Raw genomic sequence first — 65,802 nt, forward strand, 5'->3', positions numbered from 1 at the left:
TGGGGAAGGCTAACCAAAGACTGCGTTTTATTGGCAGGACACTTAGAAAATGTAACAGATCTATTAAGGAGAATGCCTAAACTACGCTTCTCCGTCCTCTTTTAGAATACTGATGCGAGGTGTGAGGTCCTTACCAGGTAGGACTGACGGAGTACGTCGATATAGTTCAAAGAATGGCAGCAAGTTTTGTATAATCGCGAAATATTGGAGAGAGTGTCACTGAAATGATACAGGATTTGGAGTGGTCACCATTAAAAGAAAGGCGTTTTTCGTTGCGACGGAATCTTCTCACGAAATTCCAATAACCATCTTTCTCTTCCGAACGCGAAAATATTTTGTTGACACCGACCTACATAGGGAGAAACGATCACTGCGATAAAATATGGGAAATCAGAGCTCGTACGGAAAGATATAGGTGTTCGTTCTTTCCGCGCACTATACAAGATTGGAATAATAGAGAATTGTGAAGGTGGTTTTATGAACCCTCTTCCAGACACTTAAATGTGATTTTCAGCGTATCCTTGTAGCTGTAGATGTAGAAATGCATATGTGAGTTAATAACCGAAAATGTTCTACGAACCCGCAATTCCGTGTGTTCTCTCGGACTCATTTCGGTGGACTCCTTCATTCGATTCCTCGTCAGGGATTCATACAACTTGACTTTCACAGCCATTCGTTTGATAACACCGTCTAGTTCTGTTAATCGTACATTGAGAGTTCTGTTGAGTGCTTCAAATTTTCCCTATACACATGCCTCATGTCGCTGGATTCTGTCATTCTGCTGTGCCACCTTGGAATCAAAGGTCTCGCCATTAGTAGCTGCTGCCTTGACAATGCTATCCATTTCTGCTAACCCAGTGCCGATCTCTTCGATACATGAATCGTTTCACTGTATTCTGTCATGCATCTGCTCCAACTGCAATTCACCTTTCACAATACCTGATTTGACACCACTATAGAATTCCGTTGATCTTGCGTTCATTTTTCCTGTCGATGTATAAACGTATGTCTGGCTTGTGCTTCATGCCATGGAAATGAATGTACTACACACGTGCTAATTTATTCATAGCCCACAATATACTGATTCAGTTACGTAATTGCACGTTACCTTTTATGCGGAATCTCCTGTTAGTTTCCTCTACGTCGGCTGTCATTCACTTTCTTCATTTTATAAATAGCCAGAAATCAATGCCGTGAATTATTCCAGCAATCCACACATACGGTAACAAATTCGTTGAATGGCATGTCTGTTCCCTCATGCACTTGGGTAATATGTTCTGAATTCATACTGTTCTGTATGAAAGCGATAATAAGATCCGCGTTATCCCACACCAACTGCTTCAGTATCCTGGAGTATGTGTGGTTCAAATAGAAGGTATCGACTTTCATATGGCGGTCAAAATAGGAATGTTTACAAATCACGACCTGCCTTTCCACTGCGACATCATCAAGTATATATAAGATGTTGGCTTTACTTTCCCAGACAGTGGAATATCGCTAAAAGCCTGGTACATCACTTCGTTGATGTCATGCTAAATCTCCTACAATAGCTGATATTTCGGCTGAAATAATGTTTTTGAAAAACAAAACAAATGCTTGGAGCGGCTCCCGGTCAGTACGATAGAACAACAATAGGCTTTCTGCAACCTGATCGTCCGACAAATACAGCACGTATGATACGGGAAGTAATGCTGCGTTGTTTTTCTTCATCTTCTGGTTTTCAGTATCATTGCAGGACTAGTCGGTTACTACGTATAGTTTCTGTTGATGGTCAAATGTATCATCTTGTAATCGAATCCCAATTCATGTGACTATATCCAAGAACTTCTAAACACATACCGGTGCATAAATTGCGCAATGATGCCATCTATCATTACTTTGAAGATATACTGACATGGCTCAGCCAATAAACAGCCCCTGTACGCCACTAATGCCCAGTTCCTATTCATGTATATGAGAAACGAAAGCAAATCAAAGATACAGTATCTTTACTCAAACAAGGACTGACAATGCCACACCACCTGAAAAGTTCAAAAGAAAGGAGTTCGGCAGACTTACTTTTATCATTCTGAAGCCATAAGTACCACATATTGGCGAAATTGTTCCTATTACACAGCAGTGACTCTTCCTAAACAACTTATTTTACAACAGTGAGCCCTCTTACACACCCTACTTAGTCAGAAATGAGTTACAAATCCGGACTAGCTTTAATCACAAAATATTTATCGGTATGCATACGGCAGACAGAGGTTCAAAGTAACCCTAATTTGTAAGTAAAATCTAGTAAGAGGCAAAATCTAAATAATAAATAAGCGTTGCTGAGTGCCCAAATTTTAACGGTTTATTCTCTAGGCCACCCCCGTTTTCAAAAGTCTTCATCCGTGATCGAGAAACACCACACGCAACTTGTTTCGTGTGTACAGTAACACTGTTGCGAATTCCGAGACGATTACGCACGGCAAATGACTGCAATTTTTACGGTTTCATTCCTAAGATACCGATCTCGAACAACAATGAAAACTTTCTCCATATTTTTACCCATTTCCGAGACACATAGGTTCAAATTTACCCTACTTGTACATGGAAAATACGCACGTAAAATTCAGTGTGAAGCGGAAACGTAGTTTATAAAGTGACGTAACAGGCGGAAATATTCTCTTTAGTGTGTCCGTTATAACCTGGGACCCCAAGTTATTGTACTGAAGCACTTACAAAACTTTTTTGTATGTAAAATCCGTTCAGAGGTGTACAGTTAGTTTTGCTTATTTCAGTTTCACGTAAGGAAACTATCCAAATTTTACTGACCAATACATTTCCTTTCAAAAGTGTTACACGCCATGCAGGACAGGGAAACAAAAATCCAGCGAGAAAATGCTCCCGCCGGAGCAGAAAAAAGGCAAATATGTTTATATCTATTCAAAAGTGTCTGAGTAAGAAGTGTCGTACCAGCTGCCTCATTCTACTTTCCTAAACACATTTAAAATTTTTCCCAAAATGCTTGGCATGCGAGCATATTCGCGCTTTTTTTATGCTGAGAGAGAAGACGACAGTTGCAGTGGCAATGAAACGGAAAAGTAATAAATACACACTCGTAAATATACAGTGCTTGTACTATAGAACGAGCGAAGGAGACAGTGGCAATGTGTGTGTGAGAGAGAGGGACACAGTGGCAATGGAACATAGCTGACAGTGACAGAACATAGCTTATAAAAGAGTCTAGGAGAGCAGAACACTGGTAATAGGAGACAGTGCCATGGAGGAGGGATAAAGAGAAAGGGAATGTGGAGGAGGGTAAGAGCCAGTGATAATGAGAGATGAGTATATGTCAAGGACTACGAGGAATTCGGTCGTCTACTTCTACAACTACTTCAAAGTCATTTTCAGATGCCACGCCTCTATTCACACCTTTAGGGCCACTTGCAGTCACATTTCATGTGTTGTGTAATTGTTAGGAAGAGAGGTAACGTTAACTGTTCACGTCTGATGTAGCTATGCTAATGCACGTTTAGTCGCACCAGAAACTTTAAATCCAGAAACGCAGGCAGGAATGGATGCGCGCGGATTAAGAAACGTTATTGCGCGTCTGCAACTGGTTGAAGATTAATTCCTTTGAGTTTTGTGTAAGGCTTGATATTTACCTCGACTCCCCAGCAACGTACAACAATGCCGGCATGGCTGCTTCGGCTGTACACTCCACGTATTTACGTGCTTTCCGAAAACGTCTATTTAAAAACGCAAGTCCTCGTCATATCGGGATGTAGAGTTTACAACGTAGCTCGATGGAAAGAGAAAAACTTGCGATCTCCGCTTGTTATAACTTTCAATTAAGACAATACGGGGGGAGTGCAAGTACATATGTCTTCATCGCACCAGATCAAAAGACTGATAGACACCGAAATCGATGGAACACCAATCGAGGTATATAAAATAATTGATAGTACAGTTTTCAGTTTCTGTTAGCTTACTCAGATATGATCATATCTCCATACTGTACGAGAATGGCGCGGATAAGAATCATTACAAATATTTATTTATATGTGTAGGCCATTTAAAGAACGAACAAAACTGCTCCTTCCGCCCTCCCACACTGTATACTAACGTGATCCATACAGTGGACACCAGTATACAATGCATTACACTATTTCCACCGTTTTTGTACTTCAAAGTCTTGACCTGTCGGGGTACTGAGACCTTTATTCGTCGCCAAGGTTGTCTTGTGTACTCCCAGGAGGAGTCATTACATAACATATATATCTAATTTCGTTTAATGTACACTTTAAAAAGTATTACTGCTACTGTTTACAAAAATTTTTTACGGTTACGTCAACAGGCGCATTTCGATTCAGAGTCTTTACTTTGATTATTAGAATCTTACCACTGGTATTGCGGCACTTTCCAGCGCACCCACCTCGCCTGATGTCTGTCCCTCGTGCACTTGAGTTTGTTAATGCTGCAGTTAAGTTGAGCTGTCCATGAAAGTGCTACAATTTCACTTATTTATCCAAAGCCAATAAAAGTGTTCATCCCATTTCTGCAGTGTGGTGCGCTGAGGCTTGTGCATAGAGGAACAATCGATGCTGTGGTGAGGAGGTTCATCATTTACGACCCAGGCGTTTGTTCCTGTCGTATATATACGTGTTCTCATCAACATAAAACGTCTGATAGGGCTCAGATTTGTATTTTGTTCTTATTTTCTGTATGTTTTAAAAAATCCCTCCACATTCACGTTATTAAGTGCAGCCAATCTACCTACTGACGTGGGTTCTGCTTTACAGAAAGAAAACTTTAACCATTCCATGACATTTAACAAAAATCTTTTTCAGCCATCTTTTTAGCTTCGTTAAATCTGTGTTATATATTCTGAAATTCACCATAACCACAGATAATTCGAGTTAAGACAGACCTTGTCAGTCCAAAATTTATTCTGTCCAAATCAATGACATATTGTTCCAATTCTTGGAATTGGTCATTATAAAGTGTATTTTAAACCTGCCTGCATTTTGTGGTAATTCCTGAAATAAAGTAAGTAGTGTGAATTATTAGGTCAACAATGAGATTTTCGGAATATTAAATGACAAGATTTTGTTTTATTTTTAGTGAAAAGTTATGAGATAAAATATTTCCAGGATGTGCGCTGATATGAAACTTCTGGGCAGATTAAAACTGTATGCTAGACCAACACTCGAACTCGGGACCTTTGCCTTTCGCGGGCAAGTGCTCTACCAACTGAGCTACCGCGAAACGCAAAGGTCCCGAGTTCGTGTCTCAGTCCGGCACGCAGTTTTAATCTTCTAGGAAGTTTCAGATAAAATATTAATTGAAAATGAGATTTTCAGTATATTCAATATGAATGAGTGCTGAGCCTAATTCAGCAGTATTTTTTTTACACAGCTACATAAAGTAGCTTCAGTGAGATTGTACTTCCTATTGGAGGAATTAACAGGATTTCCATTTCGTACATACTGCATTGTCTCTTTCTTTAGTTCCTTGCCCCATATCTGTCGATCTGTCTCCCTTACATAGAATGTTCTCCATGTTTATTATGTATCCTGTAATTAAAACGATAACTATATACTATCACAAAGGAATTAGAAGCATGGCAACGGACAGAACTGGGTAAGATGAATTTACTATCTTAAAAATTGGCTCTGAGCACTATGGGACTTAACATCTGAGGTCATCAGTCCCCTAGAACTTAGAACTACTTAAACCTAACTAACCTAAGGACATCACACACATACATGCCGGAGGCAGGATTCGAACCTGCGACCGTAGATGTCGCACGATTCCAGACTGAAACGCCTAGAACCGCTCGGCCACTCCGGCTGGCTTTACGATCTTAGCGTCTGCATAATTGGTCTCCTTAACTGCAGTCGACATTCTGGATACAGACTTAAATATCGACAAAACCTTTCAGAATAATTTCACTAAACCACCATTAAAGCATCAGTACATCTATAAGGCATAAGAGGAAACAACCTATATTCATTAATATAGAACTATTACTTACACGACACTTATTTAAACCATAGGAAAAACTGTTTCAAAAGCAGCGCCCACTTCCAAGCCTCTGCTCTCAAGAAAACAAAATGGCAAAGCAAATGTAGTCCAACAGACAAGCCTATAGTGATCGCTAAGGAAGCAATACCATTGTGCATATGTAGAGTTATTGGACAGATTCAGAATTCATCATCTTTGACTCCTCATCAATTTACCCAAATTTCCCCTTTATATATTACAATGTACTCAAAGAAATCATGGAACGATGACGACTATACAAAACGTTTAACTGTCACAGGGAATGTAGTTCACGCAAAAGAAATATCACCTGTATTAGAGATTCGAGAAAGACGCTTCATTGAATAATAATTATGGAGACAGTGCTCCAAAGGCCTGCTTGCAGAACATTCCCATGTGTACATACCACAGTACAACATTTAGCTGATTTATGGCAGCCAAGTCTGGTGGATATGAGAAACTATTCATGATCAAATAAAGTTTTCAGATGTATGTAAATGATCATAGAAACATATCACAAATTCTCCTGGGTCCTGCCTGTGAGGGCAAAGACTGGAACGAAAGTTGTCCAGGTGTTGAAGAACTGCTGCAGGTCAGGATCAATCGGTGTCTTGACAACCTGCAAACTGACTATGGAGACTAACTTTACAATAAGTACGATAATGTTGTGAGCTGAAAAAATGAATTAATATTTGTGCAACAGCTGGGACTTCAACCCAAGTCTCCTTGTTTACTAGTTATCTGTGTGGCAGCCATTACACCACAGTAGCAGTGTAGCTAACACAGCTCCACTGACTACACTAGACCAGTGTCCTTCTTAACACAAATTTCATTTATGTCTTCTGCTTATTTTCCCTGCTTAAGTCGTCACTATTGCTGAGGCTCTTCAGTTTTGGAATAGCACCCCAGAATTGGACGTAATGGGGAAATCCTGCTTGTAGGTGATCTATAGATTTGATATAACTAAACTTTCCCTGATACATAGCTGGACTGCTATTGTTATGTAATGGGTACCATGCCTGCCTAGTAAGCAAGGAGACCTGTGTAGAAGCCCCAGCTGTGGCAAGAATTTTAATTCATTTCTTCAGCTTTTATCATTATTGCAGATAAACTTGATACTCACGGTAAATGTAATTCCATCAGATCTGTGGATCACCTGCACCTGCACCTGCACCTGATTTACAGGAAGGATTTCCCCATTACATCCAAATCTGGGGTGTTTTTCCATTACCGGAGGGCCCCGACAACAGACTTAAAAAGGGGGAAATAAGCTGAAGACGAGACTTGGAATTTCTGTTAGGGAGAGCATCCGACTAGGATAGTCCGTGCAGCTATCTTACCTAAACTGCTACTGTGGAGTAATGGCTAGCACACCTGCCTAGTAAGCAAAGAGACCTGGATTCAAGTCCCAACCATGGCACAAATGTTAATTCATTTCTTCAGTTTCTATTACTATCGTAGGTGAAGGTGAGACTCAAAAGTCTCAAGAAAATGTACAATAAGTGTTTGAAATCAGTAACGGAGCGATACAGAATAAACCACTAATCAATATTCTCCCATATGAATGAGTATTGTGGAGGGTCTGAACTGTACCATAAAAACCGTATCTGGGTGCAGTTTCGTCCTTGTGGCTCACTATCATAGCTAGACATTCTCTCACAAATTAGTGGGAACATAATCGAGCTAAACATCACAAATTTAAAATAAGACCTATTGATGGTTATGCAAAGGAGCCTCTAAATTCAGTACACAGTGGCATTAAGATGATGGATCCATACAAGCACAAATTCACCATAGGTGATTTGGTGTGTATTTGAAAATAGAAAGCCCCACTTGAAAAATCTTACCTGAAAGACTCGTGAACAGAGACATTTACAGTTTCCAAAGTGCAACAGACAAACCAGAGAACTTACTTATAGGACAGTGAAGGTGAAGAAACTGCAGGGAGTTCCTACACAGAGGAATTACAAGTGAGTTCTGAGGTGGATGTGTTTCCTGTAGCTGGCCGTTGTGGCCGTGCGGTTCTAGGCGTTTCAGTCTGGAACCGCGTGACCACTACGGTCGCAGGTTCGAATCCTGCCTCAGGCATGGATGTGTGTGATGTTCCTAGGTTAGTTAGGTTTAAGTAGTTCTAAGTTCTAGGGGACTGATGACCACAGATGTTAAGTCCCATAGTGCTCAGATCCATTTGAACCATATTTGTTTCTTGTAGAGTGTGTCATAAGACATTGAGGAAACAAAGCTTCAATGAAATCACATGGCATTTCATCATTTCATAACAATTGGATGAATACTCGCGCCTTTGTGTATAACAGGGTGCACAAACCTAAGACTGTGCAGTAGCACAACATGAGTGCAGAGTTCGCAATGCTATTCGCGGAAGCCAGTAGATGAACTACATATACGTGGGGTGCAGGAACCTAAAAAGAAACTAAAAATTCGTCTGGCTCGATCTGATAACCTACTTGACGAAGCCTGCAAGGATAATGAGTTTGCGTATGCTGCAAAACAATGCAGAATATCCCTCTCACCGCGCGGTCTTAGGCGCGTTGCACGGTCCGCGCGGCTATCCCGGTCGGAGGTTCGAGTCCCACCTCGGGCATGGGTGTGCGTGTTGTACTTACCGTAAGTTAGTTTACGTTCGATTAAGTAGTGTGTAAGCTTAGAGACCGATGACCTCAGCAGTTTGGTCCCATAGGACTTCACACACATTCGAACATTTGAACATCCCCCTCAACAGATTTATGGGGTACTTCGAGAATAGCGAGTACATCATTATGAATACCAAACAGGAACTCATCAGTTTCCAAGTACTATAGAAAATAAATCACACAGTCAAGAAGTTCAAGCAGCAGCAGAAAGTAAACTGACGGTTTACTGAGAACACCATCACCACCTCAGCAGATGTTTACTGAGAACACTATCACCATCTCAGCAGATGCGCTTCATAACACTCATGGAATGGTACTGCACCGTCTGAGGTTTGCACCCCATGTTATATAGCACATCGTTAGCATTCACGCAACTATTTTGTAATGCTTTTTGAAATGCTTTATGAGGAACAAGTCCAGTTCAGAGCTTTTCGGTAATTCCTACGTGCAAACACTCCCTGTGATTTATTCACTGTCACTATCCTTTTAGCTGGAAGTTATCTGGAACATTCTCCATATTTTGGACGCTGTGAATGTTTCCATTAATCAGTTTGGAAGTGTAGGTTGTATAATAATTATGAGTTATATATGGTTGTGTATAATAATTATGTGTTATTTATGGTTATTTAAAGCAGAGGTCCAGCATAAAAGTACTTAAATACTTATTATAGGTTAAATGAACATTTTAGAAACTTTGATACGTTACGCGACAATATTCGGAAACGGCTGCAGTCAAACCCATGACCAACGGAGTTTACACAGCATCAGTCAGCACTTCGACATATGAACGACTGAGCAGATGGACAATTCTTCTAAAGAGAACTATGACCAGCGCAGTTCGCACATCAGTGGTCTATGCTCTAGGAACTGTCACCATACTGAACTCACGTACGTAACATACAGGGTGTTTCAAAAATGACCGGTATATTTGAAACGGCAATAAAAACTAAACGAGCAGCGATAGAAATACACCATTTGTTGCAATATGCTTGGGACAACAGTATATTTTCAGGCAGACAAACTTTCGAAATTACAGTAGTTACAATTTTCAACAACAGATGGCGCTGCGGTCTGGGAAACTCTATAGTACGATATTTTCCACATATCCACCATGCGTAGCAATAATATGGCGTAGTCTCTGAATGAAATTACCCGAAACCTTTGGCAACGTGTCTGGCGGAATGGCTTCACATGCAGATGAGATGTACTGCTTCAGCTGTTCAATTGTTTCTGGATTCTGGCGGTACACCTGGTCTTTCAAGTGTCCCCACAGAAAGAAGTCACAGGGGTTCATGTCTGGCGAATAGGGAGGCCAATCCACGCCGCCTCCTGTATGTTTCGGATAGCCCACAGCAATCACACGATCATCGAAATATTCATTCAGGAAATTAAAGACGTCGGCCGTGCGATGTGGCCGGGCACCATCTTGCATAAACCACGAGGTGTTCGCAGTGTCGTCTAAGGCAGTTTGTACCGCCACAAATTCACGAAGAATGTCCAGATAGCGTGATGCAGTAATCGTTTCGGATCTGAAAAATGGCCAATGATTCCTTTGGAAGAAATGGCGGCCCAGACCAGTACTTTTTGAGGATGCAGGGACGATGGGACTGCAACATGGGGCTTTTCGGTTCCCCATATGCGCCAGTTCTGTTTATTGACGAAGCCGTCCAGGTAAAAATAAGCTTCGTCAGTAAAGCAAATGCTGCCCACATGCATATCGCCGTCATCAATCCTGTGCACTATATCGTTAGCGAATGTCTCTCGTTCAGCAATGGTAGCGGCGCTGAGGGGTTGCCGCGTTTGAATTTTGTATGGATAGAGGTGTAAACTCTGGCACATGAGACGATACGTGGACGTTGGCATCATTTGGACCGCAGCTGCAACACGGCGAACGGAAACCCGAGGCCGCTGTTGGGTCACCTGCTGCACTAGCTGCGCGTTGCCCTCTGTGGTTGCCGTACGCGGTCGCCCTACCTTTCCAGCACGTTCATCCGTCACGTTCCCAGTCCGTTGAAATTTTTCAAACAGATCCTTTATTGGATCGCTTTTCGGTCCTTTGGTTACATTAAACCTCCGTTGAAAACTTCGTCTTGTTGCAACAACACTGTGTTCTAGGCGGTGGAATTCCAACACCAGACAAATCCTCTGTTCTAAGGAATAAACCATGTTGTCTACAGCACACTTGCACGTTGTGAACAGCACACGCTTACAGCAGAAAGACGACGTACAGAATGGCGCACCCACAGACTGCGTTGTCTTCTATATCTTTCACGTCACTTGCAGCGCCATCTGTTGTTGAAAATTGTAACTACTGTAATTTCGAAAGTTTGTCCGCCTGAAAATGTACTGTTGTCCCAAGCATACTGCAACAGACGGTGTATTTCTATCGCTGCTCGTTTAGTTTTTATTGCCATTTCAAATATACCGGTCATTTTTGAAACACCCTGTATATGGCGATGCGGAGGAGGACGAAAGGGCAATGCCCGACAACGCCAGCATAGGTGGAAAGTCAGCACGTACCTCCTACAAATGGGCATGACAGGGTCCTTCGAGGGGGTCCTTGGACGAGAGGCCGGCCGCTGTGGCCGAGGAGTTCTAGGCGCTTCAGTGCGGAACCGCGCGACTGCTACGGTCGTAGGTTCTAATCCTGCCTCGGGCATGGATGTGTGTGGTGTCCTTAAGTTAGTTAGGTTTAAGTAGTTCTGCGTTCTAGGAGACTGATGACCCCCAGATGTTAAGTCCCATAATGCTCAGAGCCATTTGAACCTTGGAGGAGAGAAAGAAGAGACATAGGAATGCCGCCTGGACGGACGAACTGACGGTTAGTCAGCGGACGTCATACTTCGCTGCAACGACTTAGCCGCTACGCTACGCTGCTTGACAGAACATCTCGGTTCCGCGCCAATAGGTCAACGAGGCAGATGTCATCCCACATGTTACGAGAAACAAGTTGGCATGGTACTTACCCAGGTGGCTGGTGAGGATGAAAGGACTGCGTACTCACCAAATGGGTCACCTGTGGACCTGATGAACTCCGCCAGAAGACGCGAAACCTGGGGGTCGCTGGTTCGATTCCGGCTCGGAGCACTCCGCACCGAGCTTTAGCCGCTTGTTAATAACGCAATGAGTGAATTCAGGAGGAGACGACGCCACCACCGCAGAGGGTCACGGGCGTGGTACTGGATGGAAGAGTATGCCGCCTGGCTCTCCGCTGCAACACTAGCCGTCGCCGTATCAGCGGTCACTGGAATCTGCACGCTACGATCCCGCGCCGCTCCGCTGCTGCGAGGAATTGAGCGAGTTAAAACACATTGTATCACTCTGTTTGTTTAAAGAGTCTTATGTCTCAATAAATGACTGACAGTTAAACTAGCAATGTTTCACACACACCTCATCCACTGAGCCAAGGAAAGAGCTCACTCCACAGCCCACAAAGTGTCGCTTTCCCTCCCGCCATCCCTGACAAACTAATGGCCTTTGCTCCCCTCTCTCACTGACGCCCAATATCTAGCATCACAAAACCCCGACCTGCTACAGAAAGCCGGCCGGAGTGGCCAAGTGGTTCTAGGCGCTACAATCTGGAACCGCGCGACCGCTACGGTCGCAGGTTTGAATCCTGCCTTGGGGATGGATGTGTGTGATGTCCTTAGGTTTAAGTAGTTCTAAGTTCTAGGGAACTGATGACCTCAGAAGTTAAGTCCCATAGTGCTCAGAGCCATTTGAACCATTTGCTACAGAAAGTAAGACTTCTTGAATGCAGGTTTTTATTTCGAAATATGCACCAAAACACATTCATTGAACTTTCGCTTGAGTGCATCTACCATCTTAATACTACTGTACGCTGTATTTTGAAATCTGTCGCCATCTACATTGATAGGTCTCATGTTGAACGTAAGATGTTCAGTTCGATATTACTCCCCAATAACTTATGGGAGAATGTGTGCCCAAGTGTATGAACAATGATGATTAAATTACATCTGTATATGGAGTTTAATGGTCCTCCATAACACTTGCATTTATGTGAGAGAAAGTTGAGTGGTGGAAGGTGGAGGTATTTTCCTACCATATAGTATCTCATACAGCGAAAGGCCAGTAACTGTGTGCACTTTGGAATTGTATGTAGTGGTTATGTTGTTAAGGTACAAGTCCTAAGTTGTTGTGAATACTATTCGCATAAAGGGTTATCAACTTAGAATCCATCCAATGAGCGCTCTCCGTTCTCCCCTTGGTTTGAGGGTAGAAAGGACTTGATGTCAACTTTGAAATGTGAAGTAATTGACACAACTCCTTCATCACATCATATATAAAATTATTGCCCTGATCTGTGATTAAAATTTGTGGAAAGCCAAATACGAGCAACCAATTGTTTACCATTGCTTGTGTTACGCACTTGCTCGTTGGTCGGGGATTGCAGTCATCCATAAGAACATGGAGAAACTGTTTATTATAATCAGTACACTACGATTAGCCGCTGCTGTCCCATTAAATACACAGTTCTATGATTTTGAATAGTTCTGAGGCTTCTGGTAGATGCTGCAGTAGAACCAGTTGGTCACTAACGTCAGCAATTCATAACAAATTGCTTGACACGTTTCTTAGTCCGACACCGATATTTCTCAGTTGGCAATCGATCAGTTGTTTTATGTCTGTCATGACCTGCCAACATATGACCGTGTGCTTGTTTTAAAACCTTATCCCAGAAAGTTGTGGGTACCACCAAGCATGGTCCACACTTTGTCATTCTCCACACATGTTCTCGGACATTACTTAGTACTTCTTCACTACACGGGCACTACAATATTGTATGAGTGTCTGACAATTAGCGTCTGCTACTTGGGTCCTTTGCCTCTCTACAACGCTATTTTTGTCGATCTGGAAACTAATGTAACTATCAGCATTAGTATACTTTTTACCCAGTTTGTGCACCACTCTGTAATCAAATTCTGTGGACCTTAGCGCTCATATTTTCATCCCACTGGAAAGATCTTTTCATCTTAACCCTTGCTTGACTGCTAGGGCGGGCTTCAAACCAGCTCGATCGACTAAAGGGATGAATGTGTTGTGTGCCTCGCCAGCGGGTGGCTGACCTAAGCCTACGACTGCTGCAGTCTCTGTCCACTGGCGGCTGACCACACATTCCAGCACTCATACAACCCCTGTTCAATAATATTCTTTATAAGATCAGTATCACACAGTACACTCTCAGTGGCAGCAGTTTTTGATAATCACGAAAGGGGAGCTCAAAATCAATAAAAGCCTTCTGTTATAAGTTAATCTTGGGCTGAGAAAAGGTTTACAAAATGATAACATCTTTTCTGTATGTGACTGGAAATTTCTGTAACCTGAGATCTGCAGTAGCAATTTAAGTTCCTGTAACCTATTAAAATTTCATTATATCGGACCAAGACAGTTCGCGATACATTTTTTTAAAGGAGAACAGTTCCTGGCGAAGATAAGAGTGTTGGCGTTTCGTCTGGTGTACGTTAGTAAATGAAATTATATATTTTGGATCAAATCGCAAACAGAAAGGAAACAGAAGTAGGTGAAAGCTGTAGCGCTTTCTGACATAAAAATGAGCAGTTAACGACGGCGTTGAGAAAGAAGTACAGACAACAGAGAGTCACCATTCTACTGTGCAAGTTTACCTACTCCCGCACACATCCATCAGGGCTTCCTGCCTGCCAGGCATACATGACTGCCCATAGCGGTCTGGCCATTCTATATTTCTTGGCGTACAAGTATGCCTTTAGCCGTCTGGACAGTCTACCTGCCAGGCGCGCATGTATGATCATAGAAGCGAAAGGGTTCACAACCACAATGATGGAAGACGATCTACTCCTAGATTCCTCTGGTCAGGGATCCAGAAGCCCAGATGGATGGTGACAATCACAGCACCCCATCAGTCTTGGCTCGATATTGGGCGCAGCAAGTCACAGGGGCTGTCAATCCAGCAGGTTCCATGGAAGTTCGAAGGCCACAAGGCGAATAGAGGATCGACCGATATAAGCCTCACCTCTTGGCAGGACCGCTCCAACTGAATAGAAATCCACCAGGATAGGAGTAGTTGCTGGGCACGCTCGTGTGTTCTGGAATGGTTAGGCAGCTGAGACACCGTACATCCTGGTTTTCCCGTTTGGAAAGCTCTCTTGGTCGCTTGAGGATTTCCCAGCTTAGTCTTTCGGACACTCTTTTCTGTGGCGACAACAGAATAATTACTCTCACGATAGGTCTGTGCTTTCTTGTGACGCTCTGTACTGTCACTATTATGACGGTGTCCTTCTGTTGCCGTGATGTCATAGGGCTACGTTCGCTTTCTTGATCACTAGGTCAGTTCGGATTTTCGCAATTGCTTACATGTTCCCAGCTACTCGATCGGCGGTCTCTCTAGCTGACCTGCTGGTCGTTGAAGTTTTCTGTACTGCTTCTGGCGTTGCCAGCGAAGAGTTTTGACAATGGTTTAAGGCCCACCTTCAATACTCATCTTGGGCCCAACAGGATCTACAGTTGTGCCTTTGGCTGCCATCTTAAGGACGGTAGAGCACTTGTCAAGTCAGTACATACTTGTTGATCCAATGTATAAGAATTGGAGACCATCTTAAGAAATACTGCTGGAGCTCCTATAGTTAACAAGAAGCGTTGTCCTCAACGAGTTTAATCACAAGAAAGAACTACTGTGGCACAATTGTACGACATTTTAGTGCCATCTGTGAACAGTTTGTACTGGTCATGCCAGCAGAGATTCAGTTCTTACAGCGTAGATACTCTCAGGTCACTCGTGGATGTGGACTCTCTGCCAGATATATAAGGAACAATAATTATCTTGATGAGATGTAAATTGTCTTATGCCTCCTCTGTGAAACTTATGTTGACATCTTACTTGTGTCTCTTCCAGCATTTTATCGTAGTATAGAATGCTGGTAGTAGGGATTTGGGTACCTTTGGCCAGCATAAGTACATTGTGTTTGTTGATAAGGACAACCTCTATTGTAATGAGAGATTCATAGAGGATCCGATGCTCGAGACACATAGACCACTTAAGAATTTCCATCTCGTAAAGAGGGGGATCGCCAATTTTGCTTGAATACCGGACATGAATGCCTTTTTTTAATCTCTGGAAACCTACAGTGCTGCTGATTTAATACTGTTGAAGAAATATCTCATCTTGCTATTTGTACAGGCGTAAGAGTTTCTTAGCGTGATGCCGTAACATGTGGACGCCAAACCTCTCCAGCTGCTGACTCCCATCTGTAATTTACAATGGATTTCGTTAATATATCCTTGCTATAAGCTGAATGAAACCCAGAACACATCGTTGCACACGGGCTAATTATCAGGAAAATAGCTTTGGTGTGCACCCTGTATATAGTAAAGAATGCAAGGTCCCATTTCACGGGCACTAAATCCACCCCATTTAATTTTGATACCTTGTTGTTAGTAGTTCAAGGCTCAGTTCTGGTTATTGTGCTTGGCATATATGACGACGATCTCCAAGTACTGTGGATAATGTCATCATTTACGAATATATTGGTGCATACCTAAGAAGATAGTATAAAAGACCATATGAGCATTTCCGGATATCAGTCCCTGTCCGTTGTGTTTCATCTTAAAAACCTGTGGCGCAGGAAATATGAACACAAATTTATCAATTGTAATGTTGTACACAGTTGAAACCGATTTTTTTATCTTCAGCAGATCGTTGTTGATAGTACGCATTTGGAGCTTTAAGAGGTTGATTTAATCTGAATTGCAGTCTCGTTATGATAACGTCTGCATCTTTCTCACGGTTTATAATCTCATGCCGCAAGTGTACATTGAACAACTAACTGGTTAATGTGTGTGTGTGTGTGTGAACAAGTTATCCCGTAATAACTTATATAACTACGCAAAAGCACGTCCGTAAGGGTACATTAGAGTAATGGACAAAGGTAGGAGGTGCGCCTTTCAAAGTTTCCCCCTTTATGGAGAAAAAATAGATGAGTGGTGGCCTTAGCCAATACACCGAACCACTTTTGCGTGGAGGCTGGTCAAGTCAATGTAAGACATTTAACAGGAATGCCCATTTTTAACGTTTTAGTGGTGTTTTTGCATCCTTACATTGATTTCCTTACGCTGGATTTCAGAAGCGAAGAAGGTTCGACAAGGCGTCATGCAGTCAAGGTGCTCTAGAAGAAATTCTCACTCTGCAGTGGAGTATGCACTGATTTGAAATTTCTTGGAACATTAAAGCTGTGTGCCAGACCTGAATCCGAAACAGTGAACTTTTTCTTTTGGAGGCAAGTGCTCTACCAATTGAGTTACCAGGGATGACTTACGATCAAATCTCACTTTTACTTCCGCCAGCACCTCAGTGAGTAGTCTTGAACGAACTGTGACCCACAGCCGAAGATCAGGGGGCTGATATACTATAATATGCATTCATACAATGAAATTGTGCACTGATAATGGCTAGACACTATCCGAAATCTAAATCTGCCGAATCAAACAGCCGGCCGCGGTGGCCGAGCGGTTCTAGGCGCTTCAGTCCGGAACCGCGCGACTGCTACGGTCGCAGGTTCGAATCCTACCTCGGGCATGGATGTGTGTGATGTCCTTAGGTTAGTTAGGTTCTAAGTTCTAGAGGACTGAACCTCAGATGTTAAGTCCCATAGTTCTCAGAGCCATTTGAGCCATATGAACAGAATAAAACCTGCAAGAAAAGGACGAACGATTGCTATACTCTGACTAACGAACATGGGTGCATTTCTTTTAGTGTTTGAAAACCTGCAGTGCTGCTGATTTAATACTGTCTAAGACTTATAGACTTGACGTGGATTTGGAACCATAAAGCAAGCCAACATATTTTACCTTGCTATTTGTACAGGTGTAAGAGTATCTTAGGGTGATGCCTCAATATGTGCACGCCAAACCTCTCCAGCTACTGACTCCTATCTGTACTTTACGATGGAGTTCGTTAACATATCCTTGCTATAAGCTGAATGAAACCCAGCACACATCATTGCACACTGGCTAATTATCGGGAAAATAGCTTCAGCGGTACCCTGTATCTAGTAAAGTGTGCTAGATGGCATTTCCCGAGCAGTAAATCCAACCCATATCATTTTGATACCTTGTTGTAAGTAGTTCAAGGCACTTTATTATGCTTCGCATATATGAGGACTATCTCCGTGTACTGTGGATAATCTCGTCTTCTACGAATCGTCTTGGTGCATATATAAGAAGGTAGCATAAAAGATAATATGAGCATTGAGTGTACCCACGTTCCTAATGGAACCTAACTGCATTTTCCTGCTGCTGATCGATCACATTGCGGATAGTGAAAATTCTCCTTACAGATTCCTTAGCCACTGGAGTTACTAAATGCTCGCCCTCACCTATAGGAGTTTGCAATTCTGCATTCACATGAATGGTGCACTTCTTTCGTCCTAGTATCAACGACTGTGTCTCCAGATCGGAACACATAATCACCATCTAATGCGACTGACAGCCAAAGCCTGAATCTCGAACCCACTCGTCTGAATAAAAATTCCTCAGTCTCTCCCTAACATTTCCAAAAATATTCCACATGGTGTGGTCTTGAAAACATTAGAACTACCAATCAAAATACAGCCCTTTTTTACGCTACTCGCATCCTTCTTCTCTCTCAGTAGAGCCTTCCTCCACAAGACAGGCAAAATCATTCAGCCAACCTGTCGCTTTCCGCGACAGAGAACGGACGTCCTCCGACATGGATTTCCAATCACGGCTCCGTTTCTCGGTTTGCACAGGAAATCATTTGGCATGGGTGCCTACATGGCTTCTGAAAAAAGCAGTGGTTAACTGGGAGTGTATCGGATGTCCTGCTACGCCAGCTCATTTCAGAGACAGAAGCGAAATGTTTTCGTGTTCATTAGAGATATGGGTTTCGCAGAAAGCTGCACGTATAACGTTCGTTGTGTACCTGCAGAATCTGAAGAATACACTCCCATCAACAGGAATTATCAGGGCGCCGATCCGACGTACACAACTAAGGAAGTTGTAAAATACTCTTTGCGACACTTGTGGTGGCCTGCTAAGAGTCCTCTGTGGGTGGCTGGAGCCGCCAGCGTCACTAATATCTCTAATATTATCTTCCTGGTCCTTACGCTAAAAGTATGTGGGTGGCAGTGGAATCATACTGCAGTCAACCCCAAATGCCAGTTCTCCAGATTTTCTCAACATTGCTCCTTGAAAAGTACGTCGCTTTCCATCCAGTGATCCCAACTGAACTTTTGAAGCATCTCCGTAATACTTGATTGTTTGAAGCTACTGGTAATAAATCTGAACTGCTTCGATGTCTTCCTTTAATCCGACGTGGTCTGGATACCAAACACTCGAACAGTATTTAACAGTGTGTCGAACTTTCACCCTATACGTGGTGTCCGTTACAGATGAACTACAGTTCCCTAAAATTCTCCCAATAAACTGAAGTCGACCATTTGGCTTCTCTACTACATTCCTTACATGCTCATTTGAATTCATATTGCTTTGCAACGTTACACCCAAATATTTAACGACGGCGCACTACTAATGTTGTATTCGAACATTATGGGTTTATTTTCCGTACGCATTAGCATTAGGTTACATTCTTCTACATTTAAAGCTAGCTATCGTTCCACACACCAACTAGAAATTATGTCTAAGTCATGTTGTATCCCCTACAGTCACTGTCCAGCACCTTCCTATACACTAGAGCATCATTAAATGGCAGCAGACAGCTGCTTACCATGTCTGCAGATCATTTATGTATATAGAAGATAATAGCACTCCTATCACACTTCCTTGGGGCACACATGACGATGCCCTTGTCTCTGACGAACGTTCGCCGCCGAGAACTACATACTGGGTTCTATTACTCAAGAAGTCTTCGAACCACTCACATACCTGAGAATCTATTCCATATGCTTGTACCTTCGTTAACTGTCAGCATGGTGGCACAGTGTCAAATGCTTTATGGAAGTCTAGGAATATGGAATCCGCCTGCTGTATTTCATCCATGGTTCGCAGGATAGTTGAATTTCGCGCGCTTTGTAAAACCATTGTGATTTGTGGACAGAAGCTTTTCCCTGTAAAGTAAGTTAATTATATTCGACCTGGAATATTTTCAAGGCTTCTGCAGAAAATCGACGTTAAAGATACTGGCGTGCTATCTTGCACGTCTGTTCTTTTACCTTTCTAATATACGGGAGTCACTCGCGCTTTTTTTCAGTCGTTTGGTACTTTGCGTTGGACGAGAGATTCGCGATAAAAGCAAGATAAGTAAGGGGATAATGCTGTACAGTACTCTACTTAAAACCGAATTGGGATTCCATCAGAGTCTGGCGATTTATTTGCTTTCAACTCTATTAGCTGTTTCTCTACAGCAGGGATGCTCATTATTATGGCCTCCACACAGGAGTCTGTGTGATGGCCAAACGGACAGTATACCTGCTCGAGTCTCCTGCCTGAACGATTTCTTAAATGCGAAATTTAAAACGTCATTTTTACTTTTGCTATCTTCTACAGCCACACCATAATTGTCAATGTGTGTCTGCATAGAAGCCTTAGAGCCAGTTAGTTATTTTACGTAGTACCAGAATTTACTCGGGTTCTCGGCAGGATCTATTGCTTAGATATTTGAAACTGGCTTGCATAGTAAGTGATATTGTTTTTATCCCCTTCTGTTGACATTTCGTGGAATATAACAGAGTTTTCTATGTGAATGATTGCAACGATGAAGCATTACCTTTAGAAAAGTTTTGGATAGCTTCAACTAATTATAGTTTAAGAGGAAAGGAATGAGTCACTGAGTAATATAAAAAGGTTTGATGAGATTCATAACATTTACTTACTGTCAATTAATTGTTGGTTCGCTAATAATACAGTGATGCATGACGTTGGTAAGTAATGTAGGTATCGCAACGCTGGTATTATCGCAGAGAAGTAACAATTTTTTAATGGATCAGACTTCGGAAACAAAATTCTGGAAAGACGCATGTTCTTTCATTGATCACGCATTGTGCGCTTATGGCCGCTGGGTTTAGTCTGCCCCACGACAACAGCTATGTTGCTGCAATCGTATGCCAACATTCTGTGTGTCCACCGGCTGCTTGTGGTTTCTGCAATGCTTCCCTTCTGTGCTTGGCAAAAAATAGTGGCGGCGCTAATTTCTCCCTACTTTTGAAAGACATGGCCCCCGGTTCTCCACTCTCGACTGCTCTGCAACAGATCACAATATGCATGGACATCAGTGTACAATTTTCACTTAACGTTTTACTCTCTAAATTCTAGATGTCTTGAACAGAAAGTTCGGTGGGTCAAATTTACCGTTCGTTGAATCCTTCCTTACAACTATTAGATTACAGCTTTTTCGCCCTAATTAACAGTCCATTAGTACTCATGACAATGAGCTGTACACTTCATCTCACTTTCAAGCCTATCTAGCCTGCTGAATAGTCTTATACATATTAAATGGTAGGAAGTACATTTCATACAAGCACGCACGTCACAATGGCGCACATTCAATCAGTTTCACTTACGATTAAGAATGAGACTAAAAAACTGTTTTGTTCTCAATAAATTATTCTGAACAAGCCTTCTTTAACAGCATGTGTTCTGATTTTGCTCTTAATGAATTATCCTGAAGAAACCTTCCTTAACAGCATTTGGCCTGGTTCTGTTGTGAAGCTCTTATACACAGCGCAAGGTGGATTTATAGTCCGTTGGTTTGGAACATCATTCGGAACTCTATCCCTGCTACAGCAGTTCAGCTTATTGTTTCCCTGACAACATCATCGCAGACCTATCGACGCACATGAATTACATACAGTACTACCGCACACAATATGTCAATAGATAGTCGCACTTATTTCGCTCGCAACAGGGCTAGTAAAAACTGAAGTCTTTCCGAAGTGCTCTCGGCTTTCTGATAATCCTCCTAACTCACAACTTCCTGGGGCCTTTTGACACTATGTCACACGAATTAAGCCATTGCACTTGATCACAGAGTAACTGGCTTCCCTCCCCCCACCCTCCCCTCCCCCCCCTCCCCCACACACACACCGATGGGTTTTTGTCCCTACAGGTTTCAGGGTGTGTCGGTCAACTATGGCGTGATGTTCGGAAAGAAAGTTTATCCTCATATCCGTCTCGTACTTTTCATCTTCCCTTACATTACGCCCACGCCCACATGAGACAGTGGCTATGTTATTAACAGCTGGTAGCGTGCACAAGAACACCTTTCTCTGGAAGGCTGTGCCCTAGTGCTCACACTTCTGTTACGTTACGAACCTCAGGCGTACATTTTTACAGAGTTTAGACCTCGTCGGCCCTATCACTAACTTGTTACTAAATGTTTACCACTCCTCTTGCTGTCTGATTCTGGGGAAATATATTAGTCTTTGTCGTTTCTTTCACAACATCTGCAACACAAAAATCGCCATCAGCAGCTTCTCCTGCATTGCCCCTAGTACCCACAATAACATCATTGTTTGCGGTTCCACTCTGGACTGTGCAGAAATCAGTGGCACATGTACCTCTCCGTACATCGAGTCGAAGCTCCACGGCCTCTAAACAACACCTACTATCACGCTGTGGGGTGGATACTACTACTACAGTTAAATCACCCACGTCACCGTCTACGCGCTTATTCACTCTGGCACCGCCCACTCTTACTCTGGGAATACAGCTACCTCAGACTCCACAATCCCACGTGATATTGGATCTGATACTTCTACATTACTCCCCTTAAAGACCACAACATTAGTACCCCTTGTACTGAATCAAGTCCACACGACATGAGCGCCATCTTCACTAATTATCTTAATTAAACTTAAAAGATCACCCCGTCCTACTTTTCACAAGAATAACACGGTTAACTACATCAATGGTAGTTGGACATACTACAGTGACTACCAAGCTAGACAGAAGATTGTTCCTCTCCCTTTCAACTTTGTCATTTCTGATTCCTCTTTCCCTTCTCTCCATTCTCTTATTCTCCACGAGTAGGTGCCAGTTTTTAATCTACCAGTAATCAGGTCACCTCTGTACTCATCAGCACTTCAGGTGGTGTGAGCTGTTTGTAGTACGTCTAGAAGGTTTGACCACGAGGCACAGCAGTGAACAGAATGCCTTTGGGACCATGATAGCCGCACTGGATTAGCCGAGCGGTCTAAGGCGGTGCAGTCATGTACTGTGCGGCTGATCCCGGCGGAGGTTCGAATCATCCCTCGGGAATAGGTGTGTGTGTGTTTGTCCTTAGGATAATTTAGGTTACGTAGTGTGTAAGCTTAGGGACTGATGACCTTATCAGTTAAGTCCCATAAGATTTCACACACATTTGAGCATTTTGGACTATGGCACAGCACAAGGGTTAGTACAATTTGTTTCCTGTTTGTGCGTTGTTGATACAGTTTTTGTATTTTTCTTATATGACGGAAAATGGAGGTTGCACAAGTGCCAGATACTCGCGCAGCCACTTTGCATGAGGCTGTGGAAACACTGAATGGGCGGATAGCCGCATTTTGGATGCTACCTTCAAACAGAAATGGAGTAAAGTTCCATTGCAAAGGCACAGAGAAGCATTGCAGGCCATGGTGGGCAAGCACTATCTGTTATGGGAGGTATCAAGGCTTTGTTGAATAAACCCGTCCCCTCCTTTGATCCCGAAGCAGCTAACCTCATAGCTCCATTTATGGGGAAAACGACAGAAGATGTGTGTTTTTATTAGTGATGTGAGGACTGCCGCCAAATTTAGGAACCGGTCGGATTTAACTTCCTTAAATATGGCTAGGTTACTATTAATGGTTTACAGAAAGACGTACATTACACACCATGAGACACTGAGTAAGGCGCAAACACTTGATGAGCTGGCTGACGGACTTGTCCAGCGTTACGCAATACAGCGCAAGGCTTTTAGAGAAAAACTCAGCAGGTTGTTGCAGAAACATAACAAACCGGTGGATTCCTTCTCGGACGCGATTAGGAGGATCATTGTGCTACTTATGAGGTGACATAAAACGCAGAGACTGACAGTCTTCCTGCGTGGGGCAGAGAATGGGGTTCTAGGTGTGTTTGTGAGGGGTTCTTCCATTCACGTCTCCAGAAGCATCAGGATGGAAAAACCCAGGCAATTTAAGTGCTGCTATTAGTATCGCCACACAACTGGAAGATTACGTCACTGCTATTCATACTTGGAGACCGACCGAGCGCAATTTCTCCTCCGACTTCAAGTGTTATCGGTATGGGCACACAGGCCACATCAGGAAGCAATGCCATCTGCCGCAATGTTACAAGTTTGGAAAAGTTGGACCCAAGGTGCACGACTGTCGCAGCAAAAATCGGGATAAGCAACGTCCAAATCAGCGTTCGTCACACGGGAAAGAGGGTGCATCTTCCATCGGATGCCATTTCCAGTACTGCAGGGGACAGCCAGAACGTATGCAGAGACGGAATGCTGCCTGCACGCACAGTTAACAGTAACAAGCATAATTTTGGCTGGAAACGTGTCCTTATGTGTCGGTCGTTAGTATCGATCTATTTCATTGGTAATCCAAGTCAGTGAAAAGGATCTTCATTCATCAAAAATTTCCGCGTTTTCTTACTTTCACAACTACTTCGTGAGTGAACCCTTTGCCTGGCCATGGCTATGGATGCCACAGGGAATTTGTATTATTGCGATGTTTCCCGTGAAATTCAAAATGTTCAGATGTGTGTGAAATCTTATGGGACTTAACCGCTAAGGTCATCAGTCCCCAAGCGTACACACTACTTAACCTAAATTATCCTAAGGACAAACACACACACCCATGCCCGAAGGAGGACTCGAACCTCCGCCAGGACCAGCCGCACAGTCCATGACTGCAGCGCTCTAGACTACCCGTCTAATCCCGCGAAATTACTTCTGCCTTTTACTTATCGGTGATCGTTCGTTGTACAAAATCTCTTCCATTTTACTTACATGTTGTTCCCTTAGCAAATTAACCCTTAATAGTAAGAATGATTTTTTTATTACTTAACAGGAAAAGTAAATAAATAAACGTTGCTCCTCTCTCAAAGAGGTAAATTAATAAATTAGTACAATGAACAAACTGAACAATAAGTTACTATACATCTCCATCAACTAAGGGTTCTAGTATGCGTTACTTTCAGGAATATTCGTATAATGGAACTCCACAAAAATACATGAATTGTGTAAATAAAAAATTAATGGTGGGTTAAGCTTCAAATTGACTTTTAGTCAATTAATCTATTTAACACTTAACACAAATTTCTCTGGAACATTACAGGTATACAAATGTATCACTAGTCACACACAATCATATATGCAGTATTTCTGTGGTTCTGGTACGGACAGAGACTGCACTCCCTCTTTTATTTCATACAGATTTGTAGATCTGTAGTTTCTTTGCTGATCTACTTCAATCTTGTTTCTGTACGGACCATGTTTAACTTTTATGTATTTCACAATTAGTTCTATGAGTTCATCATCAAACATCAAAGAACAAATATCCTCTATCTTAGGATTATTACCTAAAGTTTTAACAGCCTTTGCTACATCCAGTATTCTCCGACTACGTTATCACGGATACTCGTCTATGTTTATTTGGTTCTTTTGATTCCGATTAAAATTCATTTTTCCCTTTGTAAACAAAAGGAATTGAAATTAGTTATTTGCCTTGTCGCCTGTGCAGTAAAGTCAACACCTGCATCAGAGTCTTGTTCATCAGAGGATACCTAGGGGTTGCTTTTTCGGGAGAAAAAGAAAGAACGTAATTGTAATAAACATGAAATAAATCTTCTACACCCTTTTTCTTTCCATCTACTTCTTCCTGCATCCTAGCAAGTTTCTCTTCAAAATGTGAATCATTTCCTCTCAGTTCTACGATTTGTCTTCTTTTCTGTGACGTAGATGGAATATGCTCAATTTTTTTCCACCTGTATAATGTTTTAAATTTGCAAGTTAAAAGAACTTGTAAAAGAAAAGGCAATTACCTGCATCTAGTTCAACTCACCAAAAATAAAAATATCACTCTTGGGAAAACATGTCTATTAGACACACAATAAAACTTGCCTTACTGGAAATACGCTTTTCACAGACACCGTAGTATTTGAGAAAACAACTATTACTTCGCGTTTCACCATCACCACCAACAGTGGCTTACATCAGAAGACTGACAAGGAAATTATCTGAAGCTACAGAGACATTCCCTCCAATAGCGCAAACAGTATCGGCTATCTAACAAAACAAAAATGGACGGGTATCCTCCAGGCATATACTAACTTCTAGGAGTTAAACGCGAAAAAGAAAGTCTCTGAAATTTGTGTTTGAAGTAGCTGGAGTAAGGTGCATTTATATCATGCTATGAGGATAATTAATACTGTGTTTCTCTGCCATCAGAACAGCCGTTACTTGAAAAACAATTATGTCGCGTCATCGATTTCTCAAAAGCTAAATATTCTTACCAGTACTGTAGTATTTTCATTACATATTCCAGAAGATAAATTTATGTCGATAACTTCCAATCAGCAAAGGCTGTGACATGTCCAATGCAATCTGCGTAGAAAGCTTGGGTTATCAGCAATGCTGTGAAAGCGTATTTGGATTATAAGCATAGCGTGCTCCGTACACTTGTTTTCCCAGTGGACCGTAATTCAAGAAATGTTTAATGGGTCACGTGTTAGCTTCTGTGACTAGGAATATATGCCTTATTAAGTAATACGTAACTCCAAGTGCCAGATTACTCTTGCATTAAGGAAGTTTTCCTGGGTTGAAACTGTTGCTGAAGTCAGATCACATTGTAAAAGTATTTTGTGTGTCATGATTATTAGAGAAAAAAGGGCATTTTCATCAGGATAAAATTCTATGGTAATTTTCGGGCTCACTCATTTTAGCAAGCACATCCATCACACAAAGTCACAGTAGTTGTGCATGCATACAAGGGTATTCACTTCCACTGAGAACCGAGTAAGAAAACTACCAATGTAAGTAAGTGTTTCATACAAACTGTGGGCTGCTGGTGGTGGGCTTCTGTCTCCACTACAACTGTCGTTCTACTGAACTAGATTCTACAATGCTTTGACTGTTAAACTTCGAAAGTTGCTTCACAGATTTCTCGATATTAGCTCATATGACTGGGAACGATGACTTACAACTGTCCAAGTTACGAGTGCATTAAATAATGAAAACTTTATTCGAATACGTGCTACATTCGCTATCGGCTGTGGGACAGAGACTACAAATCAGCTGAAGATTCAATCCGCGTCTATACTGTGCGATATCGTCGTGCTTATCAGAACACTGGTTTTCCTGTTTAAGAGTTACGCATCCGTTGTTGCTATATGTTCTAAGAGGCTGCGTTGACTAATTGTGGATTATTTCTAACAAATCCTTTCAAATTTGTTCGGATGTCGATAGCTTTCCCTCTAAATAAATTTTACCAAACTGAGTTAATTGTTAATTTAGAATTTTAGCGACGTGACTGACTTCCACGATCGACGACTATGGGCAGCTCGGAACCACAACACTTCCAAAATTTGAGTGTTCTGTTCGATTTGAATATTGTTTACAACTTCTCAAAATAACAAATGAATTTCTTTCAGCAGTAGATAATATTTTGAAGGCCTTCTCAACATAGAATACCATTATGATTTTACATTCCGTTACATTAAAGTGTGTTCAGATGTGACAAATCTCAAAAACTAAATTCACTTAGGAAACTGAAATTATTTTTTGACGAGTATAATCAAATTCGAAATCTTTTCTCAAGCAAGAGATAAAGTGGTCAATTGCTGTGACGCTACATACAATCAGATTAAGATAAAATGTTAGCGTTAACAACTACGATAAACTTTAATTACTTTGAATGGACTTGGAGCAAGAGATAAGGCAGCTGATAGCTGCGATGTTAATATCACCTGATCCACATGATGCGCCGATTGTCACAGTTTTAATTAATTTGATGAGAAACCACTCATTGTACTATTAACAGATAATTACACATTTGGCGCACCAAACACGAATCGCAACGATTAAAAAGACCAACTGATTATTTTAGCTGTATATATAGAGGACAGCAGTGGGAGAGCAATATCTGCAGTTCTGTATTTCATAGCAGTTGGCAGCGTGCTTACAGGTGAGCTTTTACGTTTTTTGGATTTTGTGGCAGACAAATACGTCAATTAGTGTAATTTACAAGTGTTGAATATTGTTAAGTGATAATGAGATGCCGTTGTCGCTAGTAACTATGAATATTACGGGAAGTTTATAGTATTTTTCTGGAGTGTTTTAGCAACAGTGACGAAGGAAGGAAGGGAAATTGTAGTAGTAAATACTGCCTCGGGCATGGATGTGTGCGATGTCCTTAGGTTAGTTAGGCTTCAGTAGTTCTAAGTTCTAGGGGACTGATGACCTCAGATGTTAAGTCCCATAGTGCTCAGAGCCATTTGAACCATCTTTTTTTTTTGTATTACAACAGGCCACAAGGCACCATAATCACAGAAATGGTAGGCATCTATAGTGCTTTCTGTTTCTGTGAAGAGATAACATGTTTCTACTGTAGCGATCTGGATTAGCTACGACAGTAGAGAAAAAGAGAATGCGCTTCGAAAGTTTTCCTTAGGCGATTTTTGAGGTCAGTGGACGTTGAACAGCTTCTAATCATGACGATCTCGTGAGTGTGAAAGATGATCCAGCTCCAAGGAAGCAATAACCATCACATCAACATAGACAGAAATGTGTAACGGAGGCGAAATCGTTGCACGACCGGCAACTAACAATGCTGTTCCCTCCCTAATTGACAGCTGAACAGAAAGAGAAAGAACGGGACATTGCGGTCTTGCTAAAATAAATATTCGGGAATGAAGATCAAGCATTCACGTATAACGCCGTACGGAACAGCGAAATGCGAGAGATAGATTTTAGGCCGAACTGGAAGTCACATTGTCAGGAGCGCAAAGGTGCAGCGTTCCCACGACGGAAACCACTTCGGCAAGCTCTGTCTGAGGTTTCATAAGTGAGGGTGTTGGCCAGACCAGCAAGAGTGAAATGCCCTGCTAAACCCGCAGGACAGGACAGACAGAATAAATAGTGGGAAGGGGCCAAGATAAGGGACTGTCAGTTACACTCGAACATACTTTATTATTTGATCAAACATTACAAGAGCCCCCAAATTTTTTTTAAACACTCAGCTTTACTCTTTGAGACTTCATTACCGGCTGAAAGCCACTTTAATTTAAAAACGGCTGACGGCCAATAACTTAAAACGCAAGTATAATCAGAAATTTAAAAGGCAAGCCTTATCTTAAAACAGTTCTTTAGTTAGGCTGAAGTAAAACAGTTAAATTCAAACTGGCTCAAGGGTGAACACTCCAAAACAATTTTTTTTAAAAAATACCAATGTCCTTATGTTAAACAGTTCTTTAATTTAGGCTGAAGGCCTTAAGAACAAACAACTGAAACTCAAACCGGCTGAAGGCCGAAGACTTAAAAGTTCAATTGGTTGAAGTAAACAAGTTAAATTCGAATTGGCTGAAGGCGAAAGACTTAAGAATTCAATTTTTTTTACATGCCAGAGGGCTTATGTGAAACAGTACTTTAAACGAGGCTGAAGGCCTTAAGAGCAAAACAACTAATTTATAACACAAAACCGGCTAGAAGCCATACAAGTACCAACAATAAGAACAAATTTTAAAAAAATACGGCAGTACACAGAAGGGTCGACCTGTAATTCAAACACTGACTCTCGCTTAGGTGAGACAGGCAGCCGGGCCGACCATTCGCGATCCGACAACCCAACCGACCGACAGTCAATGGACCCACCGACAAGATAACTTCCACTTCACCCGACCAGGGCACAACAGGGAGTTCAACGGAACAACGTAGAAGATATTGGCGCCCACAACCAATCATACATGGAGCTGTCAAACTACACACCGTGCTGGACAGCAACAACATGATGAGGAAACTACACTGCCTGAAATTTACAACACCCAGGGCGGGTAACCGGAATGTTAACGGCCACAAGGCAGAAGATCCCGCCGGTGCACTTCAATCCAATTAACCAAATACAGTGAAACTCCATACACAGGATGATGGCTAGAATTTTCCAACTAGAAAACCACATTGTTGCTCGCGGAAAAATCCCAACAGCCGACAACGAACTCCAAACGACACAATGTGAACAGTCATGATTTGCTGGTAGGTTAAGTCAAAACTCAACTTTCGTGTCCAGGATTTGTGAGCCAGGGACCTCGTAGCAATGTAAACAGCACTACACTCTCCGACAGCGCGTAGACACCGCCAGCAGCCCCGGCCAAACCACGCCCTGCTAAGAATTCCTCACTGCTCCACGCCAACCGACCGACTGGTCGCACACCGCCCAGCCAGAAACTATAAGTGCCAGGTCAAAGATAGTCCAAGGTGCGAATATCGATACACACCGCTGCTGCCACCGGCGGAAGGAGAGGATAACAGCATAATCGCGATAACCACGAGAGACTTAAGACAGGATCGCAATAGAGATTTAATCCAGCGTATAGCCTGAGCCAGCCACGGCTCAAAGGGTACATCATGAAGGACAGACATCCAAGTGGAAAAAGTGTCACCACAGTTATATGAGAGCTTCGTTCAATAACTGCGTAGAAACCTGAACAAAATACGACCTCAGTTGTTCTAGGTTTGTTCGCTCACTGTCAAGTAACTCTCACCTGCACACTGGAATAGCCCAGCAGGAAGTTCCATTCTCCTATAGTGAAGACGCAACTCTGCATGTCGCCGATGTGTTCCCAGTTGTTAAAAGCAGGCTACACGCCGACATCGTTCTCCTAATCATTGAGAGCATACTGCGCCCACTGCCGGGATATTCGACAGAAGAAAACGATTGTCATCACCGGAAGTGTAATACTCCCAAGACGTTGAATGCCAAAGACTGAGAAGCTGTGAGACTATACTGAAAGAGCTGTATTCACCAAATTCACTTGACCTCCAACATACAAAAGCGGCAGGAAAAGAATTCCCTACCAACGAAAATAATTGCCTTTATGTGGTGGTTTGCTTGCCCACAGAAACTATACTGCCACACCACAGAGCCAAACAGGCTACGCAACAACTATGCCAAAAATTGCTCGTAAAACCTAGTAGCAACAATTTACAATGATCTATTGAACGACGTTCTTTCGATACTTACTCCACTTACGTGGAGTATGAAGACTGTTTGTGACAATAAAGAGCAGTGTTTACTTGTCTTGTTCTGTAATCTTCGCTACAGTTCCAGATCCACTGAACGATGACTAATATGTCTCGTGTAGGGTCCATTTTGGCTCTTTTTGGTGGCGGTTCCAGATAAGCCCCCAGGCACTGTCTGGAGGTACTATACTGTGATATTGTGAGTTTATATCACGTTTACTGGAAGGATGTGCTATGAAACTTCCTGGCGGATTAAAACTGTGTGCCGGACCGAGACTCGAACTCGGGGCCTTTGCCTTTCGCAGGCAAGTGCTCTACCAACTGGGCTACCCAAGCAAGACTCACGCCCCTTCCTCACAGCTTCACTTCTACCAGTACCTCGTCTCCTGTCCTCCAAACTTAACACAAGCTCTCGTGCGAACCTTGCAGAACTAGCACTCTTGAAAGAAAGGATATTGCCGAGGCATGGCTTAGCCACAGCCTGGGGGATGTTTCCAAAATGAGATTTTCACGGGACGGGGCGTGAGTCGTGCTTGGGTAACTCAGTTGGTAGAGCACTTGCTCGAGAAAGGCAAAAGTCCCGAGTTCGAGTCTCGGAGCGGCACACAGTTTTAATTTGCCAGGAAGTTTCATATCAGCGCACTCTCCGTTGCAGAATGAAAATCTCATTCCGATGTCCTATATCTCCAAGGGTGAGACTGAGACTGAGCATTCGGCGTAGTTGGGCGACAGGTACGTCTTGGGATATCACAGGAAAGTCACAGGTCCCACCGTGGTGTCTACCGACCAGGCTCTGACTGGTGGGCTGCTAAGAGCATGCAGTGGCCCAGAACTCCGGTGGAGCGAACTGGCGAAGTGTCAGCTTGCGTCGCTCTATATAGCCGTAGCGCGGAGGAATTCGTTCCGGTCCAATTCCGCACGCGTGACACGGTGGAGGAGTTAGGTCCCTGGCACGGAGGACCTCTGGTGGCGCTTGTACTGCCGTCTGTCGTCCTTGTCGTGACCCCCGTAGCCCGGGTAAGCAAAGCCTTGTTCACATCCGAATTGGTGGCCGGTGGTGCTTCAGTGTCTGGGGTGTTACCAATACCTTTAGGCGAATGGCGGGTGCAAGCCGGGATGAGTCTTCTGGACGACGCAGCTGAAAGGCTGAAGAAAGGTACAACGAAAAAAATTACTCTGTGTGAAAGTAAAATGCGTGCATTACTAATTGCTATTTTCATCAGGAGATGCCACAAAATATTTGCAACCAATAGAGTCAACAGGGTGTAAAGCACTCACATTTTATAACTGAACACAATTTCTCCGGAGAAGAGATGTACTGGAAACTGTTTCTTCCTGGTAGTTACCGTGCGGTTCTGGGCGCTTCAGTCTGGAACCGCGTGACCGCTACGGTCGCAGGTTCGAGTCCTGCCTCGGGCATGGATGTGTGTGATGTCCTTAGGTTAGTTAGGTTTAATTTGTTCTAAGTTCTAGGCGACTGATGACCTCAGAAGTTAAGTCGCATAGTGCTCAGAGCCATTGAACCAACCTGGTAGTTGTTAGGGTCAAGGTAAATGAAGACTACATAAATCAGTTTATTTGCCTCCGTCATTGTAACAAATTTTTCAGAAAACTTTTCAATGATATTTAAAAGTTGAATGTTCGAAGATTACTCCATTCTTTCATTGAAGATTGCTATGCATTTTTTGGGGAAGCAACCAAAAAAATTTTAGATTTCGAATGTCAAAAGGTTGTTTGCAGGTAGTGACACCTTTTTTAGAAAATTGTATATGTTACCAAACTATAGCTGATAACTACAGCAAACGATTATCTCCATTGTGCAGTATTGTAGGCTACTTAGATGTTAGACAAGACACCAAAATTATTGTTTGTTGACCTAGAACAGCATTCGATGGTTTTCTGCAACTGTGGAGCACACATTTGGTATCTGGCATTACGGTATTTCAAAAGAACCTAAACACTGAAACATTAGTATTAACGATATGCGAGTTACTAACCTCATACGGTTGTCAGATTACCGAAGAATTCAATAAGCAAAACCCTTTTTTCGATTATTTGCTGTTGTCAAAAGCCGTGAGAGTTTCACATTTTCGTGGCACATTACGTTTTCTCAGTAGAGTTTGCTTTCCTTCTTGCTCTGTGTCTTAATGAGGTGTGCAAAACGCTGCAGAAATTAAGGAAGAGAAACAGTATTTACATGAAGATTTACTAGTGTTGTTAATTGTACTATAGACGTTTATAGTAAAGCGAAACAAATAAAAATACACGAGCGTCTCATTCGAAACGTTAACTTCAGTTTTAACAGACTTCATGCTGTCCGAGTAAACTTTCATTGAAGGAGTCAGCACAGATAAGTTACTATCAGAAGTCGTGTTTACCGCTCCGTCTGATACCAATACGCTTCCAAGATAAATAAGGCGTTCTTAGCATTTAAAAATGTTGTAGAAGGTTATCAGGCCAATCTATGCGCATCAGAAGCAGACTGGGGCAAAAATATAAGAACGTTTTTACGGATTCTACGTAAGTTGATTAATCTAAAATTTGGCAATAATTTATTCTGCAAACGAATAAAACAGGTTAAAGCTTATGTCAGAGCGCAAAACTGTTCCTCATTGACAGTAAAAGCAATGCACTGTTTCCCCATAGCATTTATGACTGTGCCTACAGCGCCATCTGTTTTGTCGTCGCCAGTTGAAGTGGTGCGGGACTATCAGTTAATTAGCCTGTACGCTCGTCTGCCGCAGCAATGTGGTCGACCCCGACGCTGCTGCTGCTGGGTGTTTTGCTGGTGGCGCCAGCCGCATCCTCCACTGGACTCAGCACCCGCTACGACGAGGCCACCGGACGAATCCTGATACTGGGCCACAGGGGTGAGTGTGTGGCGCGCCAACAGATGGCTGTCTTGCCACCTGCTCGGAGCAGCCATCCTTAGCTACCGTAATATGTCAAAGTTTCTACACAGGACGTTCACAGTACACGATCAGTTCTGTAATCAACCACTAGAAGAAGAGGCAAAAGTAGCAGTGTGCGTCTAGTACCAGTGGAATTCTTTGCTATAATTACTGCTGTCCTTCTGATTAATGTGCATAGTATTCAGCGTTGAACGATCTGAAGTTTATACTACTTTTTTTCTAATCAAGCAACTGGCTGGCGGAATGAACCCACCAATATGACTTATTAAGTGACTAAACATCAAAATACAAAATTTTGGAATGAAAGTAAGGTAAACGTTCTCAGAATTCGTTCATCGTCCTCACACGAATAGTACGATAACTGGGCGCGTTTAAAAACTCTCTTTCACATAGTACATGGATACTGGGGCATTAGAATAAAAGGCTGGACCAATTGACTGAGTTAGGGTTTCACATTTTGCATAATCACATTTACTGAAAGCTTCAAGCAAAATTTGACATCACCATAATTCAACAGAATAAAATCCATTTCGGCATGGACTCACAGGTCACAATGAGGAGGGCAGACTAAGAAAACAGTCAGTGTTCCAATCACGATGCTGACTGTTTAACAAATCTTAATCCTAGAGTTGTTTCAGTAAGTTGATGACTAACACTCAATTAAGAAAACATTAATCTCTAGTTATTCAACAGCCTAGCGAGTAACATTCAATAAGACAGCATTAGCCAATATATCTTTCAGTTATTCAAAAAGGTTTGCTAGCAAATAGGGTAGCACATAAGACGAAATTAGAAACTACAGTTGTGCTTTATGTCTTTGAAACAGACTATGAAGCAACGCTTAGATCAGGAGTGGCCAACCTTTTCGGCAGGCGAAATGAATTTTTGAAAGAGAATTTTACCTTCTGTCACATGACCAATTTTTGTTTTGTGAACCAAAAAAGCAAGGAATTGTAATATATTTTTTAAAGAAAATAAAACAAACTGGCCACTTTACCTCGAAGATGTCTCCTGCATTTTGAGAGGAAACGTTAGGATAAAATTTTATACATCGACCACGATCTATTAGCCCGAAAGTTTTAAGTGATGTCAGTAACTGCCGTGAAAGCTTACATTGTATGACCAACATACAAATTGTAACTCTTCAGGCTTTCCCGGCGATCTAATGACATCTTGGGTTGTCGGGTGTTCTGCCGGATATCAGCGTCGTACTTGCACGATATTTCGGTCACGTAGCTCGTAACCTTCATCAGGTGCGACCTGAGACTGCTCCTCGAGTGGACCTGGTCCAGTATTTATGCATAAATACTGGACCAGGTCCACTCGAGGAGCAGTCTCAGGTCTCACCTGATGAAGGTTACGAGCTACGTGACCGAAATATCGTGCAAGTACGACGCTGATATCCGGCAGAACACCCGACAACCCAAGATGTCAACATACAAATTTTTTCTTTACAGGAGTGTAGATGAAAATCTGAAGATAGTTGAATCAATGAAGTGAGATATTCCTACTGTAATTGGATATGATACGAAAGACGCTTAATGGAATACCCCTTTGGGGATTTTACGTGAAATAAAATTTGAATTTTCCACGGGCCGCAAGTTGCCAGCCTCCTTGACTTAGATGATATGTATCAGCTAACATGTTCTTTAGTTATACTAGCACATTCGCAAGCACGAAACTGATGAAACAGTATACTCTGGATGTTTAAAACAGGCCGGCAAATCATACTTCGATGGGAAAGGTTAAGTGCAAAAATCAGCCTATATTAAAAACGACGATTTTGAGCAATAAGAAAAAAATACTTTTGTCATGTAGTTCCCTTTGTTATGATAACTAGCGAAATACAGGGAATGTAATTGCTCAGTGATTGATACGATAGCCATGAAAAACTGTCTTGTCAACACATCCAACTGTTGTTGTTGTTGTGGTGTTCAGTCCTGAGACTGGTTTGATGCAGCTCTCCATGCTACTCTATCCTGTGCAAACTTCTTCATCTCCCAGTACCTACTGCAACCTACATCCTTCTGAATCGGTTTAGTGTGTTCATCTCTTGGTCTCCCTCTACGATTTTTACCCTCCACGCTGCCCTCCAATACTAAATTGGTGATCCATTGATGCCTCAGAACATGTCCTACCAACCGATCCCTTCTTCAAGTTTAGTTGTGCCACAAACTTCTCCCCAATCCTATTCAATACCTTCTCATTAGTTATATGATCTACCCATCTAATCTTCAGCATTCTTCTGTAGTACCACATTTCGAAAGCTTCTATTCTCTTCTTGTCCAAACTAGTTGTTGTCCATGTTTCACTTCCATACATGGCTACGCTCCATACAAACGTGAGTAAATTACGATTTGAAGAGGGACAGTACATTTTGGTTAACGTTGGTTGGTGTTCCCTATTACCTATCTAAGACGTTTGACTGTGTATTCATAATATAAACTACAGAGTTCCAAGAACCAGATTTAAATGATGACTCTAGGAGTATACTAAAACTCTCTATGTGTTGCTCATATAGGGATTGCGAGGACAAAATTAAATTACAGCGTGCATAGAGGCATTTAAACAATAATTGTTGCCGCACTCCATACGTGAATGGTATCGGAAGAAACTCTTATAACTGTTACAATCGGACTTCCCTCTGCCATGCACTTCACATTGGTTTACAGAGTATAGTTGTAGATGTAGATGTAAACGTAGACATAAGAATGTAAATAACGTTAGCTTCCCTTGTTCACTGCGTGTTCGAATGGCATAGCCCTCCTTCATTCTACATGTACAAGGGGATCAAATCTGAAACGTACTGTAACTAATATCTCACAACAGCTTTTCCTACAATAAAGGCCGTTCAGTGCTTGTCTTGTTTACTAGAAATGCGGCCCCGTGAACATACAAGTACATATCCAAGTAACTACCCGTCAATTACGTGAGCCGAATTTTGATTCAGAAAATATGTGTAGAGATGTCAGAGTAAATAGAAACATTCCATGTGCTTCAAGCACAAGAATACAGTATGGCAGTGGTCCCAATACACCTAGTTGGCATCCACCACAGAATCCAGAAAGTACAAAGGTACCTCATAACACGAAGAGCTTGAGTAACCCAGGGTGGCTTCACACAACACATCTGCACACTCTTCCGTACCACAGGCCCTGACAGAGGATATACACTTTGCCGGTTGTCAAACTTCGTGCAAGTCGCCAGACCAGCTGCTGACAGCGCTTTCACGAGGCAGAAGGCGCAATCGTCCACCATCCGGTGATGGTCCACTCGTCCTCGCTCCACTCTCTCTCCGCTTCCCCCTCGCTGCCCCGCAAATAAAAACCTGCACGCCGATGATTCGGTTTACGCCTCGCGACGGCACTACTACCAGCTTAGGCTATTATTTGGAAAGGGGTCAACTAAGGCATAACATCTCTTTCCCTTCCTTTTGACATGTATTTGGCCATAAATTTTGTAACGATCCGTCAAAAGTCGTACAGTGTTTCCAATGTTCTAATCACCAATCCTCGTGCATAGCCAGCTGATACCTGTTTTACTGCACGAATGTATTTTTTCTTCCTGCTTACGTTCAGGAAATATTTTAAATATTTTGCGACATTCTTCCCCAACAACAGCTGGGTGTATTCCACCTGCTGGATCAAATGTTTATCTGTCTCAAATCGGCCGTTGGAACTTGAATTCGCGTAAACTACACTCGGCCCCATTTTAAAATTCAGTTTTAAATAATGTACGATGAGTGTTACATCTGTCGTGTAGTAGTGACAGATTTTTTTCCCCTTTATTTTCATTTAACACCTTAAATAAGATGGGCTGGCAGCAGCACAGTACGCTGCTCTTCAGCCACAGGTTTTACAAAAGAAAAATAATGGAGACACAAAATATACAGAACATACTGGGGGACAAAAAACAGTAGACACAGTAACGAAAAACACGAAGCCGTTCACACGCGAAGACAACCAAAGGAACTGTTAAGTCTGAACACAGACACTGATGATGGAGACGACACGTGAACGATGGAGCGTGGGTGGCGAAAAACACTGAGGCACAAACACAATGGCACACACAAGAAACCGATGGCTATGATCTCCGTCGCGCGAATGTCCACTTAACGTGTGCGAGTCAGGGGACCTGCCAAGAGGGGAAGAAAGTGGAGGGGGCGTGAGAGGGGTGAGCAGAGATGCCACTGGGAGGGGAGATGGGGGGAGGAATGAAGGTACGGGGGGTATGGGAAGCCCGGGGGAGTAGAGGGGGGAGGAAGGGAGGAGGGAAGGAAGGGAGAGAGAAGGGAGAGAGGGTGTCCTGAGGAAAAAACACAGGATGTGGGAGAGGAGGATCAAAGTTGATAGGAGGGGTAAATGGAGGGGAGGAAGGCATCATCAGGGAGGGGGAGCTGGCGGAAGCCACCTTGGGAGTGGGTAAGGAGAGTGGAGAGATGGAGAGCAAGCAGGACGTGGAAATACAGGTGCGGCAGCAGGCGGGGGTAGGAGAGGATGGGAGAGACAAGCGGCTGAGGAGGATAGAGTTTACCGGAGGTGTAGAGGATCCGTATCCGTTCAATGAAAAGGAGGCGGTGTGGGAACGGAATAAGGTCGTACAGGATCCGCATGGGGGACGGGAGACGGATGCAATAGGCGAGGCGAAGAGCATGGTGTTCGAGGATTTGAAGGGATTTGTAAAAGGTGGGAGGAGTGGAAATCCAGGCAGGGTGGGCGTAGCAGAGGGTAGGGCTGATGAGGGATTTATAGGTGTGGAGGATGGTGGACGGTTCCAGACCCCATGTACGGCCAGAAAGGAGCTTGAGGAGATGGAGTTGGGAGCATGCCTTGGCTTGGATTGTCGTGAGATGGGGGGTCCAGGAGAGGCGACGGTCAAGGGTGACGCCAAGGTACTCAAGGGCGGGGGGGAGGGCGATAGGACGGCCATATATTGTGACATAGGAGGCGGAAGGAAGGGGTGGCTTTTCCCCCTGGGTTTCGGAAGGATTGACCTTGAGCAACCACTGGTTGCACCAAGTGGTGAACCAGTCAAAATGAGATTGGAGACGGTGTTGGAAGTGTTGCAGGGTGGGGGCGAGGGCAAGGAAGGCAGTATCATCGGCGTACTGGAGAAGGTGGATGGGGGGTGAGGGCGGTGGCACCTTGGGGCACACCGGCGGAGGGGAAGGATGTGTAGGAATCCGTGTTACAGATGGTGACGTAGGAAGGACGTTGGGAAAGAAAGGACCCGATCAGACGGACGTAGTTAAGAGGAAGGGCGAAGGTGTGGAGCTTGATGAGAGGTGGCATGAGCCCCCTCTCATATTTCTATCTTACGATTCTCCTCTCTAATTGCATGCGGTGGAAAGTTGCTATTCCTTCACATGCGGACTTCCCACGCAGCGTCTCTCGTCTCCCAGGTGGTCCGGTGACAGGCGGGCTCCACTGATCTCGAGAGGGTTAAGCCGACGTGTGTGAGGTAGTCGAGTGAATGCTTTCCAGACGCCGACATTGTCAAGAGACACGCCCGCTGGGGTCTGAAGTAGCGGCTGGGCTAGAGGTTCCGTTACTTCGGAGAAACTTAGCGAAAACACTTTCTGGCGGGCTACCAGCGAGGCGTGGGAATGACTTGTGTACCCAGGCAGTTGTGGCGGGAAAATTCCCGCGCTTTCTGCAAAATAATAACTGTGATTGGCTTGCTCAGGGCATAGCTCCGTGACGTAGCAAAATCAGCGCAGAAATTGGCGCCAAGAATCTCCATTGGTGGAATGGTAGTGCTCCGGCAATGGACTGGAATTTTCCGCCGGTTTTCGAGTTGCTGATTGGAACGTTTAACCACAGCCACTGTCGTGGGGGCGGGAATGTTCTGTGTTCGGCCTGTACGGGTGCTCTTGTGGGGAGTCGGCTCTCGTCTTTCGGTCGAGGACGTCGAAGCAACCAGCCATCGCCGCCGATACGCCAGATCGTGTTCTGGCAGTCAAGAAGACAGTTTGGTAATGTATGTCCGCAGCACCGGCAGATAGGGATTTTCCTAGTCAAGCAGAGCTCAGCAGAGCGCGCCTGTTCGTCTTTTTCTAACTTTGTTCTGTCTTGAGTAGCAGCAATTACTGTTGGGTTAGCTGTGTGTCTCTCTTGAGATTTGAGTGGCAAGGAATTGGCTCCACATACCACTTCGTCTTAAACCTCACGATCTAGTTTAGGGACAACTTCACCTTTACAGTGTTTGTATGAGTCTCCAATTTGAGCCAATTTGATGTATTATAAATATTTCATGTGTTTTTTTTATTATTTTGTGTTTAGTCTTAATAAATCATATTGTTATTTTGGACAGAACTTTCATTCTGTTAACCGGTAGAGCAACCCATCATTTCCCACTATGTTAATGAAACCTTCGTTTATTTAACTTATTTATCAAATTAAATTATTGCAGGTGCCAAACTCTCTTCTACTCCACTGGCAGGGTTGATTAGAGTCAGTTCGCGTGTTTTTTTTTTATCCTTGTGCAACAGCAAAAGTCGGAGAATAGGGGGGGCTTTGAGCATCATTTACATATGTGGATTCAAGAAGAATTTAGTGTCAAATACACTGCCAGCCCCGGCACCTCGCAAGGAGACCGGAATGCCACACATGGTCATAGGCGCGTTCGAGGTCGAGGGAGAGGGAGCGACGGGAATTGAGCTGTTCGGAGAGGAGAGCTAGGTGGTTTCGGATGTTTACCTTTCTGACAGCATAGTACGCCAAGGAACCAATACATGGCGCTGTTAATTTTTTTTACCTCAGTGTCACAAGTATTTTAGACATACGTCAGTGAAAAACTTAAGCGCTGCAATCTTATCTGTACTAGCACAAATTAACATTGAACTTACATCGCTAGGAAATACGGATTTTAGGATAATGGTGGTTACTTTCTTCCGACTTCTTTTATTTTCATCCTTTTCGCTTTTTTCCGTAGCTAATCTATCAATTTTATACTATTTTACTATCCTCATACGTTTGTTCTTGTTTATCTCATTATTTGTATCTAAAATGACCACAAGAGAGCCTCAGAATCATATTTTATCATTTAACCATTTCCTTTTAACAATTTTAAATTTAGCTTTATTCGTCTTTTTAATTATTACAGTTCATCACTGTAATAAGTTACAAATTTGCCTAGTCCACTGTACACCCTTTCTGCGTTCCGTACAAATTTATACCTCATGAGTATGTGTAGACTTACAGCAGCATCATCTGGCCAGCTTATGACACAAATACGAAGGTTGTCCAGAAACTAAGTTCCGATCGGTCGCGAAAGGGACACCATAGTGAGAACCCGATGAAGCTTTGCACAGGTGTGTTGGGTAGTGTTTTTAGTATGACCGTCGATTGCATCGAGACGCTCTTTTCAGTTGTGAGTGCACTGTGAGCGAGGAAAGGTGCCCAGAACAACAATGTCTCCCGCCAAGTAGGAGGGCCCGCTGAGAGGCTTCGCAACCCACCTGACACAACTGCCACGCAATTCCTTCTTCACGGTGGTTCTCAGCCGCACTCTGCAGGGGCAGTGAAGAGGCTGCTGCAGCCTTTTCGACGGGAAGTGTTCAATCACCCACAACACACTCCTAATTGGATCGTCCTGTGTATCATCTCTGTTCAAATGAAACGCTGGATACGAAGACAAGACTTGGGCGCAGGCTACCCGCTATAGACCAGCGCAGAGAATTATCGGAAAAGTACAGGCGGTTGCCTTCTATGACGCTCCGACAAATGCGAAGTCGAAGCGGCGGCTATGTACAGATGTATCTGGAAAGTGTAGATAACTCTTGCAAATAAAATGTTTCTGATTTTCGTTGTGTTTTTCATTTACCGACCGATCGGAACTTAGTTTCTGGACAACCCTCGTATATATTGTGGCTATTGTAATGCAGTTTGTTTATGAACAGTAGGCTGTTAACAAGGTGACTCCACCGGTACTGTGGCCTGGTTTACACTATATTTTAAGTATGTGTGGCGATGCAAAGCTGATTATGTGTATATTTTGCGACGATGTCACTATGCCTTTGTTGTATTAGGATATGTTATAAAACGGTTATGCCTCATCATATTTAAAGTGCTTGTTTCCACATCCAAGAAAGCAGCATTTTTAATTATGACTTATTTTATTGCTTTAACATGCAGTCTGCCGACTAGTACTTCACTTCCCATTTTAGCTGCAGATCTGAAGATGGTCATTGCTGACCGAAACTGGTAGTCTAAGGACCAAATGTTTTGTTATCATTCACGGAAACTTCCTGCATCACTGTTTTAATCCTCGACCATGTCGCAGCTTATGATATACAGATTTACTGTTTTTGATTAGTGTATTAAAAACTTAAGGAAATTTCTCTCCTTCTTTCGATAAGTTTCATTTATATTTGAGTTCCTGGGTAGGAAAAACGAATTTATTGGTAAATGGATCCTTTAAGGGTTCTGCTTCTACCGATTGAAATACGGAACACAAAGTAGTGATGGTATGCCAAGGACCAACTCCAAGTGCTGATGCGAAGGACGGGCGTACAGGTAGTATAATAGTATAAAATATGGGCATGTGACTGATAAGTACACATGGCATGTTTGAGAACGACAGTGGTAGCTCGAACGTTAGTCCAACAACGATATAGAGAAATGTCTGCTGAGGTTATCGCAACCATGTCATCATTCATAGATATTACGCTGACGTACACATCTATATTGACACTGAGAACTTTTGACTGACGTTTCTGTTCCTAGTAAGATGAAGATAACTTTATAATAATTTTTGTGATGTAGCATGCTACATATATCCTGTGTTTGGACACCTTTGGTATTTATGAAATGTTTTTCAAATATCTACTATTGTCTTAAATTCACTCATAAGAACTAGTTTGCCCGCATCTCGTGGTCGTGCGGTGGCGTTCTCGCTTCCCACGCCAGGGTTCCCGGGTTCGATTCCCGGCGGGGTCAGGGATTTTCTCTGCCTCGTGATGGCTGGGTGTTGTGTGCTGTCCTTAGGTTAGTTAGGTTTAAGTAGTTCTAAGTTCTAGGGGACTGATGACCATAGATGTTAAGTCCCATAGTGCTCAGAGCCATTTGAACCATTTGAAGAACTAGTTACTTGCATCTTGTAGGTGGCCGCGAGGTGGAAGTGGGATACGTCGAAGCTACCGGCGACAAGCAGTCTCCAGCTCCACGTCACGAGAGTCAAATCGATGGGGATTCTTTCCACTTCCGGAGCTCAAAGATCGTCTTTCGGCGCCAAGACAGAACGGGCCGGTGTCTCACTGCCCAGCAGTGGATCAACTCTTCGGCAGCGGCGGAAACCATGTGTCAGTACCACCTAGGAAGCCACGTCTACGGAGGTATCGAATCGACCTACCAGAAGTGGCCCATCGAGCAGAATGTGATCGACCGCTACCCGTACGTCACCAACAAGAGAGACCACGCCGCCATCGCCGCTCGCTACTGGCTCTTCTCCGACGGCAGACTCGTGCGTGTCCATTCGAACAGTCCTCTCTTCATCGACCAGAACACCGATCAGACGCAGAATCAGTTGTGCTTCGTTGCCGAGAACAAGTCTCCCTATGCGGAGGATCGACCCGACAACGTGCTGGAGTACGAGCTGTGCTGGTTCGACGACGTGAGGCAGGCGCACGAGTTCGCCGTCCAGAAGTACCTGGGCAAACCGACGGCGATCCCAGACGAACGCGTGGTGACAAACCCCACCTGGACAGTGTCGTCACCTGAGCAGAACGTGAGGGACAGGGTGGCCGACATAATGGATCACGGATTCGAATACAGTGTCATCCAAATAAACGGCATATGGGAGACCTGCCACGGCAGTCTGACAGTCGACACGGCCAACTTTCCCGACATGCGTGCGCTCACGGATGACCTGCACGCACTGGGATGGGCCGTCTCGCTGTGGATACACCCATTTGTAAACCAAGACTGCGAGCCATTTTACTCTGAGGCACTGGCCAACGGGTACCTGGTCCGCAACAAAAATGGCAGCACGGCCACTACCTGGTGGAGGGGCGACGCCGGCATTGTAGACTTCACCAACCCAGATGCAGTAGCTTGGTGGACGGGCCGACTATCGGTAAGTACACTCGTATTAAATCCACTCTCTAAGGTATAGAAATGAGCTACAGTGTACGCCTCTCCTGGAATACAACCAATCATTTGGAGAGCTTGTTGCCGTTCCTTAAATACAGTCACAAAGTTCATCGTTCACTGTTCAGAAGGTCTAGACATACACTCTATAGAAATCGTACTTCAGAGCAGTCCTGTCCCACAAACGATCATCTACTGAGAATATGTGGTCTTCATATAGTTAGCTAGCACAGAGTGATATTCCATAAGAAATGGTTCAAATGGCTCTGAGCACTATGGGACGTAACTTCTGAGGTCATCAGTCCCCTAGAACTTAGAACTACTTAAACCTAACTAAAGACATCACACACATCCATGCCCGAAGCAGGATTCGAACCTGCGACCGTAGCGGTCGCGCGGTGACAGACTGAAGCGCCTAGAACCGCTCGGCCACTTCGGCCGGCGATATTCCATATGAGGAGAATTTACAATATCTAGAATTTAATACTCGCAACAGGCACTCAGCAATTTGATTTGTTGCTCAAGATCTGAACCTTAAGCAATCTGGAATACAATATAAAAGGAGAAATGAATGAAAATTATCAGTCAAGTATTCCTTAGTATGCGTTTTAGTTACTTAGGTACATTTTCTGGCGCGTGATAAAACTTCAGATGAAACCAGATACATACACGTGTCTATATACACTCCTGGAAATGGAAAAAAGAACACATTGACACCGGTGTGTCAGACCCACCATACTTGCTCCGGACACTGCGAGAGGGCTGTACAAGCAATGATCACACACACGGCACAGCGGACACACCAGGAACCGCGGTGTTGGCCGTCGAATGGCGCTAGCTGCGCAGCATTTGTGCACCGCCGCCGTCAGTGTCAGCCAGTTTGCCGTGGCATACGGAGCTCCATCGCAGTCTTTAACACTGGTAGCATGCCGCGACAGCGTGGACGTGAACCGTATGTGCAGTTGACGGACTTTGAGCGAGGGCGTATAGTGGGCATGCGGGAGGCCGGGTGGACGTACCGCCGAATTGCTCAACACGTGGGGCGTGAGGTCTCCACAGTACATCGATGTTGTTGCCAGTGGTCGGCGGAAGGTGCACGTGCCCGTCGACCTGGGACCGGCCCGCAGCGACGCACGGATGCACGCCAAGACCGTAGGATCCTACGCAGTGCCGTAGGGGACCGCACCGCCACTTCCCAGCAAATTACGGACACTGTTGCTCCTGGGGTATCGGCGACGACCATTCGCAACCGTCTCCATGAAGCTAGGCTACGGTCTCGCACACCGTTAGGCCGTCTTCCGCTCACGCCCCAACATCGTGCAGCCCGCCTCCAGTGGTGTCGCGACAGGCGTGAATGGAGGGACGAATGGAGACCTTTCGTTCGCCTCTTAGCTCATAGCTATTGTTTGCATAATTTTCCTTTTCACTTCTATTTATACCTTTACTTCACGTACCGACGGGTACCTGGTCGGCAACAAACATGGCAGCACGGCCACTACCTGGTGGAGGGGAGACGGCCGAATTGTCGACAACTCCGCTGCAGTAGACAATTGACACTGCTACAAAGGTGTGTTGTTTACTGCACTGAACGAAAGAGATACAAGAAACGCTGAATGAAACACTGTGTGTAAGCATTCTGATAAAAAGGCAAATAATTTACAGAAAAGTTTGAATGTTAAGGAACCGCTGCTGCCATTTTGGGCAGTCTAAAATACGATTCTAGTAGCGGAGAGTTAAATCATCCTTCTAAAGAAATCTGTGGTGGGCCGTTTAGATTTGTTTTTTTTTCTTCATTTATATAAATTCTGTCTTCATCCCAATATGACTCGCTGTTGTGGTTATTTTTGTCATCAGTCTTCTTACTGGTTTGATGAGGCCCGCCGTGAATTCGTCTCTTGTGCCAATTTCATCTAGGAGTAACGCTTGCGCCCTACGTCCTTAGATGTTTGCGAGATGCGGCCCAGTCTGTCTTCCTCTACAGTGTTCTCCCTCTACAGCTCATTCTAGTACCACGGGGAATTATTCCATGATCTCTTAATACATGTCGTCCTTTCCCTTATCCTTTTTGTCCTTTCTTCGCCGATTCCGCGGAGAACCTCAACATCTCTTATCTTAGCAGTCCGCCTAATTTTCAACATCCTTATGTGGCACCACATGTCAAACGTTTCAGTTATCTTTCCCCAATGTTCCCACAATCCATAACTCATCATTCATTCTCCGTTACACTACACTGATCTCTATTTTATACAGACCGAGCCTTTGAATTTTGCTTTTCAGGTGTTCTAGTTTCCTCACCACGTTCAATTCCGGACATTCCACGCTCAGAGTTGTACTGTTACCTGTTCGTTGATTATTCAGTCTTTTTCTCGTGGTTACCTTTTCCTTGGTAGTCGTCTCCCGGAGATATGAATGGCGGACTAATTTGGAATCACGAATGGAGCGCCCGTCATAATACTTTTTTAATTACAGGCCATATGTCCTGTGGACATACACTATCTGTCTTTAATGCAGTGTTTCCCATTGCGTTCTGCATCCTCATGCCGTTCAGCAGGGCTGATTCCTCCACCTTTTATGCGTAGATTCCCTCCGCAAAAGCAAGGGATTACCACGGAATTCTATCTGCTCTCTTCCGACCTGTTTGACAAGACAATTGAAAGAACGAGAGCGCTTCCTTATACCGGCAGTCTTTGTCCGACGTTACTGCTAATTTTGATTCACAATTTGAGCAGCAACTGGGATTAATCCAGGGGCCTAACGCATTTTGACTGCCAGTAGAAGATGCAACTCCTACAGCACAGGTACAATTACGTGTCTTACTGGACGACGTGATAATTGTTTGTTACTGTACCCGCCGAATCCGCAATTACGAATTGAAAAGAGATTATATGTGAAATTAGACTTTCTCGGCGAATCTCGACGATGAAATTTTCTCTGCTTATCAGCCAAGTCAAAGCGTCGTTCTGTGGCAGCGTTTCAACAAAAAAATGGTTCAAATGGCTCTGAGCACTATGGCACTTAACATCTGAGGTCATCAGTCCCCTAGAACTTAGAACTACTTAAACCTAGCTAACCTAGGGACATCACACACATCCATGCCCGAGGATTCGAACCTGTGACCGTAACGGTCTCGCGGTCCCAGACTGTAGCGCCTAGAACCGCTCGGCCAACTCGGCCGGCAACGTTTCAACATGTTTCCTATTTGTCATCTTCAGGCGAAGTATCGGGTTCGTGCCCTGTCGTGGTCTTTATACCCACTGGGCCGCAGGTTCCTCAGCCTCGTCTGCGTCAGCAGTGTCAATGGCGCCCCTCTGGTATGGGAGTCGCGGGGGTGTGTGGGGGGGAGGGGAGAGTCGCGGCCGGTGTTTCTGTCCAGTGCATCTGCTCGCTTCACCTGTTTCGCATCGGAGCGTTCTTATCGTATTTTTGGTATCGCTGCCTCCCATGAGGTTGGAAACCGCTATCTCAGTTGACAAAGCTATCATGGACTCCTGTCTCCACAACCGCCTTGAAGATAGATTCCCAGAACACTTTCGCCGTACAGAGCAGCTTTGTTTGTTCAAATTCAAACATTTGGTTTTCTTTGAGACTGTGTTCGGCAGATTTCTTCGTTTGGCCTTCTTTGGCGAGAAGAAGAGAGATGAAATTCGTGAAGAAGTCTGAGCCGTATATCGACTCGTGCTACACCTTGTGTTTAGATTGCATTGGTTTTCCTTTTCTTCCCATGACATGTTTGTTTGACATGTTTTCTGTCATTAAGTGGATGCTTGGTTGTCTTTTCTCTCTGCTATCTATATCTGCGTTTTTGCTTCCGGGAAACTGCTATGGAGGAAGTGAGATCTTTGACCGGTGGTAACATCGTGTGGTGGCGCGGAAGTAAGGGGTGCGCGCAGAGAGTCTGGTGGACACGGGAGGGCAGTGTGGCTCGCCAGCGCGGACCAGGCGTGGTCGGTTGTACCGAGTCGCCACGTGATGTATGTCGGTTGTGTGTAACGAGCGGGTCGAGTTGACGGGAGAGCTCCCCGCGGGTTGGTTGTATACAGAATCGCCCCACGAGTAGTTGCTGTTCATTTCACCTTGGTGGGACGTTAACAAGCTTCTTTAAGTCCTCCGTTTCAACACTGGAGGTTATAAAGGAGACACCTAACATGAAGGAGCGGTCACTACCCGTCAACGCTGCAGAGAAGACGTGAACTCCGGTGACAGAGCGTGTTGCCACGTGACCGTGGCGTGTTGAGTACGCTGGCGACGCGTTCGTGGTCGGATGTGCGGATCCTTGCCATCGAAGGTCGTGTACTGCCTGTTCCAGCATGATTGCAAGTTAAGTTAGTGGAAGGTTTAATCATTAAGTAATAAGTTTGCGTAACCAGTGTCTCTTCTGCCTTGTGGCCTCCGGCGATCGGGTTTCCTGTCCCCGGCACGGGTGTAATTGAAGACAGTGATCTTTCCTCCTCCTCTCGTACTGCCCGATGGCGGGTGTAGTTTTGTCAGTTTAATTGTTTCGCTATTCTGTCGTGTGTTATGAGTAAATTCATGATTCTTGTTGGTTCGCTCCTTCAGGACTGTGTGGTGTAATGTTTCCTTGCACGAGGTTAGCTCTAATCCTGTCAGCAAGTTAAGCCACCTTATAACAAGTTTTCGCTGGCTAAAAGTCGGTGCAGTGACCGTGGCCACTGTGTGTGTCTAAGACACTAAGTGCTTGCCATTCCTTCAATATCCTGGGACACCCACAGCAAATATTGCCAGGAATTAATAAATCGTTCTTCGCTCATCGGCCAGAATGAAGAACATGCTGTGGTCAGTGAAGCACAAACTAGGAATACAGGTAGCTGTAGTCAGCTTCGAGTGTGGCAAACAGTGCATCGGCCAGAAGCAGCGATGTATATCGCAGCGCTGCTCAGAAAACGTAAGGAACGTTCGCCTAAGCCAAACGGAGATATCTGCAGCGGAGGAATACAGTCTCAACGAAAACCATATGTTTGATTTCCAACAAACAAAGTTGTTGAGCAGGGCGAACGTGTTCTGGGATTCGATATTTAATGAGGGTGTGGAGATAAGAGTCTAGGATAATCTTGTCAGTCGAGATTAGCGGTTTCCAGATTACCATCACATGGGAGGCAGCGACAACAAAAATACAACGCGAACTCTCCAACGTGAAACAGGGAAGGCAGCGGATGGAATGAACAGGTCTCACCAGGACGCTATGCCCGGACCTGTCAGCAGGCAGGGAGTCCCCACCCCCACCGGGCGCTATTTTCCTCCCCCACCGTCACCGCCACCACGACGTGGCGCTGAACTCCTAGCAGAGGCACGCCGACGCAGACGAGGCAGAGAAACCGCGGTCCAGCGGCTAGAAAGACCAGGATAGGACACGAACCTGACACTTCACCTGAGGATGAGAAGTAGGAAACTTGTGGAAGCGTTGCCGCAGAACGGCGCCTTGACTCAGCTGATAACCCGAGAAGACTTCATAATCGGAAAGAGATGGTATTTGGGAGGACATGGTCAACAACAATAATTATACTGTCCAATAAAACACTTAACCAGCCGTTACCACAAGAAGTTAACATATACTCACGTAGTAGCTAAAATCTAGCATTGAGCTAAGTGGAGTCCTATGTAGATTTCTTGATACATTAAGTTTGAACTCCTGCCTTCATTTGTTTTATCTTTATGTGATTTAATTGCGATTATTTTGTGTTGCGATACTTTTTCGACTTCGTGCGGAATATTCTAAATTCTGTTTCATTGCAAGACAGCGGGTGTTACCACGCAATAAAACCGCATAGAATTAAGATATTTTTATAGAGATTTTTCTTTGGTGAGCGAGCACTGGCACTGTTTCCAGCTGCGACTGACGTTCCTAGGAATGTCGGTGCCATTGCAAATCCTGTTTTTTTGTATTTTTTACAGTGGTTCGCCGGCCGGAGTAGACGTGCGGTTCTTGAAGCTGCAGTCTGGAACCGCGAGACCGCTGCGGTCGCAGGTTCGAATCCTGCCTCGGGCATGGATGTGTATGGTGTCCTTAGGTTAGTTAGGTTTAAGTAGTTCTAAGTTCTAGGGGACTGATGACCTCAGAAGTTAAGTCACATAGTGCTCAGAGCCATTTGAACATTTTTTTTTTTTACACTGGTTCCGGTTATTGCGAAAAATACGTCAGAGGAGACACTTTTCCGATTTTAGAGACACATTGACTGTACAGCACTCCATCCACATATATCAACAGTTGAGCGGTTGTGATTAGAACAGAACAGTTATCGGTACCTAAATTCTGTTTTTACTTTCAGTGAGAACCCTTAGGCATTTGCAGATAACATGTTCAAACGGTTCAAATGGCTCTGAGCACTATGGGACATAACTGCTGAGGTCATCAGTCCCCTAGAACTTAGAACTACTTAAACCTAACTAACCTAAGGACATCACACACATCCATGCCCGACGCAGGATTCGAACCTTCGACCGTAGCGGTCGCGCGGTTCCATACTGTAGTGCCTAGAACCGCTCGGCCACTCCGGCCGGCAGATAATATGTGTCTTGTTCACTGTTCACCCAGAATATTATGGCCACCTTCCCAATAGCCAACGTATACCAACGGCAACGCGCCATAGCATGGAAGAAATGAAGCCTCGGTAAGTAGCTGGAGGGAGTTGACACCGCATGGACATACACAAGTCAGCCAGGTCCCGTAAATTCCGGGGACGGGGAGATGAATTCTGACGCCGAGTCACATCAAAGATCGATCGAATTCATTTATGGCGAGTTGGAGGGCCAGCACATCAACTGTGTTCTTCGAATCACTCCATGTCACTCCTGGCCTTGTGATATGGCGCGTTATCAGGTTGAAAAATGTCGCTGCTATCGCGAAACATGATCATCAACAAGGGGTGTACGTGGTCTGCAACCATCATACTATACTCCTCAGCCGTCATGGCGCCTTGCACGAGCTCCACTGCACCAATTGATACCCACGTGAATGTTCCCCAGAGCATTATGGAGCCGCCGCATCCTTGTCTCTGTCCCGCAGTACAGGTGTCTAGGAGTTGTTCCTCTAGAAGATGACGGATTCGCCCCTCCCATCGGCATGATGCAGAAGGCTTCGGGATTCATCAGACAATGCAAGGCTCTGTTACTGCGTTAACCTCCAGTGCCGACAGCCCCTTGCTCACTTGACCCATAGTTGCCGATGTCGTGCTGTTAACAGTGGCACAAGAGCCGGTCATCGGCTGCGGAGGCCCATCGTTAGGAGTATATTCCGACATATTTATATTCTGCCCAGCATTAAAGTCTGATTTTAGTTCCACCAAAGTTCACTTCCATCCTGTTTTACCAATCTGCTCAGCTCATGATTTCCGGAACTTGTAAAGAGCAGTAGCTGCTCAGCTTCACGTCGCCTGAACGTGGTTTCGCCACTTGTTGAAGATACTCACCGCTGCACTCCTCGAACACCCGACACGTTGTGCAGTTTCCGAAACGCTCGTGGCGAGCCTCCAGACAATCTGAATCTGTCCTTGGTCAAACTTCCCCATTCCACACACACAGCGCGCTCATGGATGCTACGTGCACCGTGCCTGCGCCTGACTAGCAATCATTCCTCCCCAGGTGCCGCTGCTATTGCCTGACAGTACGCTGGTGGTCACTATGTTCTGGGTGATCAGCGTACGTCCTTTATTGATAAAAAAGAGTTGTTACTCCACTGCTGGATGTTAACTTGGAGTCCTAAATTCTATCTGGACCAAGAGGTGCCATTTCCTCCATCTGTCCTGGTAGGGCATTTTATTCCTAAACTCTTTTCAGGCACTTCGCAATGAGACAGGGGTGGACACGTTCATGTTCGACTACGGCGAGTCCAGCTACCTGCCGCAGCCGGCAGACATCACGCCACTGGAGAAGAGCCCCGTGGTCTTCTCGGACGAGTACTCGAGCGCCGGCTCCCAGTTCGGGTCCATGGTGACGCTGCGCTCCAGCGTCGAGAGCCAGCACCTCCCCAACTTCTTCCTCATGGACGTCGTCGACACCGCGTGGAGCAGCCAGAACGGCTTCAAGACGCTGGTGCCCAAGCTGCTGCAGCTCAACATGGTCGGCCACCCTTTCGTGATGCCGGAGCAGGTGGGCGGCGCCGAGAACCACGGCGGCTACCCCACCTACGACCTGTACATCCGCTGGCTGCAGGTGGTCACCTTCATGCCTGCCTTACGCTTCCACGTCAAGCCTTGGGACTTCGACAACGAGGTGAGTAACTTCCTATCCACGCGATTCACATGAAAAGTAAATATATCTTCACAGCATTGATACAATGTGAGGCCTGCAAAGAATTTACCGATTAAGCTGCAGAATTAATCGACATGTATTTCAAAACGAATTCTAAATCTACAAGTAGTCAAACAATATGGTTCAATATATGGAAAAATGATATACCTCTTATAGAGAAAATTTTCAAGAGACAATAAATATACAATTGACTGAGATCACGCAAAACACTCATAAACTACGAGTTGTGGAAACAAATAGTCCGTGTCAGGTGTGGGATTATCAGGAAACCAGCGCCAGGTGAAGGTAGCTGATAATTTTCTATTTACAGATGGAATTCGTTTTCTGATTAGTAAGGCGTAACGTAACAAAGAGGTCGGTTAGCATTTGTACTTTTTAATTTCTCGTGTAATCTCAGCGTGATCGTATTAAACTTACTTGTAGGACTTTAAAAAAAAAAAGGAGCGTTTTCTCAAGTAGACTGATACTCATCCACGAAATAGCGGAGACAATCATTTATTAGCTCGTGAATTATGACAAAGCGAACGGACTGCCTGCAACAAAAGATTATCTGTCAGACAGATATCTGTGCAGATGCACAGTGTTTTGATTTGGAGCTGCCCCTGTAACTACGCTCCCATTGTCAGGGTTCTTATACTCTGAAACTTGGCGACAGCAGTAATATTAGCAGAAATCGTCGACATAGTTTTATTAGTCGGTTTATCGACTGATTCGTGCGAGAAAACAGCATGTTTACTTTTTTTTTTATCACAAAGCAACACTTCATCAAATAATAACAACTTAAGATTAGAAGGGAAGATCGTTTATTATTAAAAAGTATGTCTTCTACGCAGTTCATACCTGGTAGTTCTGTCTTCGAACTGCCCACCCACACATCTACATCTCTCTCTACACTTACGTCTCACTACTGTGCGGTCTACACTTGGGTGCTTTGCACGGCGATCATCAGATCACCTTCAGACTCTTTCTCTAACGTTCCAGTCAAGCAAAGTGCGTGGGGAAGAGGAACACTAAAATCTTTCCACTCGGTCTTTGGTTTCTGTTATTTTCTGAAGATGAACATTTCTTCCTATGTATCTGAGAGTCAACAAAATATTTCCGCATTCGGGAGAGAAAGTTCGTGATTTAACTGTGTGAAATGAAACGCCTCTGTACTGATGTTTGTCACCTAACACGCGTAGCATATCCGTGGCACTCTTTCCCCTATTTCGCGATAACAGAAAGCAAGCTGCCCTTCTTTGAACTTTTTTGATATCCTCCGTGAACTGTGCCTGGTAAAGATCCCATATCACGCAGCAGTACTCCCTAAGAGGACAGACAAACGCAGGTGTGTTACATTTTCTAAGTATTTTGCCAATGAAACGCAACCTCTGGTTCGCCTTTCAAACAACATTTTCTTTGTGATCGTACCAATTCCAGTTGTTCGTAGCTGTAATCCCTAGGTTTGGGGTTGAATTGTCACCCTATATGTTTGTATGATTTATTTGTACCAGAAATGTAACGGATTCCCTTTAGTTCTCATTGCGTTTATGTCTCACTTCTTGTTTTTTAGCACAGGACGTCGTGTATCTGCTTCAGCAACCATTCATCAATGCTGGTGGACTCCCTTTGTTGATAAAAATTATTTCTCGGACAGTCAGTGCAAGAGAATCACAGAAATCTTAAAATTACAGTTAGATACATGTCGAGAGAGATGTTTTGCGTCGAGACCTACGTTCATATTACGGGAATCCTAATTCCAGTATGATTCAAGAAAACAGTGTCATAATAATATTCTCTGCACTGAGTAATTTATGCATTCTGATTCTTTATCCCAAGAGATATGTTCAGTACACGATTATCTTCAAAAAGGTGTTTACTCATTAACACTCTATTGGGTTTAATTTCAGCAGGGTAGCTCCCCCCTGTAACAGTGTAATGGTGGATTACGTTACAGACGCTGGACATCTGCCGCAACCTGACCAGCCTGCACATCCAGTACGCACCGCTCATCGTTGAGCTGATGAAGAAAGCCGTTGAGGACGGCACTCCCGTCAACAGGCCAATCTGGTGGATCGACCCAACGGACCCCACGGCACTCACAATCGACTCAGGTATGACCGACAGATTGCTGTGCAGTTCCTACTATAAATTTATTTTGCACACTTGTTCGTATCTTACCATGTTCAGTCTGTAATCCACTTTCGAGTCTCTGCGTTACGGTCTGTCTCAGAACTAACCATTAGAGCGTGTTTCCTCCAAAAACTAGCGCATAATTGAGATAACTCTAAATCTGAATTGAAGACTGTCTTTGAAAAGATGTTTTTTAGCGGAAAACTTCAGCAGTACTCAGGATACAGTACAGCAACAGAGACCGCTCACATTCTCGCGAGGTGATCCCGTTATTACGCACGCCGCATATTCCGTAACCCACCGCGAGACTAGTCTTTTCAGTCAATTTCCTCAAGATTGGCCTAGCTTCGAAACCGTCATACCGCGACTGAGCTGCTATTTAGTGACAACCTTTCTACCGTTTGTACTGAGAATGCCCATAAAAACTGGTAATCATGTAATTATCCATTATTCGGGAGTTAAATTAGATAAACAAACTAATCTATGCAATTCTCAGATGATAATGTAATATTAACTTGATTGGTCACATTGGACCACTTGAGTCATTCCATGTTCACTTTTTCTTTGGAGATTGGACTACTTGCTTCTTGCGCTCAGCCCAGTACTGAGTGAAAGACAATATCCAGTTAGCAATAACTTGGCACAAGCCTATACGTACAGAATCTAGTCTTCAAATTTCGTTGTCTAAAAAAAAGTTACACCTTCCAAATTAATGTACAAATTTCAAACAGTGTGTGAAACAATGAACGAAACTCTTAAGTACACTACTGGCCATTAAAATTGCTACACCACGAAGATGACATGCTACAGACGCGAAATTTAACTGACAGGAAGAAGATGCTGTGATATGCAAATGATTACCTTTTCAGAGCATTCACAGAAGGTTGGCGCCGGTGGCGACACCTACAACGTGCTGACATGAGGAAACTTTCCAACCGATTTCTCATACACAAACAGCAGTTGGCCCTGCGTTGCCTGGTGAAACGTTGTTGTGATGCCTCGTGTAAGGAGGAGAAATGCGTACCTTCACGTTTCCAACTTTGATAAAGGTCGGATTGTAGCCTATAGCGACTGCGGTTTATCGTATCGCGACATTGCTGCTCGCGTTATTCGAGATCCAATGACTGTTAGCAGAATATGGAATCGGTGGGTTCAGGAGGGTAATAGGAACGCCGTGCTTGATCCCAACGGCCTCGTATCACTAGCAGTCGAGATGACAGACATCTTATCCGCATGGATGTACTGGATCGTGCAGCCGCGTCTCGATCCCTCAGTTAACAGATGGGGACGTTTGCAAGACAACAACCATGTGCATGAACAGTTCGACGACGTTTGCAGCAGCATGGACTATCAGCACGTAGACCGTGGCTGCGGTTACCCTTGAAACTGCATCACAGACAGGAGCGCCTGCGATCGTGTACTCAATGACGAACCTGGGTGCACGAATGTCAAAATGTCATTTATTCAAATGAATCCAGGTTCTGTTTACAGCATCATGATGGTCGGATCCGTGTTTGGCGTCATCGCGGTGAACGCACATTGGAAGCGTGTATTCGTCATCGCCATACTGGCGTATCACCCGGCGTGATGGTATGGGGTGCCATTGGTTACACGTCTCGGTCACCTCTTGTTCGCATTGACGGCACTTTGAACAGTGGACGTTACATTTCAGATGTATTACGACCCGTGGCTCTACCCTTCATTCGATCCCTGCGAAACCCTACATTTCAGCAGGATAATGCACGACCGCATGTTGCATGTCCTGTACGGGCCTTTCTGGATACAGAAAATGTTCGACTGCTGCCCTGGCCAGCACATTCTCCAGATCTCTCATCAATTGAAAACGTCTGGTCAATGTTGGCCCAGCAACTTGCTCGTCACAATACGCCAGTCACTACTCTCGAGAACTGTGGTATCGTGTTGAAGCTGCATGGGCAGCTGTACCTGTACACGCCATCCAAGCTCTGTTTGACTCAATGCCCAGGCGTATCAAGGCCGTTATTACGGCCAGAGGTGGTTATTCTGGGTACCTATTTCTCAGGATCTATGCACCCAAATTGCGTGAAAATGTAATCGCATGTGAGTTCTAGTATAATATAATACCCGTTTATCATCTGCATTTGTTCTTGGTGTAGCAATTGTAATGGCCAGTAGTGTATACGACCTGAAAAGGTACAAAAATTAAATTCTATGAAACTATGACTATAACATTACTGTTGTATGGAAACGATAGTTGCGTAAAAAAAGACAACACAAATACAACCAGCGGAGATGAGATCCTCGAGAATGTTTAGGGTTGCACAAGAAGAGATTCAGTACATAACGTAGACGCTAGACAACTGGCATATGCTGTGCGGTGACGCTGTGTTTCCTTTGGGTGCAGAGTTCCTGCTGGGCGACGACATTCTGGTGGCGCCAGTGGTGTGGCACGACAACTTCAGCCGCGACATCTACCTGCCGAAGGGGATGTGGCGGGATGAGGCGGACCCCGAGCACCCCACCATTCAGGGTCCGGCCTGGCTACACAGCTACCCCGTGCCTCTCAACACTCTGCCCTACTTCACCAGGGTTAGCGCCTAGCTCGCGCTGGCGTAATATTAGGGCAGTATGAGCGCTGCTGGTCATTTCAGTGACGGGACTGTGCTACCATGAACCTGTATGATGGCTGCTGGAAATAAATGTTAAGTTAATATATGTGTTCAGATTATTCATAAAATGTACCCATGCAACCCACTTTCAGGCTGCCACTTGGTCCAAATGAACAGCCTGTTATCTTGTAGCATGGAATTCAGCTGTCGGCTATGTGTATTTACAAAAGTGTCGCCCATTAACAGTGGTTGATCGTTCTTGCAGGGCACAGTTCTCTTGCTCATCTTTAAAGTTTTTTGCATGTTACACAAGCAGTGTCACACGTGCCAATGATAGTGGAGTGTTAAACATTGTTGTAGGCCACCAGAATGGTAGGCAGCAGTTCGTTGTATCAAAACCACGTTTATCACATCTATTTATTCGAGTTCTTGTGCAACATCACACAATGAAGACACATATGACTGAAAGTGTTGGGAAAACATCACATGATTACCTCCATATTTCATTTCAGCAAAAGTGAGTACCAGTTCACATTCTACTGCGTTTCTTCAAATGTTTTACTCGTTTTATTTTGTATAATCTACCAGAATCACTTGTGAAATCTCAGTGGACTCCCCAGGATACTACAACAACTTAACGGGCAAGAGGAAGGTGCGGGCTGAGTTTGACGAATGCCATTTGTTGTGCATCACAATAGTTAGCTATCCTTTATTTAACGAAACTTAAAAACATCAGTAAAATGTAAATGCATAGTAACTGTCAGACTGATTTCAGGACGGCGAACCAAAAGGACCAAACTTACATTAACTTTTTTTTCTCTTTCAGGTCGAGTAATGACCCTTAAAAATAACAAGTTTAACATTCATAAAAATACAGCTCGAGAGCCCTTTAGACATCCGCAAGATTGCAACCAGGCCTATCTGACTTCACTAGAATTGTAGAAAGAACAGTATCTAAACAATATTAAAACCACTTTTTAGATAATAAACTTCGAGCAAGGAATGAGGTCCTTATTTAGAAAAAAATTTACAAGTTCAGGACTACCATTCAAATAACTTAAGGGCGCTTTTGACGCTAGCAATTTAGCAACTTTCCAAACAGGAACATTATTCAAAATTTTACAAGTTCAGCATTTGACAATATCTTAAAATTTACAGTTCCAGGATTACAACAAAGATTTGGAACGCCCTTTGGGCGCTAACAATTTTGAAACAAAGCTAACAAAGATTTTAAAATTATACGGTAATCCACAATTACGATTTGAAATATCTACAAATGAAGTAGGAATAGAAGACAGGGCTGGGCTGCCAGACGCGAAACTTGCCTAGGGTAGCTTACGGTAGCGGACATCTCGATTTCACCTTAAGTGCGAATGCCACAAGACTTATAACTTAACTTGTAAAGAGGCAGGAGGCGGGAGGCGAACCACCACGCCGCACACACGTATGCAGGCGACGCGCACAGCACGCCCGCTGCGTCGGCCGATAGTGAATAGCACGGTCCTGCCAACGGCACCTGCGGTACAACCAACTCGGGAAGCCGAGGGAAAACACGCAGACGTATAATTCATTCAAGACTGATCAAATAAGTAAATTCCCAAGCACCGACACTAGAGTAATAAATGCGAACCCCACCCCGGACACCAGCGACAGTTTAAGTGTTACAATGACGGCATAATTAATACAAAGATTAATCGGTTAATCGTTTAACAGAAAAAGACCCCTCAAAGAAACAAATTCACTTAAGTAGGCTTAAAAGTAAGACGGAATGCTTAAGCTCTGAGACCTAAGCACGAGATCACAGTAGTAATAGGATATACAACAATAAAACAATAAATTACTTCTTTCCAGAGAAGTGTTGGAAGTTTTAATACATTCAAATATATTACACATAAGGGTAGTTCGCACAGAGAGGGGGACGGCGAATTTACTGGCTTGAGTACGGAGTGACGGAGAACAGCGGCCCAACCAGCCTGACAGGAGCGCGTCCAACATCGGCGCACAGGTGCCAAAATCCACAAACAGAAGTACCTCACCCGAAAATAAGTTAGGACAGGCGGTGGCCTTTCTGTCCCCTGAAAGGAATATACATTATTTATTTAATCAGTTCCCATGGATCAGGAAACTTTTCACAATACTGAAGCTAGTTACATATTTCATGTTTTTCTCTACGTTCTTAGAAGTGTCGCTATGCAGTGTTGTCATTCCTAATTTATTTGCTCCTGTCTCCAATTACTTACCACAGTGGCGCGAATTTTACATATGAATGATTTGTTCAAAGAATAAAATTATCTGTTTCGCCATGAACACAACTGTTCTACACTCTAGAAATCTTAACATGTCTCAGTACGAATAGAAAAACTTAAAAATGACTGATAGAAATGTACCACTGCGTATGCAAACTGAAACGTATATCCAAACAACACCCAGAAAAAAATTGCCTGTGTGTAAGATCGACTTAACACTGCAACAAAAAACTCATGGCCCATCTTGCAACTAAAGTGTGCGTCATTTACGACAGCGGCCGAGTTTAGGTTCGTTCTGCGCATCTGACGTCACAAAACACAGCCAGCGGATGAACAGAGAACGACGTTACCAGAGCTCGATTGCAGTGCAGAGCACGAACGAGTGTCTTCAGTTTTAGAAGCGCTCAGTCATAAATAAAGTAATTGAACAAAAGCATTTTCTTGATAGCAGACTTTCTTTTATAGAAAGTTTGGAAAAAGCATTCTTTATACCAGTTGCTTCATGTTCTATTAATTAATTAAACCAAACAAGAAGCCTCCTAATTCAGGCGATAGCAAGGACAGGTGTTTGTATCATTCTCAATAACCGCTTTTTCGCAATAAAGAACAGCGGTAATTGTTTATTTCCTATTGTACTTCGACGAAACGTGAGTAATTTATAGTCATACCAACAGTGTTTGCCGGTATTTTGTGTGATATTTTAAAGTCAACTAGTGGCAACTACAATCGACCATATGGAAAGTATACGCTATGGACTTTTACCTCTGCAAACTCTTCAAAATTTCGTGCAATGGTTGACTACATCTAATGCTGCACAATAACTGCGTTGAACATCGAAACAAAATTAAGTCATTTATGGGGGGGAAGGTATCAGTCAAGAAGGTGTGTAAAAATCAAATTTTTGGGCCAAATAGTTTTTGTGAAATCGAATGATAAAATGTGTGAAAGCAGTCGAAACACCATGTGTCTGCACATGCGAGCAGGGCAGTGATGACAAAATCGTGCACAGCGCGGAATGCGGGGAGCACGTCTCTGTAGCAGCGAATGGGTTAATGCGGCCGTGGTGGCTTTACTTCGTAAACTGCGCGCTCCCCCCTAAACGTAAGTCTGCGAACTATACTATGGCGCTGCTTCTCTTGGCACGTACAACTGGCAACGCAGCAATCTCCCGCGTCTGGGCGGGCATGCGCGAACCGCCAAGATAAAAGAATTGAACTATAGTACCATCAATGTATTTCCTTTGGACATGAAAAAGAACCAAGAATTACCTTCTTACTGCATTAAGAAAGGTTGATCATACCATTTGAGATAGTATATCTAAGACATCATATTTCATAAACATTTACACATTGATTGTTACTTACTTAGCAAGTGTTATGTATTTACATATCTTTTGTGGTGAATTGCACACATGATGTTATTGTTGTTTTACAATACAGGTTTTATTATTCATTGGTACACTGTATGTGTCTGTCATACATTACGAGCTTTGAATTACATGACATAAGTAGCATATTTTTCATGTCGCACCTATGGTTCCTGGATTCTCATGTCACTGTGTAAAAAGTTCACCACCCAAAATCAATTCTTTTCACATTCTAAAATTAAGTCCACCAACATGACACACATTCTTTGTGTTGGTAACTTCATAGGATTTTTGGTGCGTCAGCGAATAAGACAAGTAGATATTATGGAACAAAGTCTTTATTAATTTCTCCATATACATTTGTACACAGAATACAACCTTTTCTTTATGTTTGTTTGGTGTAGTTCTAGTGAAATCCTGCTTAATTTTTAATTTATAATTCAAGTCTACAGCTGAATCGAGTGTATCTGTCTCCAGCCGGTAATTTAACAAATACGAGGGTCATTCAATAATTAAAGAGACACACATGGACACATGTGCAAGATGGCTCCCAAAGGAGTTGTCGCAGCTACACAAGGAAACAAGGTTGACAGCGTGCACAGAACTAAAGGAACATTATGAACGAAAAGCTGAGCACTTTCTCAACAAAATTTTAACTTATGATGAACCTTGGGTTCATTATGATGAGCCAGAATCAAAAGCACAAAGCATGGAATGGAAGCGCACCAACTCACCCGTCAAGAAAAAATTCAAAACCTAAGCATCAGCAGGAAAAGTCATGTTGACTGTTATTGGGATGCTGAAGGTCCAGTTTTTTGTGATTATTCCGAAGAGCAGCATACAATGAACAGTCAATGCTACTCGGATTTACTTTTAAACAAGGTGAAGCTTGCCATGAGAGAGAGACATTGTGGATCTCAGAGGAGAGGTGCGATTTTCCAATAAAACAACGCACGTCCTCATATTGCTCAACTAACCCGCGAAACCATCAATAAAATGGGCCGGGAAAAGTACAACCTCATCCCCCTTAAGTCCTGATTTATCACCTAGAGATTTTTATTTGTTTGGTGCACTGAAGGAGGCATTAGGTGGAAAGAGGTTCGAGAACAACTAGGACGTGGACAAGTTTATGGAAAATTGGTTCACATCAAGAGTTCTTTGCAGCTGGAACAATAAAGCTTGTAGCCCGTTGGAACAAGTGCATAAATGTTCAAGGGGATGATGTTGAAAAAGTACAAAAAGGACTGTTTTGTAAAAATAAACGCTTTTTTCTCCAGACCAATTAGTCTCTTTAATTATTGAATGACGCCCGTACAAACAAGGTATGTTCTTAGGTAGTTGAAATTCCAGTACAAATGTTTTTCCCTAACAACTATCGTTTTTATTGCTTTAACAATTAGTCCCATTTTCACCTGGAAGTTTCCTGGCTTACGGGATTTGGGGAGTTTAATTTTACCTCTAATTTCCTGCATACGACTATTCTTATAATGCATCACATCTGTGTTAGTGTATGCTACGAGCTCATCTCTGGAATTTACTGTGTAGAAATTTAAGTTTACAATTCTTGCAAATGAGTGCATATTAAATGTTTTCATTCCTTGGTTTTTAAGCTCTGCAAATGGTTGTTATGTGCTACGTGCATGACATCCAGTCCACCACATTTACATATAATGTGATCATGCTGTGTAAGCAAACCCATCTGAGAATTGTGATTTATAAACAGATTTTTCTTATGTTCGTTAATGTAACATATTGTTACAATCCATCATTTTCAGTCAGCAGTGAACATATGAACGCTAACCATTGTCGTCTGCAGTAAATTGTAATATCTTGTACTGCCCAGCTGTAGCCAGAGTTCTCCATATGCTGTATTTAAAGCCATACGTCAACCTTGCTTGCACATCTGCAATAGCTTCTTTGTTTTCCAATTGCAGTTTATATTCTTTCTTTATGGCAACTGTTTCAGTCATATATTCCAATATTCTGTTTTTGACTTCAGTCTCTTCCGTTTCGAGTTTTCTTTTTGTGTGCATAATACAGATTACCTTACACCTGCACTATTTGTGAGAAAGGTAAGTCTCTGAAGCTTTCTAAAAAATGCAGTTACTTCTCATTCCACTGTCTAAACCAGGAGAGATTTTGGAGATTGACCTAGCTGAACGTCTTCCATAGGCAAGAGGCGTCATTAGATACCTTGCTGCGCTGTATGATATGATTACCGAGTATGTCGAAGTAACCACAAATAGCCATACGTTGGAGTCTTGGTTTAAAAAGGTCGGAATAATGACCAAATCTACAAACGCTGGCCGAATAGTGAAGAAAATGAAAGATGGTAATATCCCAAGATTTGAAGAGGGGCTCTCTCATAAAAAATCTGATTTTACCTCACGAACATGTAGATCATTTTTGCATGACCAGGACATACTTATCTCGAAAAATCATCCAGAGTTGCACCTGACGGGGAGGGTATTTAGAAAGTTTAACCATTTTATTAGGACCGTCGTACCTCAACAACATACCAAGTGGATTGAATATCTCCCAATGTTTGAGCTGATTATAAATAAATTGCCGCATTCTTCTACACAAGACACTCGTGCTGAAAATACGGTTGGTACCCACTGCAAAAACAAGTGGACACCCGCTCTTCTACATGTGACAAAAGAAGTTTCGTCAAACATTGATTTCGCTCACAGCCAGAGTACATTTACGGAACTCGTATATATATAAATCGTCTTGTATATTTAGTAAGGAAATAACAGACATTACTTAAGTACAGAATTTATTCATACCAATGAATGAAATATGAACAGAATATGGCTATTCTTACATATTCACATTATAGTTATTTCAATCGTGATTTCGATATAAGTGAGAAAAATACTCGTACTTAGCTGTTAAAACTGACGTATTTATGGACAATCTATGAACACTTTACCCAAGACTAACTAGTTAGAGAAAGGTAAGCAGTTTGTTTTAATGAAACGGAAATACTTGTTTATACTTTTTTAGATAGTGCCGCTGCGAACATGGTGGTGTTGCTAACCAAAGTAATCACAAATAGCCACACGTTGGAATACTGGTTTAAAAAGTTCGGCATAAAGACTGTTTACGACATTAAGGATCACACGAACCCCCTTTTACATCTGGAATTGCTTAAGCAAAGCAATGTTACATCGCATCTAAAAGTGGCCAGATAGATATTGTACGCCTAGGCCTATGCATTCCACTAAGCACGATTGAAGTGATTTGTATACAGAAAAGAAAACTGGGAATTGAAGTCATCAAAATCAAAAAATGAAAAACTGCAGAATATGGCGTAGACAAATAGAGATGAGCAGCTATTCTTCGCATTCCCATAGTTACTATGATGGAATATGGCTCGAAAAACGACGGACTCGACACAATTTATTGCAATAAGAGTTGCAGCATATCGACATAACAACGGTTTCTGCACAGTTTAATGCCAACCGAATAACAGCTTTTGCTGATAATTCAGAAGTGCTCCACAGCAGTCTGCTGTCATAGGTGGGGAGCCCGTGTGCATACTGGTACATTAAAGAAAGCCAGTCTGTTGTTTGTCTGCTGGGGTAATATGAATACCAAAAACTGACTGTGTGGAATAAGTGTTCCAGACACTCAATGCTGAGAAAAGCTCAGTTCCATCTGCATATAGTTTTAATAACCTACCTGTAAACTAAGTAGAAAATGAACTAATTTTCCAAGCCTCAGCTTCTCAGGACGAACATTCCATCTGCTGATCGAATCGGATGTTGTGTGTAAACAAACACTTATCTCACTATGCAAGTGCTATACTAAGGCAGCATAATTTACGCGACAGTGCAAAAATGGTTCTGAGCACTATGGGACTGAACATCTGTGGTCATCAGTCCCCTAGAACTTAGAACTACTTAAACCTAACTAACCTAAGGACATCACACACATCCATGCACGAGGCAGGATTCGAACCTGCGACCGTAGCAGTCGCGCGGTTCCGGACTGCGCGCCTAGAACCACTAGACCACCGCGGCCGGCTTTCGCGACAGTACTATCAAACAATATTATTCCGAAAGCCTTAAAGGAAACCAGTGAATCAGACGCAAACTATAACCCTCCTGTCTATAATTTTGGGTGGTTTTAACAGTGGCCTAATGCAGGAAATGTTGCTTACGATGTGTTTAGCATTTGCACTGTGGTCCAAATGAAGTTGTCAGCACAGTGACGTAATCGATTTCCCGAAATCGCAGGTATACACAACGCTGGTAGGCTAGAGTAGAATGTACGACTATGTAATGGTGCCAGTGTTGCCTATATGTGCAATTTTGAGAACTAGATCCTGCCACAGCGCTGAGAACTGCATTTCCGCTAAGCATGCACTTCTGTACAGGCTGTGAAGATATGCGGGCCACTCACTCGTCAGCGTCCATGCTAAACACAGCGCGTAAGCATTTCCTGCATAAGGCCACTGTTATAACTGTTGTAACTGACAATTTGGAAGTTTTTACAACACAACTTTTATTTTACGTGATTCTACATGGAAATGACTAAATAACAACGAAAAGACACAATCACAAAGGCAGTAATAATTTCATACTAGTGGCTACAAAAGATAATTTCTAAGTTTCCCACAAGAGTCCGTTGTACCACACATAAAGTCCTATTCCGATGGCGAAGACGTAATCTTCCGTGGAGACATCCTTGAGGTCGGTATTCGACGTGAGCTGGTTCTAGCCTATAAATAGTATTGGTCAGCCAATCAGATGTTTGTGTAATAATACGTCCTGCAGGCCGTCTCGAACTCGCCCTGCAGGAAGTAGTAAGGGGAATGTCTGTTTCAAAAATAGCCGATGTTAACATTGCTTACGCCTTTGGGTATAGACAACCTCGGTCCTACGTCGTGTTAGATGTGTTGCCGGCCCGCAGGGGCTAACTTGGCGACGGCGTAACCACCCCTCCCCCCCCCCCCACCCCCTTGGAAGCGTCGGCTAGCCACAGAGAACATAGCGGCGCACCAGCCAGAGGAGCGAATGTGCGGTCGTCGCTGCGGCCACCCTCTCACCAGTGACTGTAAATGCAGCCAACACATCCAGCATGTCGTCAAGGTCCTGAAAAATTAGGAGGACCGATGAATCGAACACCGAATCCTGGCCGGAGGGGAACCAAGGCATCGGCATTGGCACGCTGAGAGGTGGGCCGGAAAGGGATGGTGTACTTAAAACGTGAAAGGAATAAAGGAATAGTGCCCATCACAGCAGGCGGTGATCTTTGAAAATAAGTATGATGTGTTGTATGTGTTTGCTATTACACTGTGCAGCAATGGAAATGGAAATTGAATGAAAATAGCCAATTCCTATCATTTCTAATGTGCTGATCGCGAATGTC

General features: G+C 43.6%; 1 protein-coding gene and 1 non-coding gene across 2 annotated transcripts; one reads left to right on the plus strand and one right to left on the minus strand.

Annotated features, from left to right (window-relative positions):
- Window positions 1-5,742: 5,742 nt before the first annotated feature.
- Window positions 5,743-5,826, minus strand: Trnas-gga (transfer RNA serine (anticodon GGA)). The gene is given in 2 exon segments: window positions 5,743-5,777; window positions 5,787-5,826. It is a non-coding gene; the product is annotated as a tRNA-Ser (tRNA).
- Window positions 5,827-27,658: 21,832 nt separating this feature from the next.
- Window positions 27,659-56,915, plus strand: LOC126199260 (myogenesis-regulating glycosidase-like). The gene is made up of 6 exons (XM_049936064.1): window positions 27,659-27,796; window positions 33,591-33,716; window positions 42,862-43,832; window positions 51,638-52,072; window positions 54,048-54,204; window positions 56,607-56,915. The coding sequence occupies exons 2-6, from the start codon at window positions 33,593-33,595 to the stop codon at window positions 56,801-56,803; spliced, it is 1,884 nt and encodes a 627-aa protein (XP_049792021.1). The 5' UTR covers window positions 27,659-27,796; window positions 33,591-33,592; the 3' UTR covers window positions 56,804-56,915.
- The last annotated feature ends 8,887 nt before the right edge of the window (window positions 56,916-65,802 follow it).

The sequence above is a fragment of the Schistocerca nitens genome, chromosome 8, assembly GCF_023898315.1.
Source record: "Schistocerca nitens isolate TAMUIC-IGC-003100 chromosome 8, iqSchNite1.1, whole genome shotgun sequence".
Taxonomy (NCBI): Eukaryota; Metazoa; Arthropoda; class Insecta; order Orthoptera; family Acrididae; genus Schistocerca; species Schistocerca nitens.

Coding starts and splice junctions, on each gene's coding strand:
- LOC126199260 (XM_049936064.1), top strand. CDS start 33,593: ATGTGGTCGACCCCGACGCTGCTGCTGCTGGGTGTTTTGCTGGTGGCG. Junction 33,717..42,861: donor CCTGATACTGGGCCACAGGG/GTGAGTGTGTGG, acceptor TGCATCTTGTAG/GTGGCCGCGAGGTGGAAGTG. Junction 54,205..56,606: donor GGCACTCACAATCGACTCAG/GTATGACCGACA, acceptor CTTTGGGTGCAG/AGTTCCTGCTGGGCGACGAC.